Below are 70763 nucleotides of genomic sequence, written 5' to 3'. Positions count from 1 at the left end.
GGCCACACATAAAAATAATTTGGATGAAATATGTTGATGAGGCCATCGCAGGGGCAAACACTGACCTGAAACCTATCCCATGCTGCCAAAACTACATTGTTTAACCCTTTAACAATGACAGAGAAGACCTGCTGCAAAAAGCATAAAGAAACACCATAATCATGCAAAATATTCTGACGTTACCCAACAAATTAAACATGGAAACATTAACTATAACAATATATAAGCCAATTTTCTTATTACAAAAAAAGACCGCGAACAAAAGTGGACAAGGTTTGTACTGGTCTTGAAAGTCGTGATGAATATTAATATTTCTGAATTGTGGCTTCAGATTTTAATTAATTATATTTTCTTTTGGGCTCTAAAGAAGTTTAAAAATATATCTATATATCTATTCAGTATGTCTGAAATGCTTGTTTAATGCATTTATTACATTCTGTCCTGTAACCGAAAGAAATATTGTCCTCACTAAAAAGCTAGATTTGAGCTTTAATTTTACAAACTGTAATTGTCTCATATTCGAGCCATAATATATCATCAGGTAGCTTGAATCTGAACTCCTCGTTACATTTGGGAAACCACAAGAACCCTTCAGGCCTTTCACTTATAATATTCAATTCTCAGCAGTTGTGAAACTCCGAGAATGCAGTTTTATTCCTTTGTGTGCTGTCTGGCGCTACGTTTGGCCGCCCAGCCTCCTCCTCATGACAGCGCTTTGAGCAATAAGCTCATAATATACGATGTTTGGGTCTGTGTTCGCTTGGCATTCCTCAGCACAGCGTCATCAACACAGGAGAGCGAGTGACAAATGGACACAGCTTTGTGCTATGGCCATGAAATAATAAAATAACGGGACGATTACTGGCTTGTGACCATCATATAGTTATTTACTTTTTTCATCATCCTTTGAGACTTTTTTTTTTTTTTTTAGCCAAGAGTTTGTGACTCACCTGACAATTGTTTCTTTCCAGTGGACCTTTTTCCTCATAATTTTATATTGTCAGTCATTACTTTAATGGTTTTTCATCTTTTTCTGTGTGTTTCCGTGTGTTTCAATATACTTTACTGGTTTTGGAAATGCAGGAGCATGCAAAACTCTTTGGTCCTGTGCTTCACTGGGTAAAATTTAAATTGTCTCAGTTCTCCGTTGGGTGGAAGTGTTGAGTCACTCGTCTGTGTGCATTGCTTTCACAGATTTTGGCTCGCCTTTGAATTTTTCAAGATTGGGTTAATATTGTATACCCACTTATAACTACACCACTGTGAAGTAACGGAGAATTTCAGCTGTTATTCCTCTGGCTGCTTCTTTGAGTGACTCAAAACACCATCTACTGGTGCAAACTGATATTGCAAGGCTGAGCGGGCTGAGGCTATTTGGAAAACTGATCTTTGTCTGTATACCAGCAGCATTTCACAAGTTTTTCTTTGAGATAATTTCATGAGAACTACTGTTTAATCCTATTCTGCTGATTATTTGAATTGTTTATTAATTAACGCTAAACCGTAACTTTTAAATCCACACGAATACAGTAAAGGATGGCAATATTAGAAATAATGATTGTTGGCAATCTGATGACATATAATCAAGAAAACAGCTCAAAATTTGACATGATGTACAAGACAAGTTAAAGTACAGGCGACAAAGCCTAAAACACACAAATTTGTCACTTTTATCAAAGTTAAATCGAGTGTTTTCTGTATTTTTCATAGCTTGCGTTGTGATTGAAAGCAGCAGTTTGGCGTGAGTTTTCAGTATAAAGAACCAGTGTGACACTATTTTACAGCTCAATATATTCACTCCTTGATTAGGCAGCATTCAATTCACATGGCTCTGGAGTCCCTTTGCAGCTTTAAAAGTGTTACATAAAGTTTCACACAGACTTGACTACTTTCATGGAAACCACTTGCTCTCACTTAGCTGCCAACAGCCGCGGGGCAGTTTATTAACGCTTTTGCTTTTGCAGAAAAATGGAAACAAATGAGGCGATAATTCCACATTTTAATTGATGATTTCTTCAGTTCGGTCCAAATTTTAAGTGGGAATATTTGTTTTACAGTATAAACTCTAAACGTGTAACGATTGAGGGATTCTAATCTTTTGGATCTCTGCGTTTCGGTTTGCTGTCACTTCAGCCACTGGAAATTTGGGTTTGTCTCACAGAGGTCGTAGCTTGTACAGACAGTATCAGGTGTTCTCGTTTTTGTTTGATTTTCAGCTGAAGCTATAATAAATACGGGTGTGGGGGTTTGTCAGTCAGCTCCACGGTTTACTGATCATTTCAACTTGAAAACTGATACAATGTTTAAATTGTGCTCAGTTACAAATCACACAAGGGAAGGTACACAGTACTCAGTTTGAAGTACAATTCAAAGTATCAGTTACTTTCTGACTACAATTTATTAAACCTTGTAAAGATATCAACATTCAACCACATTTCTACTATGGGCATTTTGCAAACAAATGTTGACATGAAGCAGTGATTTTCTCTCTACAATGCAAACAATAATAATTAATATTTTTAAAAAACAACAATATAGATGCAAGATCAAAACAGTATTTTACAATAATCTTGGTGGTGACTGGATTGAAAGTTATATTTCCACAGAATAAATAAATATTACACAAGCTGACATTTGGTGAAACTTAATGCAGAACCACATTTTTTATCCACAGCATGACCTCTGTTTCTCTTTCATTTGGGCTTCTGCATTATATTTTTCAAACTATCTCAGATATCTCACTATGTCAACAGTGTCTTTGCTACCCATTTTAAAATTTCAACATATGGAGAGCGACTGAGAGAAATTGTATTTGTTACGATTGTTAAATGCTCCATATCGATGTGTGGCTGTATTTGTTCTTGTCCAGTCGTGGTCGTGACTGGACGAGGTCTTTGTGTTGTTTTGAGGACAATGTTGGTTTGATGTACAGTTCACTGAGTGATTTTGTCTCATTTTCATCACTGTTTTTAATTCCACAGCTTCGAGAAGCTTTTCTTGTGGCTGCAGGGATTTATGGGTTTTATGGCGGTCCTGTCTCATTAGCATTAGCATTAGCAATCACTTTGGATATCTGTAAAGTTTTAAAGAAAACAGCTGAGTTGCATGCTTTTTAAACTAAAAGAATCCATGGAAAACATTTTAAACTTGAGAAAAATTTCGATTTATAACTTTTCAGGATTGTTGGCAGCTTGTATATCGAGGAAAGATCGCCTAAAATCCTAAATTCATATCACAGAGGGTTTTACCAAATAATATGCTGATGTGGTGGTCTATATTTTCTTGTGCTTGAAAACAGACAGTATATCCAGTAATATTGTTGTCATTTAGTATTTATGTTATTTGCTTTTCTGGAATGTGCGGGATTAAACCCAACTATTATTTGACGATGTCACCCGGTCATATATTGCAAGAAATACTCTTCTCAGTTCCTCTGGAAAGTTATTTGTTGTTCATGATCCTCATTCTGCTGCACCTGAAAATGATTTATATCATATAATTCCAGTTTCTTTTCTCACATATCTTAATACTTTGTCATCTCCCTCTGTTTTATGCTGTAAGAACAGGGATTTAAAACATTACTATTAACGAATGCCTGATAAGTTGGCAAAACATGAACCAAACCGGCAGTGACGTTTGCCATGCTGCCTCCACCATGATTAATGGCTTCACTAGTGCTGCTTTTCTGATACAAATTCCAGTCCACCCCACGCTGACATGTTGAAGCTGACAGGAAGGATCGGCTCTCCTGCTTTTTCATATTGATCTGCTGGAAATCCTCTCAGCAGTTCTTCTTCTTCTCCTCCTATTTTCCTCGGTGGGTTTCGCAATAAAACATACATTCACATCTGTCTGTCATTTTCCCCTGGAACATCTTGACCTCTGTGTGGGCCAAATGAAATATCCGAGGTGCACAATGCTGTGCTGAAATGTGTCAGTGTAGAACAAGTACGAGTCCCTCTGTCTGTATCGTCTCACTAACCAGAGCACCGCTTTGCATCTGCGCCCACTTACATGAGTATTATCCCCTCTGCAGCAGATGACCAAGCTTTGTGTCTTTTCAACAGATCTCAGGCCTTTTCTGGACATGTTTTTGGGATGTTTTGCGCTCAGCAGTTTTGAATTAGTGGACTACTGGCCTTGACTGCTCTAAGTCACGACTAATAATTACAGTCCTCTCCTGCACATTTCAGGATCAGGTATTCAAGATTTGGGCAAGTTGCTTTCATAATGCCATGCTGTCAGTTTCACAACACAGTTTAGTTTTTAATTCGAACAGAGGCTCAGAAAAATAAAACGGCTGAAATCCTGTTAAATACTCAGTTTTATAGGTTTACAAAACCATATGACTTCATCCCCTTGCTTCTCCCTTTTGGAGGTTCAACGAAAAAGAAACAAATTCAGCCTTTGGGGAATGGCAGGGCCAGACTGATGTGGCTGGAATTCAAACACAGGCTGCAGGCAATGGGACTTTGAATTTCTTCTGAGCCAGGCTTGAAGGTATGACTTGATGTTTTGAAATTCAGCAGATTTTGCGCCTTCGCCAGCAACTTGTCACATTATAGGAAAAACCCACGATCCTTTCCCAAAAACTACTCGCTAGCTTGATTAGCTCTTGATTTTGAACCCAGAAGGTGCAACCAATCAGAAAGGCAATGCAGCGTTGCAGCGGACAACAGAAATTTGCCCACTTTGTTACAGATTTGACTGATAAACATATATAATACTTTGCCTCCCCCTGAAATGAATTACAGATTGCATTTGTTTCCATAAAGGTACGTCTTTGTTATTTTCCGGCCAACTACCACTGGACAATTCCCGGCCGCATTATAGGCAAGTCAAACTTGCTTTGATTTTTGGTTAAACAAAAGATTCAAAGCGGCCAGACCACCCAATGCATTCATGAGTAAGATTTTAAGTGGCCAGGCAGTCATTTTGTGTCCTGCTTCTTCAGCGTTGTGTATAGACTCTTGATTGAAGCCATATTTTTCATTCATTTGGGCTTGTCTGTGAGATCCAAATTATAGTGTGAAGAATAAATGTCAGAACTTTTAAACAAGCACCCTACTTTTCGTACATACCATAGCCCCTCTCATAAATACACACATGGTTTCGCTTAATCTCTTTTCATTGTGAGACCCTAAAAACCCCCTTGATTAGAGCAAATGGAATATGAAGCCCCGGATTTTGCTCTGATGATGTGCCATTTGATGAGAAACTGAAATTAAACATGAAATTTAATTTCCAACAGATGGAGGAAAGCTGTATAAGAAGACTAAACAACATTTTGGTGATGTATGTGTATCCTGGTCTAAAATTTTACATATACAACCCATTTAAAAAAGGTTTTAAAAATCAGTAATTACATCTTTAAATGTTTCAGTTTCATTGAAGAAGTTAATATTTTAGAATGCAAATCCTATTTCTTCAAGGTTTAACATTCCAGGTGTTAAGTAAATCTGTGCTCGTTACAAATTATGCAAGCAAATTTCAATTATAGTTGAGATCCTGCGCACCACAGTACAGTGCTCTGTTTGCTTTGTCGAGGGGTTCAAATTTCTGAACTGTCCAATCAGAGGCGTTCAAATCAGATATCATACATGGTGTGAAACCAATAGTAAATGAGATTCTCTGATCTCTGGGATGTAACTCAGATATTTATCCTGTTGACCACTGTAAGAAAAAAAGTCATGACAGAGAGTCATTGCAACTTGCACTGTCGACTTTACGACTTTTTAAATTCACTGCCTTCAGGAGTCAAACTCGGGTCCCCCACATTCAAGCCAATTAAAACTTAACCCAAAGCACCACCGCGCCCTCAGAGCTTTCTTGTTTCAGATCAAATAGTTCTTTTAGTCGTTTTTAGAAACAAAAGGAAAAACATCTCTAATTCACTTTGTTTAAATATTTAAAAGCTTAGCTCTGTAAGATGCTATTTGTCACTTTTCTGTTCACCCAGCGCGTTGAAAGACTGAAGCCAGAGGCTGTTGCTATTGTTGGAGCGATATTGAGACGAGAACAGATCATGAACAACGCCAGTTGGCAGCTCTGCTCTTATAATACCAGGCTTGACATCAAAAGAAGCAGGTCCATTCAGTCCTGATGGAAACAGGTGAAACACTTTTGTTTTCTTTGGAGTCTTATAGCTGCACTCGCACTGGTCCAACGTTGTGAGCGTTGTGGATGGAGTTTAAAATGTCAGTATTGAGTAGCCCGCTATCAAAGCATTACATTTAGTCACTGACACTAAATCCTGAGTTCACAGAGTGGTCATTACTCCCCTTAAATGTTCTGAGATTCACTAAATAAGAAGATCTTGCCAAAGGAATGCCCTCAAAGACCTTAACACATACAGATATAGACGTGCCACATAAACAGTGAAGAGAGGAGTGTATCTACACATTGCTCCTTCCAACAAAACAGTTGTTGTTCTTTGTCATATTCAGTTCAAACTAAAACTAAGAAACTATTAAAAGACAAGTCGGCCTTAAAAATGCTCACCTTTTGAAATAATGATGACGATTACAGAAAGTAAACCAGAACTTGTTTTCTTTTCCTGGTTGATCTAGTTTTTGTTCGAGGCCAAAGGGGTAGAGTTCACACGACTTTCAAACAAAGTTTCCACTTACAGCACCGTGGAGAACCTTTTGGCAGATTTAGGTCAAAATGCCAGTATCAAGCAATACAATCCAGAGGATTCCAGACTCTTAACATGTCATTCAACAACTACCTTCTGCTGCACTCGTATATTATTTAGTTGACAGGCCAATGGTGGAGTGCACACACATTATTTTGTTGAGTTTTGTTGCATTTTTTTGGCCGAATTCATCATAATACCGTTTCCCACAAGAAAAAAACAATTGTTGAGCAACAAAATACATCAAGATGAACAACACATACTTAGTTACTTGTGTTTTACATTTATAGTTTTGCTTTGTAGCCCAGCTCTTTCAACAATGTCTTAAAATTGAATTTGCCTGTTGACATCCAGGTCTTGCCTAACGTGAACAGGACTCTGATATAATTGAAAAAAAATCATAGGAATTGGAGGTACCACTGATTTGGAGGTGTGGATCCTTATACCAACTACTTCACACTCAACCAAAAAAAAAAAAACACTCAAGAGATTTGTGAGGGTCACAACCTGATGATGATGAAGAGGACCACATCATCGGTAAAAAGCTGGGATGCAATCCTACGGTTCCCCTCTGGGACACCATCCAGGAGACGTGTGTTGCAGCTCCGAAGCAGAGCTGAGGACACAGAAGACGTGATCGACTCACTGCTGATGATGTGGACACTGTTTTCAATCTCTTTAAATCTCATGTAAAACATCCTGAGAAACTAGTTCCAAGTCAAAGTTATGGACAAGTTAGTTTGTGGAACTAAATAGCCGGTCCACTGGACCAGGCTGAAAAAAACCAATGTAATGTTTTGAAGTTCAGACAAATTCTGAAAAAGCCCCACATTGTCCAACACAAGTTATGCAAGATGTAATCTGAAAGAACACAAAATGAAATTGAAACGAGATACACAAAGTTGAATCATTGGAATAGTTAGCCATTAGTAGAGGTCAGCTGTGGCTCTGTCATCACTATTGTTTGCAGACTGATCCCGTTCCTGCTGCAGTCAGCAGACCTCCTCAAAGATGTGCATTAATGAGACACTTGGCTTTTCCATGTTCCCATTCAGAGTCACATGCACGATGCACAAAGCTCTCCTTTGAGACGTCTTTAATAGTGCCTGTGGTGTGTAGTCCATCTGACTCAGCAAGAGCTGCACAAAAAAAAACAACACAAAAACGCTGCTGATCAGACAAAAGACACCACATAGATTTGTCACTGGACTCCTCACTCTAAATACTTCCAGAAACTCTTTGCCATTTCATAATCGTTTCACTTTTTTTGGGGGGGGTTAACTCTCTAATGGTGGTTAGGAAACTATGAAGAGGGAGAACACGGATGTAAATTTGACTGGAAATGGGGAGACATTCTGCTGGCTGGTATCAAAACTTTACACTAGTGGAGAACGGAGCATAATGTAATGTTCAGAATGCTAAATATAATGAACAGTACACATGATAAAGTTTGTTCCTACTCACTGTATGCAATAATGCCCACTTAAATACAGATATATCTTGTGTTTGAGAAGCATGTGTTGGCCTAAATGATGTTAATGCTCCTTGGCTAATATAAAGAGAAGCACAGTGTGATAATGCCAGAGGCTGAGAATCTGCTGACTCCAGTGATATGTTTTTGTTGTTATTGTTGTTGTTTATAACTATTTGGAGGGATTTTGCATCCCCAACTTTACCTTTGGGGTCTCAGGAAATCCCAAAATTGGAGCCAGAACTTTTAAGTTCAGTCAAAGCCAAAATACACATGGAGTAAACAACTCACACATAAAGTGTTGTTTTTCCTCTGTGCAGCCAAACACATAGAGGATTAACTCTTTATGCACCATGCAGGTTCTGATTATTCTTCTGTTTCCACTGTTGCTGCCCTGCTGCCTCCTTAGAAACAAATATTAGTCATTAATAACTTGAGGCAGAAAAACACCCTCTCCAATATTTGACTCAATGGGTCAAAAAGGTTTTTTGTGCAACTTAACCAACTTGCATTTTCGTACAAAAAAATAACTTGTAGACCAAATATCTGTGAATCCAGATTTTCTTTATCTGTGTTATACTTTGACAGTTTTTCTGAACTTATATTGAAAAACGTTCATTATTTGACTTAATTCATTGGGCATCTCACTACTGCTTTGAATGAGGAATCAACCTCCGTCTTTAATGACGCACTAACACTCGTAAGTAAAATCCTCTTTCACATTCAAGTGGTCTCAGTGTTTCTCATCACGATGTCTCCAGTTTCTGTTTCTCTCCAACATCACTCTACAACTCTAATGTAAGTGTATATTGCATTAATCCCGCACCACTTTAAAAGACTGTGCCCATTAATCCCTGTTCTTAGGTTCAAACACAAGCCAGGCCTCTCGAATTATGGGATCTATTTTTCCAAATCAAAAACGTGTTTCGGGAAAAGCTTTTATAACCCAGCATTCTTTTGATAAGAAGTCTGGCTGAAGTAAAGCTATCAAACCTGCAACAAGATATGACTTTCAACTTAGTCAAGAGGCAACTAGGGGAACAAATAAATATTTCCATTGGCCCTCCTCCAGCTTCTCCTCAATCTACTGTTATGTAGGTCAGACTTCTAAACTTTTTTACATATCCCTTCCTCCTCAACAACTTTTAAAAAAGAATGTGTGACACTAGACCGCCCACAGACTGTGACCTTTTTCTCAAGTCAGACGTTCGGACATTCATAAGTCATCGTGTCAAGGTTGCACAATTATAAAATTTCCACCTCAACATGCAGCTGTGTTCTGGGATGGATCACAGACGCAGACAAAGAATGAGTCCACGTCAGTGCAGAACCAGCGGAAAACATTTGTAGTTGCATGTCTGAGATGTTGACCGTGAAACAAATGCACGGTAAAGTACAGTTTATAGGCCACAGTGAAATGCTACAAGGTATGCTGGCCACCCAGACCTCACCTTTACTCCTGCTGGAGCTGCAGATGTTAGAGCTGGTAATTAATGCAGAGAGGAAGCTGGGAACTTGAGCAAATGGAGTTGGTGCATTTTTATAGTCCATGTTTCATCTGCTTCCTTTCTTCCTTCTGTTTAATTCTAATGCTGACCTATAAATTTGCTCAGCATGGATTCTGTAATCTTCCTTCCTCCTATACATTCTTGAGAAAAAGTATACATTCTGGGGAAAGGCAGTTAAGCCTTATTAGCGAACCTTTTTTTAAGCAAAGCATAACCCGAGTTGTATACTACTTGTTTTTTTTTACGTTTTGAAGTTTATCATGAAGCAAAACTAAAGTATGAAAGTCTCCATTGTGGGCTAAAAATACCTCTTATCTTCAGGCGAGATTAAATGGAGGATTTGCCCAGATAATCTAAATTAAATTATAGTGTTATTATTAAGAAAATCCCTTTTTAGGCTTCCAGGGACAATATTTCCCTGCTGGGCCTCCAACAAAAAGATGATGACTTTGGTCCTAAAAGAAAAACTAAGTTTGGTAGATTTCCATTGATTAATCCAATTTGAAGTGATTTGATTAACTTGAAATATATGTGGTCCTCTAATTCAATCATAACAGTATTCATGTTTCTGCAGGTCTGAAATAATATGTGCAAGGTTGTGAGAAAACATGTATTCAGTAGACAAATGAATATTTATGCCTGCAAAAAAACCCCAGAGAAAGGCAAAGTATAAGTTACAACTTTTCAGTAATGGCTTTATTTTTGGAATAAATATAGTAAAATCAAAGACAATAACAAATACTGGTGTAAAAAAAAACATTTTAAAAGTATTTACATTATTTTTGCACACAGCTGAATAGATGTATACATAGTATACAGTACAGCCCATGTAGGTCATTGTTTCTTTTGCTGTACAAAGTGCAAAAGCTGATTTTTAAACAAAATCCATCTAAAATAACATTTCAGCTGACACAGGATTCACCCTGTAGTTGGATGCTGGACAGGTCAATGAGGGCCTTCAAAATAAAACAAGAACATAATGGATTACAGGATTTTATCAACTCTGCAGAGAGGACAACTTGGCTCTAGCTGTGAGGCCACATGCAGGAAAACACATTCTGTCTGTGCTTTGTGGTTTCATTGATAATAAATTATCAGTGATAAATGTGCCAGACAGGAATTACTTTATATGCTTCACAAGTGGCTGAACTCTACAAACCATCAGGACAACTGCTGTGGTCATTTGTAGTAGGTGGTCAAACATTATCAATACAGATGGAAAAAACTGAACTTACAGTGAGTGCGTGTGTGTAAAATCTAACCGAGTTCATATCTCAGTTCACTAATTTCCAAATAGAGATGTTTTGTATAGTTGGACTAGTCAAAAACTGTGACAAGGAAAATTTCAGATTGTGGTTTGAGCTGAAAATGAATGTATGCAGTGTGAATGTTTGATTGTTTAAATGAATATGTCAAGAGTGTGTCATTATTAAATGGAACAATGGTGGTCAGTGTAGAAAGTTATTCAATATGTTCGCATTACAGCCTTGATTCATTAGATAAACAATGCAGCGGCAGCAGCAATAGAAATCAGTATAACAGAACAAATTATAGAGATCTGTTTCATTTTGAAATCAATTCCAAAAAAAACAAGCTGGGATTATAAATCCTAGAATATGTTCAATTCGTCACACAATGTCTTGCTCCGTTTGAGCACTCTGCGGGGCGCGAGCATCAGGCTTTAGCTCGGTTGGTGGATGTCACATTTGAAGAGTTGAGTCACTTCTTTTGGACTTGCAGCAAACTCCACTGATTGATTTGCAAGACCCAACAACAACTTTAGATCCTGCACAGTTAAAATATTATGACATATAATCCGTTCCAGACGTTTAGGGTAAACCAGATTGATTGCTTGCGAATGGGCCGCTCTGTGTCTGTTGACAGTTCGTGGGATTCGGATACATTATAGTTGACCCTCTTGTTATGTTATTTCACCATCAGAGCTACATGTGTCTTTTGGAGTAAAGCTGACGGCAGTGAAAAACATCTTCCAGCATTCCTCGCCGTGATTTCGATCTCCTCCCAATGTTCTTGTTTTTCCAAGCAAGTGTCTGTCATTGTCTAGCCGGTCAAAGATAAAGAAGAAATAATCTCAAAATGACCGACATGTTTCGATACTTGAAGGTGGGTTGAACTCAGTCCATTTAAAACAAAATGAAAACAAACACATTTTTGTTTGTTTGTTTGTTTTTGTTTTTGTTTTGTTTTTTTAGAATTGAGTCACTAGCAAGGTGTTAGGTTACAGAAGTCCAGCTCCTGCGGTTTACGAAGGCCAGTGCAGTGATCCCTTGTGAGAAGGAGGCCAGTTTGGCTTTTGCACTCCAGTGGTCGTCTCTTGAAGCCCTTCCCACAGGTTCTGGAGCAGGGCGACCAATGCCCGGTGTGCCACTCCGGGCATGGCTCTCCACAAACCCTGGTGGCTGCAGGTCTCTGTGAAGAATCACAGTCCAAGCCAGGCTTCCCATCTGGCTGCAGACACTGCACCAACCTCCTTTGGATCCCTCTGCCACAAGACACTGAGCATGTGTCCCAATTTGTAGAAATCCATTTCGCAAGAGTAGAATCCTCTTTATTGTAAGACTCCTTCAGGGTGTCTACTCCTTTGTCCTTGTCACCGTCTTCAGCCAGGACACTATTGTGGGACTTTATGTTCCCATCCTTCTTCAGAGCCTTATCTTCCTTGGCCTGTCGAGCAAGGTAGAAGGAGTAGCGGATCCGAGGAGGCGTCATCTTCCCTGCACACAGCACCTCCACGGTGAGGGCTTCTCCCAAAGGTTTCACCGCCTGCAGAGTCTCAGAGAGTCCGGCTGTTCCACTGTAGCGCAGCAAGCTGTTCTTCACCAACAGGTCCCGCTCACCAGCCGACACGATGTAGTTCCCGTTGAGCAGGTAATGACCCTTGCTGTTCTTCACAGCCAAATAGTTGTCGTCGCTCGTCAATCCCTTGTAACCGCGCTGGCGGATGTCGATGTTGGCGGCTCCCACCGGCAACATGACGACGAAGTTGTAGCCATGTCTGCAAGTCAAAGCATTTGACAGTTATTAAGAGGTCATATTAGAAAACTGTAGACGATAAAATGATCATCCTTCATTTATGGGGGGGAAAATCAACCGACGCAAACCCTATCCTGGTTTCGCTTACACAGGCTTTGTGAAGAGCCCCGACACCTTCTTGCAGCCCCTGTTGTCGCCTCCACAGATTCCACACTTGTCAAACTTCTTGGTAGAGCCAATTTTGCCATCACAGCCAGCCTTAATACACTTCCCTTGGACACACACTCCTGTGGAGTCTGGTGAGCACGGAGTCCCATCAATAACCTGTGGTAGACAGATACATGTTGAGGTTAGTTTTAATGGAAGGAACAAAAAAAAAACAAATTTTAAGTGATACTGAGCAAATATCACCAATGATTCATAAAACCCTAGTAAATAAATTAGACTTCTAAAATTAACAAACCATGTGAATTCAGTTCTCTCTCCCTTGATGCAGGACATGAACACAGCATTTACAGATACAGGCACTGGCATGATACATTGCTGGTTTACTGATAAGGCTTCTGTCCATCTTTTAAAAAACCACGCATCATACCTGAGAGGGCTTGGACTAAATAAAACAAACCCAAACTGAACAAATTCCCACATAGGAAGCATAATAAACTATGTAAGTTATGCGTCAAAGTCATGCTTCGAAACATTAAAACATCCAGCTGCCTCGTGATTCAGAGCTACGTGTCCCCAGAGTGCTCTTATCTCCTCCTCCACACGGCACGATGGAGTGAAGTATGAGCTGCGCTTCACTGCTGTTCGAGCTCACTCCACGCCCTGCTCTCTGAAAACGATAAAATGTCCTGCTTTTCTCCTTCATTTCTTCGTTCAATCTCTGCATTGAGACCAGAGGCAGCTGGCTGACATATAATCTTATTCTTTTCCAAGTGACAACGCAAGCAAAAGTCTTCAACTGAAGGTTTTGTGTGTATGATGCTTTGTTTACATGGGACTGATCTGCTTCAAATGGTACCATGTCTGTTTGTTTGTTTCCCAGAAGTTTTTGGATAGAGCGATGAGCCCAACAAAGACATGGAGCTGGATGTGCTTGGTCATCGAACAAACCAATCAGAATTTAGTACAAAAAACCCCCAAAAAACTAAATAAATAAATAACATGTCAAATGATCTGTCACAAAGTCAAAGTAGTGCAAAATTGGAGCTTCAGACCCAAAGAAGGGGTATAAGAGTGAAATTATATTGGAATAAAGTCAGTAAATAAAAGTTACTTGGAGGCCTAATGTGGAAATGCCTCTCAACACAATAACAGCAGTATCTCTGCTAAAGGTTACGCTGTCTCGCACCACCTTTTAAAATGCATAAAAAAACAGAAGAAATCATAAACATAAATCAATCATACATTTTTTGAGCAGGATCTCGAACTCATGCCTGACATTCAATATTCACGAAGGTAATCATTTGCTCAGCCAACGTACGACGAGTGAAGCTGTTGTTTACCTTGGGCTCCAAGACGTAGAAGTAGCCAGTGCCGTTAGCCCTGCAAATGAGTTTGCACCTGTCTTCAGGAGACACTCCAGAGTACTTGGGGACCCACACCACAGAGTGAGCAATGCGGTTGCTGTTGAAACTGTGGCCACTGCTCTCGCATTGTTCCTCGCGGTACGTTTTACCTGCATAGATGAGGAGGGAGGGTTCGAAAGGTGAGGGGTGGAATCGCTTCGAGCAAAAATGTCACATGGAGATGCAGTAGTTGTCAGTTTTGAGCAAGTTGTACCTGCGTCGGGGCAGCGGTTCAGGTTGCAGGAGCGGTATTTGACCCGGACCCCTTGGCAGTATTTACCCCCGTTTGACGGAACTGGGTTGTTGCACTCCCTTTTAGAAAGCTGGACGCCACCTCCGCAAGTCCGCGAACATGAACCAAACAGTCCCCAAATACCCCAGCGTCCATCAACCTAGAAATGCAAAATCAAAAAGAAAAACAAAAAGGATGTCTTAATTACTTCCAGGACATACTTTGATAAGGAAGAATTGAATCAGTTGTGTGAGATTTACTTTTGCTGCTTGGGCCCGTTTGTCTCCACAGACGCCTCGGTCGCAGAACTGTCCATCCCCACAGTGGGTGCCGTCTGCCCAGGGGAAGTGTCGCGTCATACACACCAAGTGGCCGCTGGACTTTCCTGTGCACCACAGGCGGCTGCACGGTGGTTGCATGAAGGGGCACGGCTTGGAGCCTTCTCCAAAGGCAAGTTGACATTGACGTTCAAGGTTGTAGGATGCTCCTGGCAGCGTATCAGGAAGGACTAGTGGTTTCTGAGGCTGGTCCAGCAAGCATTCGCCTACAGGGGGAAGAATTTGTTAGAACAGCTCTGGAGTCAAAACAACTCTACTTTCCAGTTTTAGAAAAAAAAAAAAAATCTCTTTACCAGACATGTGCACTTAAAACTAGTCATTACAGATGCACCATATGAAATTGTCTTGAAATACATGAAAATAATTTTTAAAAAAACAAGGCAATCTATACTTATGCATAAATATTTATACAATCCTTTTCATTAACTGGTCTTGTGTTGTGGGTCGGTGGGATTGTGGCTGGGGCATAGCACACAGCCATCGCCCTTGTGATTTCCACTCTTTGAAGCAAAAGAACAGCTTGATGCAATCCAAGCAGTGTACACCACTTACCACACACAGAAACACACACAGCCATTGTGACCCCAACCCACCCTCAAACCCTCCCTAAACACCCTCAAGCTTATCCTTTCAAGATCCATCCACCATGGCCGCTGTTTCTTATTTGTGAAAATGCAGTGACACAAAAATACTGTACTTTCACATTTGAGCTCAGCAGTACTGTTAATACCAGAAACGACGTTTGAATTTCATGAGGCTTTTCTTTAAAAATCAAACATCACAATCAACGACATTTAGATACACATTACAGAATCATACAAACACTATCATGATAGGTTAAAATGAATAAAAGAGAGAAATCGGTGCTTCACAGAAACATAAAGATCAAATCAGCAGATGACAAACTGTGCAGAGGGACAACTCTCACTAATACTCGCACCTTCTTACCCTTCTGTTGAACTCTAGCATCCAGTAGACGTAATGTGCACTAAGAAAAAAACCCCAACATGTTTCTACAACTTTGAGCTGTTTATTGTGCAATTTGTGCTGCGGTGGATTCACAACACATATAATAAGGCAGTGAGTGAATGAGCTGTACGTAGTGGCAAATTAGTTTCTTCCCCTTACACCAAAAATTTGGCAGAAAGAAAACGCCCCTGCTGATTAACTTATAGTCCAATGCAGTACTAACAAGCCACTCCACACTGACGATCATGCGCCTCACCTCTTCCTTCCTATTCTCTCTCCACAGACCATGGGAAACAATAGGTGGTGTGGGGTCTCTGTGTGCGTGCATAAGAATTAACGTTTCTAGTAACGCTGACTGCTGTACTAAAAGAAAATTGCCTCAAACATGTGGAAACAAGTCTTTATCCCCCCCTCTGGGCTTTTTGAAGTCAGGATTTATGGCAGGAGAATCCAAGTTACAACATTTGTAACACAGAAATCACTTCTTGTCAAGTCAAAAAGGCTCTTCTGTGTCTCTCTCCTCACCAGTGTCCTCTTGCTTTCACATCAAATCCAAAATGGACAGAGAAAGAAGCAAAAAAAAAAAAAGGTGGGACCTATTTGGAGGAAACCTGCATGGGAAACACTGGGTAGATACACCTCACTGTCCAAACCACTGTGGTGACGCTCCTCTGCACAAGGCCTATAATTTAGGACAGATGTGGGGGCAGTTTTAGAATAAAAGTTTAACGTCGCTCCAGGGCCAAGTGCTGCGGTCTGCCCTGTTTGGCAAACAAACTGCATCCAAATGAATGAATTTCTTTTCAGCTATTGCTTTTCTACAAGCGTAGGTCTGCGAGAGGTTCTACAGATGTCAGATTTGAAGCACAGATGGACACCGAAATAAACTATTTTCTGACATATGGTACACTTGCTTACATTGACTGACTTTATAGTGGAAATCAGAACGCTAATAACCCGGGAAAATGTCAGAAAAACCTGAAGACTTGATCTTGAGAAAGCCACATGGCTGTATCCAAACACTTTGACAATCATCACCATGAATGGACAGGTGGCAATTTGCAGTTGACTTACACAGTGAAGTTTGCACATTGCCCCATGTTTGTTGACTCCAACTCACTGTAATGTGTTTTTGTCATAACTGTCTTGGCTTCTCACCGTGTCCACTGTCCAGAAACTCAGTGATGATGGCGGCGCTGCAGGGAGACCAGGGGCTGGTGCGGTTGATCTGAATAAGTGTGGGAGACATCATGTGGTTGCCCTGAAGTTTTCCAAACACGTCCTCACAGGCTTTCACATTGTCGTGTGGCATGTTGAACACGTGTCCTGTTGACAGGAAACAAGATGTCATTAATGAATACTTGGATGCTTTTATCTCGACCTTTCCATATGTCAGCTTGCCCGCAACACAACAATAACAAGAGCAAATGTTGATTTGTTTGTGTTAAAATGACCCATATGTGCGGATTTTGTGATCTCTGGCAGATTGAAAACATAAAAGAAAAAAAAAATGGATGTCAGGTGATGGAGTACAGAAAGGTGATGAAGTTGTCATTTGACTGTGGTCAGTGGATTCTGGATGATTCAAATTCAAGTCTTTTACTCATCGGAATAAAAGTAATAGCAGTGATTTACATCAATTTGATCAATATTTCAACAACAACCATGAAATATTGTGAGTGCTAAAACATTATTTTCTTTTGTGACCATGACAGCAACAACCTAATGAGTCATTTGAGTGTAAAAACATATGTCTTATTCATTTTTAGTCTTGGAAAATGACTGCACTACTGTGTATTGCAAATAGGATGATGACGACAGGGCGCACCAAGCTCATGAGCAGTGGTGAAGGCTGAGGGAAGGCCGTCGTCTTCGATCACAGAGCAGCTCCTTTTCGGATCGCACATGGTGCCAACATCTGCCATGCCAAGAGTGTCACAGGTGGAGGCTCCACAAAGGTCCTGGAAAAGAAATGTGTGAATAAATGAATGCTTCTGTGCTGAGTAGTAATCAAGTCAAAGTCAGGTGGGCATAGCAAGTAAGACGGCAATGTTTTGGGGGTGAGAAGTAATCATAAAGAGTAAATTCACAAAACATCACTCGATGAATCAAATGAAAAAAATTATTTTTAAACTTCCTGTTTAGACTTGTAAAATGCAAGTCTGATCTTCACTTTCCTTGTTTTTGGACCTACATGTTTGTCTCTTCATCTGTTATGTACTATTTCTGTTTACATTTGGTGAGAAGGAACAAACTGTGCTGTAATTCTTAGTCAAACAGAAGTCAGAAAATTATAATACGATAATAAGAATAAAACAACCGTGAGATGAGAATTACTGTTAAGTCCTCAAAAATTTAGTGTTTATTTAATCGACCCCTTTCACCCAGCTACATGAGATAGATGTTGTCATTGGAGGTATTCCCAATAAAGAAATGAGAGAATTTGGTGGAATTAACCACAATGTTATTTCTGTTTGTTTCTGTTGCGTCTGTTCCTAATGCAGCACTCATCAACACACCAGCTATTTTCTGAAACTCAGCTACAAGCTTTTTCGTAAAGCATAATGTTTTTTTCAGATGGCCTCCTGGGTTATTTGAATATACTTGATTTGGAAAAATTGTCAAAAGAAGTTCCGTGCTTCATAACAAAGCAGCGTTTGGAAATACTGAGCGCAACAGACATTGCAGGTGTCTGTTTTATTTTTGGTCTGGCAATTTCTTTTTCTTTTTCTTTCCTAATTTGAAGTTTATTTGAAATATGTCTGCAACCTTTCCTGATTCTTGTCTGGTCTGACTTCATGTAGTGATGTCACCTTGTTCCCAGACCTCACCAATTAGGTTGAAAAAGAATTATTGTTTTATGCATGAAATTATGCATCATATTGTCTTGATGTCAGGAAAATTGTTTTTCTCTCGATCTGGAAATGATTCAGTCGTGTCTACCAACAGTTTGCACCACCCAGTCTTTAAGTCTGTAAGTGGGTAACAGTGTTTAGAGCACACCTTCTTGTATGAGGTAACGTAAGTGTCCCCAATCATGACATTTCCATGCCAGAGCAGAGTTTCCAGATGACCTATTTCTCGACCACAGAGGCTTAAAAACCCAAAGACTATCCTTTTGGAGCCGAACCTCCTAATCACAGGACAACTTCTGCAGTATCCGCCCATCTGCCTGCTCCCTAACCAGTAATGTCTCTACATACCCCCAAAACACAGCTATTGCAGCTATTGCATTTAACTGCAGCAGTGGTTTCGTGTCACCCAGTTCCTGCCATACTTCACTGCTCTGAATGTAACCATAAAGCACAGAGCCAAGTGAAGACCCCGAGTGCTCTGACAAATCATTCCTAGAATAAACCGCAAAGCCACAATTGTTGGTCAGTGCAAATGTAGTCCAGATGGGCTCATGTGCACAGGCGAGATCTGAAAGTTTGGGTCAGCTGAGTAAAAAAAAAAAAAAAAGAACTGCAAGATGAATAGGGGAGAAGAACCAGACGTGTCAATGAGTTTCTTCTTTGCTTTGACCTACTTCCCACATCTGAAGTCTATCTTTGCAGCTTTTGTGTCTCTGCAATTAAAAAAAAAAAGTAGTTACCTAAGCAAAGAAATATTTCCATTTTGTTTAGTGATCCCGATTTCCATGGTTTAACTCCCATTACTTTTTTGTGCAACAGTCAAAAATACTGAAACTGGGACTGCTCAGTGTTTAAGCTCTGATATCAGTAGTCTCACTCACTGGATTTATGATCTCCAGGCATACTTATGTGAAATCCTCTCTTTCTCACTCCATTATCTATCATAGAAGCAAACAAGCTGTGAGCTACAGTGCAGCCACCTCCTCTTTCCTGGGGGGAGACATACATTTTTCAACAGATTTACAGCTGGGTTTAATCTTTTGGCTGCTCTTCTACAATTAAAAAAATTAAAAAAAAAAAAATCTGTGTAACTTAATGAACTGAGTAAACTTGCAACATTCCCGATGCAACAAAGATGCTGACGATGCAGTGTAAAGACAGCCCCAGTCGCCTCTGGACAACATCAAGTTGGTCTTCATAAAACCTACTAAATTATACTGTGGGCTGGTAAACAACCAAATGTGCTTGAGGAGCCAATTGAAAACCATAGTAAAACAAAGAAGAAAAAAACCCTGACTAAACTCGCTAATTTTGAGTTACCTTCTCATGAATCCACAGTTGGAGCGCTGCCTGATTTTTTTTCTTTTTTCTTTCCCAAGCTGGGATGGGGAGTCATTCCAAAGTTTCTTGGGAGGAGTGGGTTTGCTGATATGAAAGCTCCAGGCCATAATTGCAAAATGTTTGGTAAAATTGGTCTTAATAACAGCTGTACATGCAATTTTACCATCATACTGCATATTTCAATTTTATCCTCAAGCATACAGTTGACATGACATGTTGTCTTGCACATGATGTTTCAGGCTTTGTGACAAAAACATCATTCTTATATATTAAACATAGAAACTGACAGTGAAAGCTTGGCGTGGGCCAAAATTCTGCAGGGTGCTACAGTTGTTCCTAAACAGAAGCTTGATGTGTGTTTTATGAGGTGTTGAAACGCTACAAACCACTACTCGAATATCAACATTTTGTATAGGTTCTAAACAGTAAATTATGGTTTCTGTCTATACACTGTGACAGTGTTTACATCTGGAAGGCCATTCTGTTTGTCTTGCCTTATTTAAACAAGGAATTCCATCATCTCAAATCTGTTTCCTGACATCTAAAACTTGGAGTCGCTGACAAGAAATGTTCTTTGTTTGACCATTTCTGGTTAATACAGTTTTTTTTCTTCTTCTGAAATGCAGACTGTCAAACATCTGATTAGGTCACTCTTTTGGTGCAATATGTTAACTGAAACTGTGTTGCTCCCAAGACGCCAGTTTCTCTGCTTTATATAGCAGATTACAGTCGCATGACTCATTGTAGGCTGGTCCGGTCCAGTTGAATGGGGTCATCTGAACTGGCTGCAGTGTTTATAACATTAACACTGCACGTGTAGCAAGAACCTGGAAACAGATTTTGCATTTCAACCACCGCTGTGCGCCATCTTTGAGGGTTTTTTTGTACACAAACTCCAAGTACCTACACTGGATAGTTGCTGTGAGACAAAGAATGAATGACAGAAAAAAAAAAAGTGTGAGGAAACAGAAGAGAAATTGTTGTAAAACAACAGCTGTGTAGACTGAGTGTACAAATAGTGCTTCTCTGCAGCAGCTTGTTTCAGACTGGAGCCCATCACTACACCCTGCAGTCCCTCCATCCCTCCCCTTAGGGGCCTGTTTAATGAGGAGCAGGCAAAGTGGTGGGTGGGTGGGTGGGTGGGGGGGGGGGGGGGGGGGGTTGGGGGGGAACCCCACAGCTGGAGGAGAGTAGGAAAGGTTGAGAGAAACAAGACACTTCCGACTAGTGCATCCCTGAGGGTACTGCTGCTCGTTGCATTTGGTGAAGTTACCAAGCATTTTTGAGGTCTACTTCAATCATGTCATCATAGTGACTCATGCCATAGGTAATAAATACTTTATTGTATTACATGTGGCTCTGCAATTAACTGCCCTAACTGCAGTGGGAAGAAAGCCAAAACAAAATATTTCTCAGAAATTAAAATCATCCTTGAAGAGACGAAATTAATAACTTTTCAACGTACTGACCAATAACTGTGAGCAATAGTTTGATCTGTGACATCGTGCCTTCTGCCAAATGCTTGGGAGAGCACTGAGAAGTCAGAGATGGACTCCAAGTCAATAAAACCGCCCTCTTAAGATCCACAATGACTAGTGTTTCATTTAGCTCAAGTCATTTTATTTGTGATAGAGAATCAGCGCCAAATGGTGCTATTGGTGACGCTGCAGCCCTGAGTTTAGCAGATGTGGAACGAACAATTCAATACGCAGAGGTTCTTTTACGCATTATTAGAAAAACGCCACGTTCCCAAGCATGTTCTACATAGCCCTGATCTAACAGAACAACTAAAAAACAACAATTTGCCAAACGAGTATTGGCTTAATTTACGTATTTGTGCGTAATTGCGCAAAAAGCCCCTTTTCGCCTGGCTATGATTTCCCACAAGCTCAATAAATGTAACTCTGATAAATAATATGTTACCTGTCTTGTGAACAGAATGGCCGTGTCCCAATAGTCTGGATGCTTGTCGTTGTTTTTGTTCATCTTTTTTTGCCAGGTGCAAAAGTTACGCAGCGTCATGGCTGCGTTCCCGGACACCTCTGGTCCTTGGTCCTCCTTAGATATGACCGTAATCTTCACAACCGTGATAGTGATGGAGTTGAGAATGCTTGGGTGCTTGTACAGCCTCGCAGCCACAGCCATCAGTGTCAAGATGTAATGCTTCAGGTCGTCTCCGTGGAACTCCGCCATGGACTCGTCCGCCACCACCAGCGTCTCCACGTATCTGGGGACGGAGGCAAATCGTTTGGCTCGTCCCATCCTCTTCAGGGTCGCCTCAGTCGCATTGCCGTTGTCCGCCAGTCGCTTGTATTTCTCAAGCAATTGTGCGACCTGAAGGCTTGCGTCGCTGTCCACCGCGCACCTGGAAGTTGAACTGGGTTTGAGGTTGTTACTGGTTCTGCGCCGGATGATGTGCGCACTTTCTGCGCTTCTGGTGTCATTCCGAGCCGGGCTGATGAAATATTCCCAGTCTTGGAAGCCGAACGCACCGTGCAAGCCCTTACAGAGACTTAAAGCAGCATATGAAAGACTGTCTCCATTCACATATCCGGAGTAGAAACACCGGCTCAAGTCAGTGGTGACATCGGAATTAGGGAGCCACGACGCGTCTTGGTCAGAAATAGAAGGTGCAATGAAATCAGAGTCTTGCTGTAAATCAATGACAAACTCCTGCTGGAAAGCTCGTATTTTTAGGACACATTTTCCATTGAGAATGTCCACGTCGTTGTCAGCATTTGTCCATCCTTCGTTATCCAGCCTAATCGGGAAACTGATTTCACTTTCCATGCATAGAACAAGCCCTAAAAGCGAGACCACAAAGTCGAGGAGAAGAGGGGTTCTGTTAAACATGACGATGTTTGCATTCAGCAAAGAATGCAATGACCCACAGAGAAAATGAAAGCGCTAATGAATCTGCAAGCTCAGTGGAAGTGGTGAGACGCACGGATCAGGGGGAAGAGCATAATCCAAAGCGCAGGAACTTAAAACAATGCAGGTCGAACAAGTCCACCCAGAGAAAACTCCTCCTGGTCATGACCCACTCCCATCCTCCACCTGTGTGCTGAGTCGACTGCTGTTTTCTAGAGACTTTTTTTTTTTTTTTTTTTCACATTTGCATGATCGAGTGACAGCTATGGAAACACAATCTTTCTTTGGGGGGAGTCTGTGGAGGCGCTCATTGGATGCGCGTCTCAGTTGAAGAGTTTTTTCAGCCGCCACTAAAATCTCAGCAAACAGCACGCCTGTCAAGTTTCTGCAGAGTGATGAATTCGTTTTGCATTGAGACTCTTTATACTCTTATTATCTTCAAAACAATGTACTCGCTAAATGTACACTTCGAGACACCTTGTAAAGAGGAATTTTATCCCCAAACTTTTAATTTTTAACATAAAAGCAGCGCGATAGGTTAAATGTATCTGGGGTGTTATCATATTACATTGACAAGGACACGGGGACTGAAAAACATTGTAATTTTAATAGAACACCAGTGTCCATTGGACATATATCAAATGAAAATAGACTATGAACATAATCCAAGTCTCTAAAATTGAGCAAAGGTTTCTTCAAATGAATAGTTCAGGGAGCCTTCACACAAGTTTGACTTTTTTATTGTTCCCATCCGTGAGTCACATACGACACCTGGTGGACACTCGACTGGCATCCCAAATCGAATATTTTATGTTACAATGCACCTGAGTAGGGCTGTGGAAAGAATTACATTTTGCAATTCAAAAAGGCTGCTCTGGGTGGGTAGTGTTGAGATAGACAATGCTTTGTTGATCTGATTCATCAATTCGTCCTTATGTATTCAACCTGTTATCTGCCTGTCTGGCTGTCGACATTTTGGGGCCATTCTACTATATTCTGTACCAGAGTTTAATTAAAATTGACTTCATGTTGATATTGTAATGATTTTTGGTAGTGATTGTCTGTTTTTTGAAAATATATACATTTTCATCATGTATACTCTGCAGCATACGACCAAAGAAAATTGAAAGTTAAATTTAATAGTTGTTATGACATGATTTGAGCCAGATTTCATGGCAGCATTACTTATAGCTCAGTTTGGATCTCGGTTTTGCGTGGTCTCCACTACGAGAAATTTGTTTGAAATTCAATGTTTTTTCAAAACATTTTGAATGTCCTCAGTGGTTTGTGGAGCCCTAATAGGTATTATTATTATTATTATTATTATTATTATTATTGCCTCTTGCAGACCGGTCTTGTCTCACGGGCCTTATGTTTGACACTGCTGGTTTCGAGGATGAGTTTAGAGTGGGAATCTCAACATTTTAGACTTCCCACACGACCACAATATCCAAAGGTGAGATTAACTGGTGTAGCACTCTTGTACTAAACGTTTAATGAGTGTTTTATGCAAAAAGAGGATTTTCTCTCCTTTGTTTTCTGTTCTGTGCCGGTTGCTAGGAACGCAGTCAACTCGTTGCGAGGGGAAAGACCCCAACCCACAAGCTGTCCGCAGAAAAGCCTATCATGTATTCACTATTAGACAATGAAGAAGTAACTTAACCGAAAGTGTTCTATTGGAAATATTTATTTAGTTGTCTCTGTTAAAAATAAAACATGTGTATGCGTAAAAACTCAAACTTTACCACAAATTGGTGTGTTTTCTGTGTCGGCAGTTAAAGTAGCCAACCCCAGCTCAGAAAACAGCCCCGTTGGGAAAAAAAAAGTAGAGCCACAGAAGACCACATGCAGATAAAGTTATGTTTTATCCTGTCAAGTTAATGACCCCGCGTCTTTCTATCCGTGTATTTTCTGTCGCACTTTAAGCGGTAACAACCGGCCCTGAAAGACGTCGTTCTCCGGTGCCCGCGGTTGCGTTCAACTGTCAACATGAACTCGTATCACGTCCTGGAGCTGGTGGGCGAAGGCTCGTTTGGCCGCGTTTACAAAGGACGAAAGAAACACACCGGCCAGGTAAACTTTACCTACGAGCGCACATCGCTGTCCCCTCCGTTTCCGCAACACCCTTTCAGTGTCTGTTGCATGTTTTCAGGTGGTTGCCCTGAAGTTCATGCCGAAGGCGTCTCAAAAGGAGCTGCGAAGCCTGAAGAGAGAAATCGAGATCATGAGAGGACTTCGACATCCCAACATCGTCCAGCTGCTTGACAGCTTTGAGACTGAGACTGAGGTGTGCTTTCTGTGGATGGTGAAGTTATGCTTCGTGAGAAAAAAGAAGAAGAAAAAAAAGCAAAATATTTTACATAGCTTAGAGCTGATGTGTAGATTGTTGTGCCTCCTGGTGGAAACAGCTTTATAAAAATGTTCTGAAAAGGCTGCTTTGGCCTCCTGTTTTTTTGTTTGTTTTGTTTTGGGGGGGGGGGGGTAACTTTTGTGTCATATACATTTTGTGACTTTCTCAGAAAACACGATCGCCTCCTCTCAGTCAGTCGTCTGTGAAAGATATTGATCTTGTGTGTGTGAAGAAGCAGGTGCAACATCTATTCTAACTGACGTGTGAGGCCCACCTTGGTTGCAAAGTGCATAGAAATATGTTGAATCATCACACAAACTATGATTAGAAAACACACAAATGCACCCAAATGGCTAAATCTTTCCTGGAGAAAACAAAACAAACAAACCCTAATACCACTTACTACCTTTCATTGTATTCACACCAAATGTTTTCGATCCTTGTGTGTGCTCCAGGTGGTTGTGGTCACTGAGTATGCAGAGGGGCAGTTGTTCCAGATTCTTGAAGATGATGGGAGCTTACCGGAGAACCAGGTACTCCCTGGAATGTAAATTTGACTTTTCAATACCTCTACCGGACATAACCAGGTCTTTTTCACCCCCCCGAAGGTCCGCGAGATTGCCTGCCAACTGGTTTCAGCTCTGTATTATCTACACTCCCATCGCATCCTTCATCGTGACATGAAACCACAAAATATCCTTTTGGGGAAAACTGGTGTCGTCAAACTGTGCGACTTTGGGTCGGTTCGCGTCACAGATTTCAGAAATAAAGTAAGTGGATGACATGAGAGAATGAAGGACACAGTGCGATGTCATTTGCAGGTTTGCCAGGGCCATGAGCGTGTCCACCTTGGTGCTGACTTCTATCAAGGGGACGCCACTGTACATGTCCCCCGAGCTGGTGGGGGAGAAGCCTTACGATCACACTGCTGACCTCTGGTCTCTGGGCTGCATCCTCTATGAGCTCCACACGGGGGCGCCCCCGTTCTATACCAACTCCATCTTGCACCTGGTGCAGCTCATTGCGAGCGCTCAAGTCAAATGGCCAGACACCATGAGCAGCACTTTCACGGTAGAGTATCCAAGTACTTCTGTTTTCAATACAATCACAATCCATTAAAAAAAAAAGAAACACACAAAAAAAACCCGGCAAAATTAATTCTCATTCAATTTGAACTATTATTGATTTATATCCCCTGAAGAAAAAGAACTAACAGAAAACAATTCTGAACAGCTCAATATAGCATTGATTTTTTTCCCCCTTAGTTAACAAATTCTGATCATTGATTTAGTAATATTTCTTTTACAGAATTTCCTACAAGGTTTGTTGACCAAAGACCCTGCGAAACGATTGACCTGGCCAGACCTCTTGCACCACCCCTATGTTGCTGATGACGTTTTAGGTGAAACGGCTGTTCGAATTTATATATAAATTGTATATCACCATTGTGTTTAACCTTTTTTCGTCTATGATTTGTTTTTGTTGTTCATGACGCTGTCTTGCAGTGCTGTCAGACTCGAGTGTTTTCAGCCCTTTGACTATCAGGCCCAGTCCAGACGTGCAGAAACAGAAACTTAAGCAAATTGCAGAAAAGTCTGCGCCAACGTCAGGACAGAGCCGATTGTTGAGAAAAGTCATGCAACAAGGGGACGATGCCAACAGAAGAAAACCGGTCGGCAGTCACGGCACCTCTGTAAGTTCTCCATTGATTTTGATTGACTTGTGAAATTAGTTTTTGTTGTAATTCACGCCGGTTGCTTTAATGGGCCAATGTACATTACCAGAAAAATAAGGATTCATCAGGGAATGAAGGGACCGTCCCTGGGACTGCCCCCGCAAGTGTAAGCAACCCCAACCCCTCTTCCAATAACGGTTCAGTTAACCACGGTCAGGCAGCCAATGAAACCTTCACCTCACCGGTCGAAGAATGCACAACATCAACACACAGGTGTTTACAGCAACACACTATACAAATACAATTTACTCCCCAAAGCGGGATTAGGTGTGTATTCACTGTTTTGGGTTTATTCTCTCAGCAGGAGTCAGATCAGCGTCGACTATAAGCTAGAATTTGATAGTCTGGAGATCACTGAGGACAGTCTGGCAACGCTGCACAAGCAGGTCAGTGACGGCTGCTTTCGCTCTTAACAAAAATGGCAAACCGAAATGGTTTATTATTTTAATCCAGCAGTAAATCTTCCCTTTTAATGGACATTTTTGCTTTTATTAAAACATTTTTTTTTATAAATAAACTGCTTGACAGTGTGAGTTATGTCTTGTTTCCCCCCCCAGGATGTTGATAATGAGGACTATTGGATGAAGGTGTCTCAAGCAACCGACACAAGCAGGAAGCAAAAACAACCATTAAACCACACCGTCGTATCTCAACTTGAACCCAAGATCCTGGAATTCAAGGCTCAAGTAACCCGAGTACAAGTTTGAACTGCGTTTAAATGAATTCCTCAGTGAATCAAATTTGGATTAGTTGTTCTTTTTGTATTTTTTCCAGCTGACATCTGGTTGTGTAAAAGATATGCAGATTCAACAAGCATTGAAGGTTCTGCATAACCTGATAAAGAGTTGTGACCCTGAGACGACGGAGCACGTTGTCCTTAAACTTGGACTGCCACATGTCCTCTTTGACCTGATCCATATTGCTGTGGGGAACTCCACATTTTTCAAGGTTATTACTTGAAAGTGGTTCTTTGTTCAACGAAATCAATTGTGGTTCTGATTTCTTTGTACTTTGTTATTCTGTTTAGCAACCCTGGTTCGTCCCCGTCCTCCAAGAAATGATGACGCTCCTGATGATCTTCTGGGGAAGGCACAAGGACTGGGTGGAAAATGAACATAGGTGTGTGTGTGTGTGTGTGTGTCTCTGGTACGATTGTACATCCTGACTGTCACACATCACAGTCATTTCAAGCTCACCGTCTCTCATTTCTAGACTGGAAGATTTATCGAAGCCCTTCAGTTTAATTCTTGCACATCCAGCACTCAGACCTTTAGCAGTAAGTTCCTCCTGAAATAACGTTCACCATTCATGCCATCTGTTTGGTTTTCCTGCCAGAAGATTTTTGTCATCAAACCTGTTTTTATGAGAGGTGACGTCGCTGTTTTGTTTTGTTTTTTCCCATTTTCAGCCTCTGGCAGCCGGACTCTTGTCTCTCTTTACACAATGTGATGTGGACGTCCAGGTCAATGTGGAGAATCTGATGTGGCTAATAAATGCTCTGGTCACTGACTCATGCAAGGTACTGAATCGAAGAATGTATGTTTATTTAAGAATTATTTGAAAGGATTTCATGAAAGTTTTGTTACTTGAGTTTTTTTTTTTTGCCTCTTCAGCTGCAAATGTCACTTCCTGCTGATTGGCGACCTTGTGATGGACTCCTATCTTTACTCTTGTTCACACTCACTGAGGTCAGACGAAAGTTGAAATAGAACTGAACTCCCTTCATAGTGAGACGTATCACCTATCATCTGTTTTTTGTGTGTGTGTCTGTTTTAACAGCATGACAATGGCTCTGCGTCATCGTCGTGTTTGAGTCCAGCTCTGCTTTTGGGCCTTTGGAAAAAGATTGGGACCTCTGCCACCACCACAACACTAAACGTTGACTTTTGTTCACTAGATGGTGACTATACACATCCTCTGAAAACCACTCGACGTTTAAACGCTGTTATGGAGATGACTTATTTTTCTTTCTTTCTTTTTTTTTTCCCCCCCCTCTTCATTTCAGGGCTGTATTCATTCCTCTCTATTGTGCTGCATATCTTTACCAAGGATCCACACTCGTGCGTCCCTTTTCTAACTGATCATGAATCAAAGTGTGTGTCCACACTGGGCTGGCTACTGGACACCGACTGGTTAGTGCTTCATAACGTCTTCATTGGACCTCATGACCTGCACCACAGCTTCAGCGTTATTCAGTGTTACGTTTTTCCAACCCTGCAGTCTCGATGTGTTCGCCGAAGGCTCTCCTGCGCGTCTGAGTCACCGCAACTTTTCCGCATTGAGCTGCAGCTTACTGTGTTTTCCGTTTGCCCTGGACCTGCCTCCACCCACCCTGTCGGCCGTTCTCCAGCTGTACGACAGCTGCGGGATTGTTACACACCTCCTGCAGGTTCGGGGCCTTCTCGCACTCCGATAAAGAACCTGGCACATAAACGTGATTCTCTGACGCAATGCGGGATGAGTCTTGCACTCGGCTTTATGTCTGGCATGCAAGTACTGTATATCTTAATGTCTGTGCTTTTGGGAGATCCCTGCTCTGTTTGTTGTTGGCGCTTTGATGTGTGACGAGTTGTCTGGATGATTTTGTTTTCATGTTTTGGCAGGTGATTCTAGCTTCCCCGTATTCCGTGCTGGAGCTTCCTCTTGCCCTGCTGTGCCGTTTGCTCCTGTGTGATCCCGGCCGCTCATTTTCCCGCCTCAGGGAAGCCGCTTTTGGCTTTTTCTCAGCGCCCGGCGACAGCCAGCCCACAGCCTCAGCACGTCGGACTCTCACCAGAAGTGCCAGCTCCCTGCTCGCTGATTTCCTGCAGCTGGTTGAGCTGTGGGACTCTGCAGTGGAACTCCTCAATGTGTTGTCCAGTGTAGCCCGCTGTTCCTCTTCCTCTGCCTGCTTTCAGCTTCACGTGGAGGCGACAGTGCTGCGTCAGGCACTGAGTCACTCCTACGACCAGATCAGGGCTGCAACATGCAGGCTTTTGGGATATTTGAATCCTTTTAGGCCTCCTACATTATTCTCCCAGCAGATTGACATTTTCAAAGGTATGATTCAGTGTCTTCACGACCCCTACATGCCTGCCCAAAGGGCGGCTTGCAGGTCGGTTGTAAACTGGTTGGGATATATTGCAGTTGGGTGTAAAGAGGATCAATCTGATGGGAAGAGTAGTGAACCTACAGGTGCGGAACATGGCAAAGTGCAGTGTTTGCAGGCCACAACCAAAAACAGACAGACTGTTGACGAAGGGAGAAGATGGGTGAAAGAGGTCAAGAGGACGGTGCCTGTCCTGGCTTGTCTGATCACAGGCTCTGATGCCTTCGCACGCCGTCACTGCTGTGCAGCCCTGGGCAACCTGGCGGAGGTTGAGGGCGCCATGAGCCTGTTGTTGGACCACAGTGTGCCCAGCGTGCTTTTGAGAGCCGCCTGCACAGATTCAGATGATGCAGTGAAGAAAGCTGCCGCAGCAGCATTGTGCCGGTACACCCAGCATGACCCCCTGCGCCAGGTGAGGAGAAACTAAACAGGTCACAAGAGGATGGATGACATTACAAGTGTGATTCTTACATTTTAACACATCTACAAATCTAAAACTGCCTGATGCTTAATATCAGATTTGAAACACTTGTTAAATCTACAGAAAATGTCCCATTAATTAAAATATATTGCCCTATTTTTATTTTACAATCATGTTAATATATATGTATAATTTTTATTTTATTTTACTTTTCAGGCTCTGCTCTCCCTTGATGCCAAGAAGAAACTTCTTCAAGCTTCACAAAAAGCCTCTTCAGAGCGTCACTATCAGCAGCTCATTGACCGGCTGTAAGACGTGTTTGGAAAAGATCTAATCTTTCTACACTTTCATCATCCTGCTGCAGAAAAAAAACCGTTTCGTTATTTCCTTAAGAAAGTGTTCTGTTTCTTAAATTAATAGTTTTTAGGGGATCGATACAATTTTGCAACTTTGAGCGAAAATGCGTTTGTTTTAAACAACTGGATTTCCCTTGTAATTTTTTTTTTTTTATGTATAAAATCTGTAGACGCACAATATAAACTTTTGCAATAGGAGTGTTTTCCTCTGCAAGTTGTATACGAGTTTAAAAGTTGCGCTTGTTATATCACATGGCGGGTTTTAGATTTGATTTTTTTCAATATTCGAAGAGGCCATTTTCCCTTTTCTTGAGCTGCAGTCGGATTAAAACTGTTTGGGTTAAGTTCCGGATCGACGCAGACGGCTAAACGATCTTTTCGGGCTGGTAAGACGCACACTTTTTTTTTTTTTTTTTTTAACCGATTTGTTAGATATTAATATGAAACTTTGTGACGATTCCGCTGTTAATAAAGGTTGTTCTTTTTTTTTAATTATTTTATTCCACTCACTTGTGTCGAGAGAAAAAGGAGCGCGTGTCAGAGTCCACCAGGCCCGCAGGTTGGTCATTAATTATACCGCAACGCTGCGCGCATTCTAGAATCACATTGTACCTCTGCATCGCTTACTAAATATGTTATACAACTAAAGATAACAAGTCGACTAATTAAATCGACTACAAACTAAAACAAACACACACACACACACACACTTCGGACCGAGTTGATGACACGCTTTATTTCTTTAGGGGGGGGGGGGAGGGCTGACATCACACGAAGGGAAAAAGGCGCATGTGAACAAATAATCTCAACAGATCTTTAAAATGTGCTGTCAGGACACGTTTTTTTTTTTTTCCTTCTTTTTCTTTTTTTTTTTGGTTTTAACAATCAGTTGATAGTACACCGCTCAAACGACATGAGTTCCTCTACCTAAAAATACCAACAAAAATAAAATATAAATATGTGACCACTATTATTTCCAAGATTGTCGTAAAATAAATATGCATAGAAAAAGAAAAACGACCTTCGACATAGGCATGTGTAACATTGACGTTTGCTTAGAATAGCAACAAAATGCACTCCAGAATATTTGAGACAGAAACGTCTCAAGACGAAAGCCAACCGCAAAAGCCTGAACAAATAATCTAATGAGATAATTTATTTGATTCCACACAAAGAAAAAGGTTAACGCTCTTCTCCCTGAACATACAAAAGTTGTTACAAATTAGTGCAGATCAGCCAGAGGCCTAAAAAACTTATTGCCTTTAACAAGCAGTTTAGAGAAAGAATCCCCACTTAATTCAGAAATTCTACATATCCTATTTCAGAGAGAAAGAGTACAATTATGCAAAGGCATGCAGAGTGAGGCTGCTAAAATGCCACTATAATTACAATATTTGTACAAATGGAAAACCTTTTTTTTTTTTTTTTTACATGAGGAAAACCAATTTGTTGCTGAGATCTCTGCAACCTAAAATGAAAGAACAGCTCCACAGCTGCTCTAGATATTCTTCTGATGCTTGTAAAACTGAAGGATGAAGTTGCATATCCTGAGCTGCAAAACAGATTGTATATATTGCAATATGCAAAAAACAATAAGGAAAACCTTGCCTCCACTTTACAACTTTGAAACAGTATTGATGATAAATTGATCCTCTCTTGGTCACAATGTGAAATTCAGAAATTACTTGCAGCAGAAGAAAATGTTGCATTGATTGCAATTAAACATCAGCAAAAAAAAAAAAAAAAGGAATCCGATTACAGTTCAAAACCATAAGACAAAGCAAGGTCAAATTCCTAAGAATATACACATCCCATTGCCAATTAACTGTGGATGCTCTATAACCTGAAGTCATGAAAAGCTTTGTGAAAAAATAAAAGCAGCATTAAATCACGAAAATGTTTTGGAAATTCAAACAAAAGTGCAAAAAGGAAATAGGAAAAAAAACAAACTTTGTTTGAAGATGCTTTTTCTTCTTTTCGGTATCGAGCGGTTCAATCTGCTGCTGCAAAAGTAAATACATTTTCAACAGCAGTTTTCATATTTTTTTTGTATTAAAACAATTTTAAGTATTCGATGTTGAAGGAACAGAAAAAACAAAATCATTTTAGAAGTTTGATTTGGAAGGCATGTTCCAAAAGAAATAATAGCAACAACACACAATATAGGAAAGGGTGACACAATGATTGCCCAAAAATAAAAAAAACTTAAAATACAATAGAAAATATGTTATATTGCTGACATCGATTTGAATGTAAAGCTATCAAAAATATAAAAAACCTGCATCATGGGAAACATTGCTTCTTCAGAGTCGATTCTAACTCAGCTGTTGGATTGTTGAGGCGAGAGACCTCTTTCAAAATGATTGTCATTTAAAGCTTTGCAATGCCACAGTGGAGGCTCCAGTGATTTGAGTGCGAAAGCCATGGAAGCATTGGATAAAATATTGATTTAAAATGCTAAAAAGTAGAACAAAAATGTTTATTTTTTTTGTTTTGTTTTTTTTACATTAGCAAAGCATGCAATCACCCCCTCGCCGTTTAAAAAAAATATAGAAACATTCAATTCTGGACAGACTTTAAAGACACAGAGCGCTTGGCATTTTCCCTGTTGTGTGCTCTTCAGGTGTTACGCTGTGCTGTCCTGCTTGAGCCTTTGGCTACGGGCCTTGTAAACTTCAATCAGCAGGTCTTTAACGTACTGGATTTCGCGTTCTACAGACTCTGCCTTGTCCCGGAGTTCCCGGTTCCTGCCTTCCAGACAATGCAGCTGTTCCTCCAAGGAATCGAGCTCCGCCCTTTTCCGCTGGCGATACCTGTATTGAGCAAAACAAAGATTGAGACGTTCAGTTTTGTTGTCGTCGTGGAATTTCAAATGGTAGCACCGAGTAGAGAGTTTGCACTCACCTGTGAGCGGCAGTTTTGTTCTGATCTCGCTTCTTTTGTTTGCGCTCCCCACCTTCAGCCGGAAGGTGGTCCATTTCGTATTTCACAGCACATTGGTCTTCTTTCAGCCTGCATGCTTGTCTGATGCCTGGAGACTCCATGCTCAGACCCTCCCTAGCCATCAGAAGACACTCGGGGCCCTGATCCTCGAGGAAATGACAGTGTAAATCGTGCTGACCAAGCTGGAGACTTTCTGATTTCACCTGTTCGTTCATGCTGCCCAGGAAGCTGTGGTAGGCCTCCGACTGCGGTGTCGTCGGAAGATAAGCTTCACTGCTGTCGGCTTTCCAAGACACGGAGGCCTTTGTCACCTCCACGCTGGCTTTGATACTGTTGAGCACCTCGTTGTTACTTGTACCTGCGCTGACCTCCCTCATGCTGTACATCAACAGATCCTCTTTCTTGTGTGGGACATCGAATGACCCACCAAAGCCAAATCCACCACCGACAGCCTTCCCACCACCGATCGCATCTTGGGTGAAACAGCAATTTTTCTCTTCTTTGGATAAAACTGCACATCGCCGGACTTCGACTGCACTACCCAGACAGTAGCTCTTGCCTACCAGCTGGTCGTCCTCTACGCAGCTGTAATTACTCACGAGGGTCACGGCCGAGTTACCTGAGTTATTGCCTTTGGAACTCAACAGACTGCTGTCGTAGCCTTCGCTGAGCCTCACGCCATCGGGAACCCTCTTCCTACCACACCCACTGGGGCGACTGCAGCTGTACGGGGCGTGTCTTGGAATTTTGGATCGCCCAATGGGCCCGCCACAGATGCTGAGCAGGTCCAGCTCTCCGGTTGCCAGGGTAACAAGAAGTGGGCTGGTTTCCGATTGGTTGGACGTAGAGTATGATGCGTATGGCAGCTGACTGAAGGGCTGAGGACCCGCCGGCTGTGGACCCCTGTCGCATTTTCCCAGCCTCGGCCCTTTCTCAGGCAGTGGTTCAGACAGGAAGTAGTCCTCGAGTTGGGCGAGTTCCTCTTGCAGCAGAGAGGTCATGACCTCCAAGTCAGAGGGCACCTGGATATCATTCTGGAGGGGTGAAGGGGGAAGGGAGGCATTGGTGGAGGAGGGAGGGGAAGGAGGGTTTGGGAGGTACGAGGAGAAATCCACTTCTTCCGTCATCCAGTCAGTGAGACCATCACCTATCGAGGAAGGGAGAAAAAAAAACCAAACAGCATTTGTGACAAATGTTTGATGGAGGAAAATAATGTAGCTAAAAAAAAAAAAAAAAAAACACACATTCATGCAAATATAGAAATATAATTCATCCAACGGCTGTCAGAAGTCATAATCCGAACGTCGGTAAGAAAATGCAAGGCAACAAAAATGTAAAACGAAGTTGCGGTTCGTCGACGAAACGAACGTAGCTAGTTTATTACTTACTGTTCAAGAAGGACGAATGTGCTGCAGTGCCGAGCCCACCTGAAATGGGGAAAAATATAAAAAAGCGCACTTGCTGCAACTCACCAATTAAGTGCTGACTCTCCTCTGACACCTCCCCCCTGCACCCCTGTGATTGGCTGTGGTTAGCCTGTGGGTGAGAGAGAGCGAGGGGGTCTGCCGGGTAGACACGAAGAGCCATCCAAACAGGAGCTGATGTTGCCATCATTTTGTCTGCTGGTGCGTTGCTTCAGTCCAAGTCCGAGCATATGCTGAGAGCGAGCGGGGTCTGACAGATGGGCCACAGAGAGCAGGGCTGGGTGGGCATAATGACACCTGGAGGGCAAACAGAAACACAGATTAGGAGGGTTGTGCGAATATACAAAACAAACGTTTCGGCTCATTCAGTTTACCGACGGGCTCGATGGTGTCAACGGTGTCTGTGAGATTCTACAGAAATGAGCTGTCAGTCATATGCACCGAGAGGTAACACACACTTTACTCTGATGAAAACATTGAGAATCTGAGGCAGAACAAAAGCTGAGTGTCTGATGCAGACGTGGGAGCAGTCTCCTCTGGGCTTTGAGCTGCCTCGGAGAAAAATCTAGTTGAAGTCCTCAAAACACGTGGGACCTCGTGACGCCGTCAAGGGCCCAACTGTTGATAGGTAGAGTAAATCTCTCTTTAAGTGAGACACCCAGCTGGTTAAATCGGATTAATGGGGGATCAGCTGTTCACAAGCCATGTTCCTTTCAAATTAATCACCTCTATTTGAATTGCTTAAGCTGTTTAGTTAACAATAAGAGGTCTTAATGAAGATGCAGGGAGGGAAGACATGCAGCTGGAAAGTCATGTCACGATGTCATGATGTTAGTAGTTTAAGGTGCGTCAACAGGAGTCAGCATAAACATAACAAAGGTGTCCAACGCTGAGTCTCATACACAGTTAAAGTAAACCATTTGAGGAAGCAATGTTGTTAGTAGTTCTACATAAATATGAGAAATTAATGAAAACTGTTTCTAAGAACAGAAACCAAACAATCACTCCACACACAAATGACCAACAACAACAGCAGCAACAACAACAACAGCAGCAACAACAACAACAGGCAGCAGCCGTGCAGACGGAGTAGAAAGACTTAGACTTACTCCATTCTTGCAGAAAACTGTGAAGAGCACTTGGGGGTGCGTTGCGAAAGCAAAGCACGACTTCTTTCCAGGGTCCAACAACTTGGAGAGAATTAAAGAGCCATGCTCGCGCTCGGAATATCCGGGACAACGCAAATAAAAAAAAAAAAAGAAGAAGAAGTAGACGGCGAGATGTTGCTTTGTTGTGGTCGACCTGTAAACTGAGGAGCGGCTTAATTGTCACAAAGCATCAGTTCATTCACACCTAGCAACCGAGTGCGTCACCGGGATAGAGCGTGCCGCTCAGCGTGGATCACTCCGCCCCTCCCGCCGCGGCGCGCCGGAGGAGGTCTCACGCGCTCTCGCGCTCTGTGGCGAGGCGCTCGTCTTAAAAGAAAAACAAAAAAACTAAAGTTACAATTTTAATTGCGGAATTACTTGTAATTCCTGGAATTGGTGATATAAGGGATTACTTGTCATCCTTTTTGATTTGTGAAATAATGAGGCGAACAATTAAAGACAGTGAAATTGATATTTTTGCATCCGGTTTGTTGTAAATTTTAATTCAATTGTACATTGCAGGAATTATTCCGTATACGCTGAGGATAGCTAGCACCGACTTTAAATAACTGAAGTTATCGTAACGGGACACGCTTGTCATTGTTTTTCCTGACTCTCTTGTTGCCATAGAGACGAACGGGCGCGTGAGTTTCTGTGCTCGGCGGGGCGCAGCCGCTCCTTTAAATCACCGTCCACAACCTGCTGGGCGGGTTGATTCAGGAGGATGCTGCTCTCCCGTACACACCGCTGCAGCTCGCGCACTGTACGTTACTATGAGGCATGGTATTGTTTTGCGGAGGGACTATTTGATTCACAACACACTTTGTTGTTTAGTGGAAGTCTGTTGCATCTCCGTTGCATCAGTAGTCCCTTCCTCGCTGTGATTGGCTGTGCCGGCTCAGTCTGCTGCGCTCTCATTGGTTGGAATTGGCTCCAGTTGAAATATGATTGGTCGCTGGTAGGCAAGGCAGAGCATCACTGTGTTGTTATCTTTTTTTTTTTTTTTATTCTCCTGCAGCACAGACTGCACATGTTTCAGGTAAACAAACGGGGTGTGGAGAGGAGTGCAGCACTTTTAAAAGGCTATGAAGGCTCAGCTAAATTGTCTTACACTTTCACTAGTGTCAGTCACATCAAGACAATAGTTAATGGTTGATGAGTGTGACTGTTAAGAAAACTTGAAAGTGATTTAAATACAATATGCCTTTTTCTCGTAATATTCTATAATTGTATCTGTATTGACCCCACTGGGATATAGTGTCTTTGCAATGATTGACAAGTTGTATATTCTCTCGCTGTCAGCTGTCCACTCACTACACAATGAAGTAATAGGGTGTCTGCAAAATAATCACAGCTGATTTATTCACCTCAGACTGTGAGTTGTTATTCTTTTGTTTTCATAAAGGCCAATTTAATACAACACAGCCATTGGAACCACATGAAGTCACTGGTAATGGCTATCAGCAAGAATTTTTTGAGGAATAAAGCTTGTTTTTCTCTTTTTAGCAAATCCCAAAGCTTAGCAAATGTGCTGTTCTCCTGTTGCTATAGTAATAGCGGACACTGCCCCCTATTTTAGACTTGTTTTCTGGTGGCTGTTGCCATGGGATTTGCATCTCTCGCTCACTCGCTCCCTCTCTTTCTCCATACCTAGTGTTTTCTCTCCGCCTCACCTCTATTTTGACTCCCCTCCCAGTCCACCCATTCCTCTATCTCATTTGCTGAGTTGCATCTCTGTGACAGTATCATTTGGCCAAAACCAATGAGTTTATTTCCAGTTATGCTGAATTTACATATTGATGTGAAATCCCATTGTCACAGTCTGTGATAGATATGTCCACTGAGGAGCGTGCCTGGTTACTGAGAAGAAAACCTGAAATATCCAACCTGAATTGATGGCACACAATCACAGAAGATCCATCATTGGGAACTCAGTATCTTGTAGATTGTAATCAATTTGAACAAAGGATCCATGTAAGACTGTAACACTGTCCATCTGCATTAATCTGATAGATTTAAAGGGACAGCTATGCTGCAGAGGAGCTATTCAGCAAAATGCCCATGTGAAAGCCACCATATGAGCACAGCCTTGAAACATTTGTAGAAAGGCAGCCTGATGCAATCTAGATAAGTGTGGCCGTAATGGAGACCAGATAGAGATAGCAGTAGCTGGTGAATTTGGTGAGTCTCCCAGGAAATCGCTGACTGCTCTCTCCATCTGTATTAATTGGTCCACTGAGGGCTTCCTGTTTGCGCACCACGAGAGAAATCCAAGGTGCTCCTCGTGACAGCTCTTCCCTGTCGTCTCCACGACAAAAGTACACTTTACCTTATCACTGGATAGAACAAGCTATCAAATGTCATAATCACATGCAGGGCCACCTCTAGGTCTCCTTCTTGCTTTATAATAACCCCGCTGGACACAGGACCTGTGATGAGAACTGGATTTTATGACGTTTTCAAGTTGTCAAAACTTTACAAGCCGATATAAACAACTTGGGATCAAACCTGATTTGCGGATATATTTGAGATTTGTTTTCAATCAGTAGTCAAAGCTGTCCATCAGTCGATACGCAGTTTCATTGTCTGAATGTTGTGTATGAGCTGAGAAGTCAGAAAAGTCGACGCTGCATGCCAAGTGCACGTATGGCACGTTAGTAAGGGTTACACCATCATTTCATCATCATCTCTCTCAGAATTTATTGTCCTCAACTTTTGCCCCTCTTTGAACATATGAAGAAAACATGGAATTCAGTTACGACTTGTGAATGGATGTGAGCGGAGTTGTGGATGTTTTTGTGTGTGTGTGTGTGTGTGTGTGTGTGTGTGTGTGTGTGTGTGTGTGTGTGTGTGTGTGTGTGTGTGTGTGTGTGTGTGTGTGTGTGTGTGTGTGTGCGTGCACCTGCCGATCACTTGCTATTATTTCCACGCATGGAACAAAAACAGGTGATAGTGTTTAAGGGAAAACAATGAGCATCCTGTAATAACTTCATCTGCATTTAGCCGTGACGGATAGGAACCGCTCGGTCACAGGGTTATGTTCATTCACTATTCCTCAAGGACTTCATGGTAAATTAGAGGTGTTTGATGTTCAGGACTATAGTGTCTGTTCTGCCTTCCTTTGGGACCTCGCAGCTTTTAGGAGATCACTCCTAACTAACTTGAACTCCTTCAGGACATTTCCAGTGGATGAATACATGCAGCTCCGCCTGTACTGACAAGGTGTTAAAACGTGAGGCGCACACTTTTATCGGCGGGTTCTGAGATTAAACGTTGAACGAATGTTTCAAGATGAGACGAGCCAACAATGGATTGAAATTATGAATGGATGGTTGAGCGTCGCAGATCTTCACTCCAGCATGTTGTTCGTGCATCGCTTGTGTTCAACATTCTGAGCTCTTTAAGCAAACAGGTCCCAAAAGGCTCCTCTGTGTCATTTACAGCACTCAGACTGTGTGATGCTGCGCTGCACATCCATTTAAACTCCAGAGGCTCAGCAGCGTCTCTCACCTCTGAGCTTTAAACAGCCGATATTCATTCAGGCCATACGCCTCGCACTCCAAGAGGCTCACATGAATTCTGCTGAGTTTTATTTCTTTAACTTTTATCTTTTAGGACTTGAATGTCAGTTAATCAACATAGACGCTGAGGCCAAGAGTAAAGAATGATTTGCTCCAAAATGAACAATGAAAGAAGAATAAGGCTGCCAACAAAAAGAAAAAAAACAAAAAACAAGAACCATCCAATGTGTTAGATCTTATTTAAATGTAAGGGTACATTTATATTACGGTTGGAGAAAACGACCAAGTGTCTAAAAATTGCTGTGCATGTACAGTGTATCGTCTGAGCATCAGCAACATAAAAAGCGCAACAACCCGCAGTGGGCTGCAGTTATATTCTCAACGTATGTCTTTGTTGGCCTCATTAGGTCAACGCTGTGCGCTCTGCCCCTCCGGATATTTTTCACATATCATTGTTGTGCTTGCCATGGAGTGTGAAAACACTGCAGTTTAATGATTTGTATATTGTGTACCATTGTTTTTTTTGGAATCAGTGATTGTCATTTTACATTCGCTTCAAAGGAAGTGGGTATGATCTGTTCAAAGTACTGCACATTAGGAGTGGAAGTCTCACTGGTGAATCAGATGCACTTAGTGAAAGATGCTTTCATCTGTAATGTCTGTGAATGTGTGTGTTTTAGTCCACGTTTCACGCAGACACGCTCACACTGTGATGGGTTTGTGTGAAGCGATGGGGGGGAGGGTGGGGGGGGGTGTTACATGTTAAGGAAAGGGCAAAAATATTTTTTCTCTTTAATCTCCTAAATTAATCTGAACTCACATGTGGATATGAAAACTTACAAATGTCTGCTCTGAAAGGCTGCGAAGCTCACGTGCCGGCTGGTCTTTGACAGGTGATGGTAGAAATGCCGAGAGACGTCTCCATTTCGTCAGAATTTTGTTTTCAGACAGGGATAATACCTCCCATTAATATTGACAAAATCATGTGAGACTTTCTGCTAATTCACAGCCCGACTGTCTTATTTGTGTGCTAAAAGGGGGGGGGGGGGGGGGGGATAAAGGCCAGCCGGCGTGTGTGAAAGTGGAAGGAGATCACCCCGGGCTCATTAATATTTCACCAACAATAAGGCTGGGTGTCACTCACGCTCATCACAGCGGTAATGAGCTCACACCGCCCTCTTAAAGATCTGTTTATTATGCAGCTGGGCGCACCACAGGCTCAAAGATACCAAGTGCCACGATATTTGGAAATCTCTCCCAAGGTCAGAGAAACCCAAACGGTGTGAGTGGTGGTGTTAGTGAGCGGCGGTTTTGTGTGTGTTAAGAGCTACAAGTCTGAGCCTTTCCCTGTGCTGAACTGTTTTTAGTAATACTAATAGTTGCCTCTCGACACAAATGTGTGTGTCTTTAATTACCTTACACATCTAATTATTCCCTAATCTGTGATTTATTACCACAGTGTTATCGTTTCATATGGGATCCATGAGAAGAGTTACTCCGAGTGAATCTCCTATAACCTCTTGTTTGTGGGAACTTCATGCTTGCCGGTTTCATACATGAATTCAAATTTCTCGATATTGAATCATGCATGATAAGTTGCATGTAATTTCACTTCATGTTTTCATGTGGCCCACCTAGTGCAGGCGAGCCTCATAATTAACTCGACTGCCCCAGAAATGCATATAACGGAGCGGGATTGCAGTACTTGTGAGCCAGCTGCTGTTGATAATACGAGTTAATTAAGCAATTAACTCATCAAACCACCTTATGTAAACAGACCCGTTGTAGTGTTTTAAAGGGAACACCTCCATGCATACGGGCTGCTCATTATGAGATTATTTAAAGAAAATGTGGTAATTAAGGACGAGCCGGAGAGAAGCGCTAATTAAAAGAGAGGAACGGAGCTGAATGTTTCCAGTTTAGACAATTTGTCAACAACAAATTGTTATCACACAAAACAAAACAAAATGACAGATGCACCATATATTTTATTTATTAGATGTACATGGTAAATTCAGAATAATATAATAACTCTATTATTTATATATTTTTTTATTAATATGCAAATGTATTTTGCGTGATATATCTATGTAAAATACATACATTGTGTCATTTGTTATTTTGAGTGTAAAACCATTAGAACCGGAAATGTTATGAACAATTCTGTTGACAAAAATATTTAGAACCAAATAGTATTTAACATTATTGAGCATTTTACAATTATTGCCAGTGAGTGTTGTTATTGTTTTGGTGTTTTTAATAGTTACCTTTTTTTGTATGTGTGTGTGTGTGTGTGTTTTTTTTCTTTTTTCAAAAGTTACAAACTCCAGGGAGAAAAGTAGAAACGTATCAAAAAGGTTAGAGTGATAACACTGCATGCATAGAGCGGCTTCAGAGGTGTAAACAGTTTGAGCTTATATAAAGTAGGAAGTCTTTAAAGTATTTCTTCTTGAAATCCCAGTTACTACGTTGTGATTATTAACAATACATTTTGGTAACAGACTGTGATTGATGTCGTCGAGTGGATCATCCACCGGCAGGCAGCTCAAAACAGTCTTTCTTCCTATACACTGAAATATAACAACTCTGAATTTCTTTCTTTCTTTCTTTTTTTCCCAAGCACCTTTGTCATGCCCAAAGCCCTCATTTGCTCAAAGGCATCGGGCTGTTTAACATATTTTTAAGAGAGTCCCAGATTATTCCTGTCCTCAGACGTCCATCACACCGTCGGGCAGTGTGTGTGTGTGTGTGTGTGTGTGTGTGTGTGTGTCTGTGTGTGTGTGTGTGTGTGTGTGTGTGTGTGTGTGTGTGTGTGTGTGTGTGTGTGTGTGTGTGTGTGTGTGTGTGTGTCAGCGGCTGCAGCTCCGGTTCCGGCGGGGAGCAGCTTAGGTTGGCGTGCAGGTGAGTGTGTGAGGCCGCTCAGTCCCCCGTCGTTGTCGTCCTCCTCCTCCTGCCTCCCCCATGTGGTCCCTCAGCTCATGAACTGTGTGTAGCCCTCCGCACCCGTCACTATGACATCCATCCAGATCCGCATGGCCTCCGGGGACGGGGCCACCATGTAGTAAAGCCGGTCGTGAGTTTTCACGCAGAAGGTCAAAGATGGGTTCGGGCTCTGGGAGATTGCGAGAAGAACAAAAACTGAAGGATGCACCTGTTGCTTCTTCTTTCTTTTTTTTTTCTTTTTTTTTTTAACTATTACAGAATAGAGTGAAATTCACCGACACAGCTTCCCGTTTCTGTACAGCTTGAACACACTCCACCTTTTCTAAATATAAATGTAAATGTAAAAATAAATGTCTCTTTGAATATTTGCTTATTTCATCTAATAGACACAATCAGCCTCAAAACATTTTATGGATCTGACTCACAATATTTTAGTCCTGAATGCCAAAATGTAATTTTATCACAAAATAAGTATGTTTTAAGACGCATGTTATACTGTTGGTTAAAGTGTTGAATTTGTACAAGCTGGTTTAAAACTCTTACATAAAAGTGACAGGTAGTCAGGGATTAAAAAAAACAAAACATGCCCAGTGCACTAATTTTAAGCAAAAAAAAAAATAATCTAAACTTCATCCATATTTCCCTATTCATGAATATAATAATAATAAAAAATGCATGTAAAATTGTTATGGGATTTGTTGTTGAAATTGAAAAAGAGTGTTGTTTTTTTTACCTTGGTGGCGCTGCGTAGGTGATCGTAATAAACCTCTTCAATAGCCTGGAAGTAAATGAGCCCTTTCAGCTTGGTCTCATGCTTGTCTGAGGGAAGAAAAGGAGAAAGAAATATATTAAGATACATTACATTACAGCTGTACTGATGCAAGACCTCTGCCAGCATAAGCACAAGACAGCAGTCAGCCGGTGATGCCTGGATACATAATAATAAAAAATAATAACGGATGGAGAGGATTGTGACAGTGGATATTACTACCTGTGGAGTACCGACAATATTTATCATTTCAGAAGAAACATTTTTAATTTCTTTTTTTACCAATTTAACCCGAAATGTCACTTTGTAAATTGACTTGACGCTCTCACGCAATTTTAAAAGCGTCTTTGTTCATTTTTTATTAATTTATTATGTGTTTATTCAGATTTTCTTGCGATATTTCATGTTATTCCCTCATTGTATTCTGTCAGTACTGCTCTGCTTGGCCCACAATTGTCTTGTTGTCCTCGCATCAATTTTTTAATAATCTTTTATCCAATTAGTGGTCGCAGGGCGCCGCAGCCAAACTTATTTGTTCTGTTGCAGAGTGGAGAGCTGTGAGACTTCAGTCCACGATCACAATTTTTTTTGGGTGGGGAGGAGAATCTATCATCAGGCTTAAGGAGATCTCTTTCTGCCTTTTTAAAGAATGAATATTGACTTGACTAATTACAGTTCGACGGGCCTCAAGTTGCCCCGGAGGATTGTTTACCAGAACTTAATTGGAGAACTTTAAACGGGAAACGTCGATCTTTTCTAAAATGATGTTTCTTTCGCCTTCCGCACTCGTCAAAACAGAGGAAGTGAGTGTGGTGAAGAATCTAGATTGGGGGGGGAACAAAAAGTCCGCCGGAAAAACAGGAAAAAAAAGGTGTCAACTCTTTTCTTTTTTCCCAGCAACACATAATCCATGAATAGGTATGAGGAACACTGTATCAGAGTAAAAGTTAATTAAAAGTGCGAGTCTATTTCAAGCTATGCCTGGAGTCTTTAACATCCTACTAATTTGACTTGTTTTCTTCACTCTGGATTGTCTCTGTGGGTCTTTTTTTTTTTTTTGTAGCCATTTCCCTGCTGGCACGGAAGGGACTTTTTTGTAAACCTTAAAAAGAAATGCCTCTTTTGAATATCACATTTGATCTTTCCGCTCCAACGTTTCCCTTGAAGCAGGTCAGACCTCTTGTCCGCTCCTTTTTGGATTGTACTTATCTATCCACCAGATATCTTTAAGCACTTTGAACCCACTTGATGCCGAGGAGTTCGGTAGTTGTGTTTCAGTGAAACCTGCAGATGAAGCTCTTTGCAGTTTTTCCTAGTTTAAGGCCAAACTGTGGGCATTTAAGCGTGAAGAAGAGTGGCTTAAGTTTTTTTTTTTTTTTTTTTCTCGAATAAAAATCTGCTTGAAAGACTTTCTGGACTTGAGTCAAATAAACATCCAAGTTTTCGTCCGCGTCCTTCGCGCGCACACACACCCAATCGCGCGGCGACAAATCACACATCCACCAACAATTAAAAACATCCTTTTGAAATATGTTGGGCACTTTTTCTTGCCCCCCCCCCCCCCTTTCCCACAAGTCAAATCTGCTTAGTAATGAGATAAATGTTTTTGAAATGTGAGTTTCGTTTTATTAGTCACGAACAAGCCAGGAGCTAGCCTCCTCCCCAAGAAAAACACATCTAGAGAAAGTATTGCATCTTATTTCATCACCGTCATCACCATCATCTTCGTCAGGAGTGAGGGGGTGAAAAGGCTAGGCAAGTGAGTGGAGAGAGAGAGAGAGAGAGGAGCAAAGAGAACAGGGGCGTCGGTAATGAAAATATACTTGGGTTCTATTTTGAACTTGATTGTAACGTAATGTCTCAAAATGCGGCTGGTGAATTATTCAGAAAACTAAGTGTTCTCATTCCAAATTCTGGGGACAGTCTGATCGGCGGGAAACACAAACTGACTTCTGTTTTCAAACACAAGGACACACGGGGAAGTCTCACTTAGAGGCGCTTTAATTAGTGCGTGCGGCTCGGTGAGCGAACGCCGGTTCAGGACACAAGTCGCGTTTTGCCGAGAAAAAAGAAAACCAACAGTATGAGAGAAGAGTGTGAATTCTTTCAGAGGCGCTGCTGCCGGGTGAAACCCAAGAAATCAGGTTAAGGCCCCGCGCGCGGGAGGAAAACTTTCTGCAAAAAGTTCACTTTAAACTCCGGATCCATCCATCCACAACTATCAAACAGATAACGGAGGTCAAAGGTCAAACCAGAGGCCTGACAGCAGTAAGTTTAAGGCCTCCGAAAGCAGGAAAAGAAGGAGTGACGACATCTCAAGGCTCTTCAGGTGCTTTAATACAAATTTTGAAATAACCTTTGTGAGACTGTTTTCTAGTTGGAATCCTCTAAAGTAAAATCTTGTACATGTCTTGATACTGCTGTGACGGCTGTGTTTCTCTGTCCCTGTTGTGTGATTTGTCAGGTGACAACAAAGGTTTTTGTTTGTCGTCTTTCGCTGAATTTTTTGGACCCGTGTAATTTCTTTATTCCAGTGACGAAAGACTCTCTCAGTTTCAAAACGCTCCACACTGAAATCACTGCATCTTTTAAACTTGACTTAATTCCTTTTATTTGTCTTGTTATCATTGCCATTTATCTGAAGTTGTACGATGATCTATTGGTTCGCTCCTCGGCCTCACAGTGGGAATGTCCTGGAGGTCCTTGAGAATGCCCTTGATTCATACTCTGAACTCGGAAAACAAATACTTCTAATAGTTTTCAGCCGTTGTGCGTGAATTCAGAGACGCTCAAAGCGGCGTCGGCCTTTTCCTCACCCACGTAGTAACAGAAGTTCCTCTTGAGACGGTCGAAAACGAACCAGCGTTTCTTCCACGACTTGATTTTGCCGCCCATCTTCACCAGGTGGCCCTTGCACATCTTCTCGGTGAGGATGACGAAGGGGCAGGTGTCGATGTTGTGGCCGGACGACTCCACGTGAGCGCGCAGGTCAAACTCCTCCTTGCGGTTGGGCAGGTAGCGAGTCATTGGGCGGGCCTGTGAAGGAAACATCGCCAGACATCGCCAGCGAGGTCTTTAAGTCCTGCGGTGGAGCGCCGAGTCGGGTCTTACTCAAGACTGACCATCGAGGAAACCCTGTGTCTCGGTGTGTGTCCTTCTGAGCCTTGTGTTTTCTACATCGTGTCTTTTCTATAATCCGTCTCATTAAGTCAGTATTTAGTCTTGTCTTTGCAGAATTCTTGAATTCAGATTTCTGCTTGACTGCTGATAAGTCAAGTTTCAAACATGTACAAATCCTTAATATTTGCTCATGAAACTGCAATAAGGGAATCTCCAGTTCGGGGGTTTGAAAGATAATTCTGTCCTGATATCACTTTATGGAATCAGGATGTTGTACGGGACGTTTTACTGATTGGGATCTAAATTCATAATATTGAGTAAATGGAATTGCTGCTTTAAAACTCCAGCAAACATGAAATTACAATTTGGCGTCATCATTTTGTAACGCGTGACTCTATTAAACATTTTTGTTTTTGGTTTTTTTTTATCTTTCGTGTTTTGCGACATGCCGTTGTCCTCCCTCGTCTTGCTTGTTATGCGCTACTCTGGTCATGAGCCGTTGGTTTATTGTTTCCTTTCTCTCGCCATCCCGTCCAGAAAACGATCCTACTGAGAGCAGTTCACTCGGTCACGTCGAAACAGTAAAAGTGCAGAGTGTGAGAGATGGAGGGCACTAAAAACTCCCCCGAGCACGGACTAAACTGTACATGAGGGCAAATATTGTTTGTGTTTGTCACTACAAACGGCACAAGTGGTGTTAAGGGTCATTTGATCTGTTCGTCTGAACGTATTGATTGCGGGCGTCTTTCAGCCTGACCCGAGAACAAAGGCTGACCTTGGGGCGTTTCAAATTGAACACACTGTCCTTGTTTACAGTAAAAGGGATGTTGGCAAATAGGCTCATCCAGTATTAAAGTTGTAACGTGTGTGTATATTTTTAAACCCCCCCCCCTCCGCCCATCCCTGTAATTTTTCCCCTCGCTCTCTTTGCCCTCCCCTCCGCTCCCTCTGCTTTTCTCCCTTCCTTGACAATCTTTGATCTTCCCCTTCACTCGGCTCCTCTTCGGCGTCTCGTCTCTCATCCTCTCCCTAAAGTCTCCCCTTCCCTTCCTCCCCTCCCTCCCGTCTCCTCCCGCTGCTCCACTGACCTGGGAGAAGTGCTTCTCTCTCATCTTCACCTCCTCCTCCACCAGCCTCTGCCTGTGGGCCGTCTCGTCCTGGAGCCTCCTCTCGGCCTCCTCTCGCCTCCTCCGCTCCTCCTCCAGCATCTGCCGCCGAGTCTGCACCTCCCTCTCCTGGGAGCGTCGGGACAGGGGGAAAGAGGAACAGATGGAGAGAGGAGAAGAAGAAATAATAGGGGGGGGGGGGGAGGAGGGAGACGGGGAGAATATGTTAATGGTAGGCAAATATTGCAATACAAAGCAAATGACTGTCAGAAGACGCTCATGAGAATTCAAGTCCCAATCCAGGGTTTTGTAAAATATATCCCTTAAATCTGTGTATGGAAGGGGAAGCTTTGGCTGATGTAAAATGATCCTTTGCAGCTTTCAGATACTTACATACACTTTTGCTTTGTTTCAACATGAAGAAAAGATACAAACAAAATAATTACAACTTTATTTCACCACATCTTCAGATCACTTCTATGTTTTTTTGGTTTTTTTTTTTTTTAATCTATTAAAATGGTGAAATATTATTCTTCTGCAGTCACTCAAAAGTTTGTCCCAAGAAAACTTGAAATATATGATTATTTATGCAGGAATTGGGATTCAAATGAAGAATTTTACACATACTGGAACTGAAAAGGAACTCAATGTAATCAGTTTGTCAGAGTTTTTTAATTAATCTAAATAAGAAGTACGGACACAAGTTAATAAGAGTTACATTAAAATGACTTTACTTTGATCACTAATATTTAATTAGCAAGTATTTATCCATTTATGACATTGAATTATGTTTGAAATAATACTTTGGCTTTGATTTTATCAATACCACGCAGTATGAATTCCCACTGTAATCTTTTGGCTTGACACAAACATTGTTAATAGTTTGACAGATTTTATGGCTAAATCCTAAAATGGCATAAACATATTCTGTGTTTGTGATGCTCAGGATGGAAAAAAATAGGTGTGACTTTATCATCATTAAATATAAATGCAACTAAACATCGTATTTATAATTTTAAAATCAAACGACCAGTTAATTTGCACTTTATCACAATTTGAGATTTGGATCGTATTTATTTAAAAAACATTTTTTTATTATAAGATGAATTCTTAGAAGCGAGGCGGTTATTCCCTCCAGCCGTGTCCCGATGAAGCTTTATATTTGTGAAACTGTGAGGAGGTGAAGTTAGGAACTCACTCGGTTCTCCATCAGTCGGGCTTTCTCCTGCTGCGCCTCCTTCAGCATCTTCTCCATCTCCTCTATCCTCTGGGCCTCCAACCCGCAGGCACTGCAACGCGCGCGCGCACGCACACACACACACACACACACACACACACACACACACACACACACACACACACACACACACACACACACACACACACACACACACAGACACAGACACACACTGATAATCTGCCTGTGACAACGGACATGCCTTGGAAACCAAACTCTCTCAGCGGGGGAGAAAGACACAGGCTTCTTCATTAACACCACTAAAACTTCACTTCAAAAAAAAAAAAAAAAAAGGGAAAAAAAGAAGAAAAAAAAATCAGTGGTAACTTGAAAGGGTTGTCATGGCAACAGACGGTGTACCTGGCTCGCCACGTGAGCAAGGCGTGTAACACAACATGTTGTCACGGGAACAAAGCGCGGTGACCCTTCTTTCCCTGAGAGATGGGGCAGACTTGAGTGTTCCCATGGAAACAGCGCCAGCCGCTCACCTTTCCGGGGTACAGGCGGAGTTGCCGGTGGAGACGCTGGTCTCCATGCTGTCTGAGCTCTCCAGGCTCAGCGTGTCGTACGCCTGGCCGCCGCTGGGTGGCGTCTGGTGATGGAGGATGGAGTGGTGGACTGTGGGAGAAGGATCTGCGTTGGAGGCACAGAGGGCGAGGCGTCAGCTGTCACAGACTTACAGCGCCCCCTACTGGCGAAGCCAAGTTACTGCTCCGAGGCGATTCATCCAGGGTGTTTACAAACGGTTTGGCTGCTTTAGTTTCTGGTATCAGTGTTGAATATCAGGGTCGAAGAAAAATAAGATTCTGGCAAGAGTGAGCTTTCTGCGAGCATTCGTATAAAATGTATCAAAGCGCAGTTACAAACAAATCAGCAACAGCAGTCAATTTTATTAAAGAATCTTCGGAGTTTTCATTCTTTCCATTGTCTCCTGCAGGCAGGATTCGACCCTCAGGGAAATGCTCTATGAACATATGTATGAACTGATGACGATAATAATCAATACATATTCATTCAGGGAAAGTGTCCCATTTACAGTGGATACATTCTAATAGTACTGTTAGTTACAGTGGGACATATCTCTTGTGTCTGTCAGGAGGATGGAGTTAGTTTGGGAATAATGAGGTGCTCTACCTCCAGTAGGAGTTCAATACAATAGTAACATTCAAGACAACAGCTTCAGTTGACACTAAAGCTTACAGTTCATGAGCTGGACCGAGAGAGACAGCAGCTCTGCAACATAACAACTGTGTTTTCATGTATCAACAGTAAGTAACAGTTGAAATTACTTCAGATTTACCTCAAATTACTGTATCACTGTGTTTATTTCAAGGTTAAAAAAGCCCAAAACAAAACAAATATGCTGATATATTTGTCCTAAATCAATATCTGGTTGTGAGGATGAAGCCTTTACAACAATCAAAGTTACCCATTAGTGCCACAGACATTCATTTTTAAGAGGCTGTGGCTAATATTTTTTTTTTAAAGAAAAGAAAACATAAAACTTCCTCTGTTTTTTGTCTGCTCAGTTTGGTAGGCATACCTATAGAAACATAACTTAAGGGGGGGGGGAATCTTAATTATCTCATTAATGCAGAAACAGTTGATTTTTCTTTGTTTCGTGAAATCATTCCTCCTTTTTTCTGAGATAATTATCTCATTAATTCATTCAGATGAGCCTTTTTATGCGAGTGCAATCTATTTCCCTTCGTATTGAAATCTGACGTGAAGAGTTGAGAGTCAACGTACCTTTGCACTGTAGGACCATCTGCCTCCTGGAGTCCATGTCTAACGGCAGTGACATCTCTCTCAGCACCAACTGTAACTCCTGCGACACACATGAAAAGCGTCATGCAGGGAACCATTTAGAATATTTAATCAGTTCACATTGTGGGAAACTGACCTTAGAGGCTGCATTTTTCTCATGTGGAGCGCCGCTGGAGTGTGGCAGAGCTGCAGCGCTGCAGACGTTATAGCTGGATCCGTGGCCGACCTCGCCGTCTGATTTAGACTTCAGCAACTGAGGGCAGAAACGAATCAGGGGTCACTTTTTAATTTGAGCTTTGACATACATGATTGTGATTTTCACAGTTGAAATTTAGAGTAAAGATGTTTTTTTTTGTTTTTTTTGTATTATTTCACCAGTTTTAGTTGAGTGAATAAAATCTGCATTGTCCTGTCCTCCTGGGTAGCATGAAGGTTCACAGGCTGTGTGTTGGGAGTTCATCTGTATTGGTATTAGTGTCTTTTGGTGAGACACCGACAAGCAGCGAGGAGAGCACGAAGGAATTTACCTGCCCGTGTCTGCGTGCAGAAAAAGACTTTGCAGGTAGCGGTGGAGGACATGACAGAGGCTCTCCGGCAGCCATGATGTCCTGGTACCAGCGCTCAAGATTAAGAGGAGCCATTGCATTCCTGCTCAGCTCAGTCTGGCTCTGAGGTGATAACAAAGCATCCAGCCAAAGACAAACAGGAGCAGCAAAGCAACATCATCAGTAACAGCAGCATCAGCCATCAGGTGTAGAGAAAAAACTAAAACAAACAGGAAGCGGTCTGTTTAAGGCTGAGAGAAAGCAAAGTGGAAATTCTAAAGTGCTTTTTAGAAAGTGTATACCTTAAATTAGGGAGGGACAAACCTGTGAGAGAAAGGAGGAAGGGCCACGTGCAGCTGAGTGGCAAGATAAGGTGGACTCGGCAGAGGCCAGTTGGAATGACGGAATAGAGGAGGAAGAGGAGGAATCAACTCTCTGCATCCCAAAGATCTGGCTTAACTGGCTGACTGTGACGTACTCCTTCACACAGACAGTCAATGTTCACCCAGAAAACACAGAGAGAGCATAAGGTGAAGGGGGAGGTTCAGGGCATGCGTCTGTTTTTCGAGACGAAGTCAAAATGCTTTCATGAGGTGAGTGTTTCAGCACTCAGACACAAATCAGGTAATGGCAGAGAGCAGGAAGGGTTGTCTACCTCGCACGGCAGAGCTGGAGCGACAGTGAGGGTGAGGCAGTGGAGAGCAGCAGGGGAGGAAGAGTGAGGCGGCACAGAAGCATTTCCATACATCCTATAGACATCAGACAGCCTGAGGTACTCCTGCATCAACACCCACAACAGAGAGATAGAAAAGGGCTGAAGATGGCAGCACGCCCACAAGTCACTCTAATGATTCGAAAGCAACCGCGAGCGTGTCACAACTCCGTTCCGTCTCACTCTAAATCAAACACCGATGGCCGTGACGGTGCAATTTATTCATCAAGGGCCACAAACAAGAATGTACATAGAAACAGACACACTGCACGCTTGCTTTGGTTTGTCAGCGTCTAACACACCACCATGCTCATGTTTCACCGTAGAGGCACAGCATTTCACTCACTTACACAGAGGATTTTACACAGATTTACCTCTTGTAGTCTGACAGGACAGAGTTCAGGGGAAGGGATGTGAGAGGAGGAGGAGGAGGAGAAGGTGGCAGAGGAGGGACAGGGGCTATGAGGCGGACCGTCCCCATATACAAGGTCAGGTTCGCTGATGTGAAGCAATTCCTGTTTAAAAAGTTCACCTAAGTAAGAAGAAATCCACTTTTGCAGTAATTTTCCTCCAGCTCAGACACCACAGGTGGTTTGTATTACAATGTCTCGCATGTACCTGCTCACCTCTTTCATATTGCTGTTGGACCTTGGAAAGTTTCTCCCTCCTGTCAGTGTGTGGTACCTTTTCTCAAGGGCACACAACCGGTCCTGCTCCTGAAAGGTGAAACAAATGTGCACATATGGTGTTTCTCAGCTGTAGCTATAAAGTATTAAAAAAAAAAAAAAAAAAAGTTTAAAGCTCTTATGATGTGAAAAAAATACACTTATTTTTAAAGGTCTTTCTATATCTGTTCATTTCAGCTTGAATGATAATTGAATAATTGTCAAAAGCCCTATTACTTAGGCTTTAAAAAAATAATCAAAAAATCTTAACATAAAAAAAAACATTCATTACAGATTTATTTTCTGAGACTTTCCCTCATTTCTTGCAGGATATCTCAATCGTAACCATAAACTATTGATAATGTCACATACATTGAAGTTAACAGCAATATTTAACAGTGAGGAATAGATATAGATCTATAGATCACACTGTGGGAAGATGGAAGAATAGCATTGAGTTGTAATAGTTATCGACAGATATTGCCTTATCTGCATGTTCTTATCTTCTGTTTGAAATAGAAAATATCCTACTGATACTGAGCTTACTCTGCCTTCTTTAATAGTTTTACCAGACATATGTCACTAAGCTGAATCAGTGAGCACACCGAAAGCTGTTTTATGCGTTATCAACGAGAGACCCACCTTGTGTAAAAGCTGCAGAGTCAGCGATCTGTCCTTTGCCAGCCTATCAGTGTCCAGGGAGGCCTGTAACCCCAGTTGCTTCACCTGAGCTTCCAGTGCTGCCATTCTCTCCTGTGAGGAGACATAACCCCTTTGTTGACGTCATGCTGGTGATCACATTATATACAGACGTGCGTTTTCTGCTCCTTACCTTCCTCTTGGCCACGCTGCAGTGGTACTCCACTCGCTCCTGGAGGAGCTGAGAGCTTTGAGCGTCCTTCTTCTCCTCGAGACTGCTCTCCTCCTCCAGCTGGCAGAACTCCAGCTCCTCAAACTGCTTGGTCCCGGACTCCAGGGCTTCAGCCTTCTGCCCATGGACACATATACATGCAGTGTATTGACACCGTTGGAAACCACCGAGTGTCACGAAAGATAAGACTGGCTACGTCATGCATTGTTCTTATTGTGATCAAAAAATCCAATAAAAAGGCCCCGAATAAAGTATTTATCCAGAGCACAATTTATTGTACGCTGACATGTGATGTCTATCAGGTGTAACAGGTATTATGGATGGATGGATGATGGAAGGATGGATGGAGTTTGAGCATGTTGTTACTTTTTATGTCAGCGTGTTCTCAGTCGTGCGAGACTTTCTCTAACCACAGAAGCAATAGTTTAATCCCCAGCTCCTCCTCTCCTCCGGGAAACATCTAGATATCAAACCACCCTTTGTTCGCAGTAGCGAGTCGAATCCTCGCATGAGTTTTTACGCTCTCGTGTGTGGATATGTGAAAAACACTGACCGTGTAAAGCTCTTTAACTCCACCAAGGTGATATCAAATTTCACAAGCAAATACATTTTTTGTGTTTTATTTTTGTCTTCTTATGTGGTTTTATTGACAATGAAAATAACGTCTAAGAGGAGGAGCCTTTTTCTGGCTTGCGATAATAATTCATCCACTGTGGTGCTTTTCTCTCTACAAAGTGAGCGGAGGTGGCCTGAGTCATTCATGGTAATAGGGCATGCAAATTTTTTTTTATTTTTTTAGAGCAAAGCAGTTAATGACATCATTAATTATTACTAACTGCAGTTGACACTGTCAAGCATCCGGAATGAGGGAACAGTAGTGATTAAGTCCCGGACTAAAACTGCTGCTGCGGTAGCAAACGCCTGCTGTGAAGCTGCGCTTTCAAATGGTGTTGTTGTAAATGAACCCTGCATGTTCATGTAATGAAGCACAGCAGCAGAAAAGAAAAAAAAAAATGAGAGGAAATGCACCGTCTGCAGGTTTATGAGTTGTTTTGAGTACTTTGCCACAGAGTCAAATTCATCTGTGTCTGCGCAGATCATACAGTACTGCAGTATTCAGTATGTTATAACTCACTGTTGCCAGCCAGTGGGCTGCGTGAGAACACTGACCCTGCTGAGCTGCTCCTGTAACTGTTCCCTGAGAGACAAGGGGCACTTATCAAACTGCCTCTTCAGCTCATTGTACTCATTCCTCTGCTTTTCCAGGACCTTCCGCTCAGCCGACACATTAGCCCTCCCCTAAAAACACACAGAAACACACACACAATGGTGTCCGTTTTCAGACACGCATACCACACCGGGGGGAAAGTAAAAAGAATAAAAAGAATAATAATCACGGACGACTCAAATCCATGCAATTAAGCTTTAAAGCTAACAGGCAGCCGAGGCAGTTAAACAAGTATTAGAGGGTGCAGAGGTTAGGTTGGTAGAGGTGTTAGCTATTGCAATGCTCCACTCATGTGGTGATGTGAATTTGTGCATTTCTACGTATTTTTCTAAGTTGTTTTATTCACATTCAGCTATTTGTCTTGTCTACATCAACTATAGCAAACGTCAGACAGGGGACAGGATGTGTTTTGTGTTTTAAGACAGTTGACTCATCAATAAGCAGTGCAGGTCAATGGAAGTATCCATCAATCTCGTTTGCACATTCAGAGAGGAGTGAGATTCGGGTATTTAAACACAGTTGTTTCACATCCAGTCATTCACGTGCAGTTCGTACACATTACACCATTGGCTCTTGGCAAATTGATGGTACTTATAGGGTCACATGACTGTCCTGCGTGTCCCACCTTGTCCTTCTCTTTCTGGGTGGTCTTATCCAGCTGGCTGAGTCTGAGCTGGAGCTGAGAGACGATTTCATTTTCAGCCTCCACCTGCTCCTGCTCAGCCCGACTCTCTGCCTGCAGCAGGGCCTGCTCCATCTCCACCTACACACAGATATGGAGTCAAAACTCTGAAAGCCGGTGTCGTCATCAGCAACTGGTGCAGGAATTGCAGTGAATTTAGCTGCAGGTTCCACAAACACTTGTGTATGTTTTTTTTTTTTAATTCCGACCTCGTGTTTGGTCTCTTGTAGCTGCTGCTCCAGGTCACCAACCCTGTGCTTCAAGTCGTCAACCCTGGACAAGATCCGGTTCCTCTCTTCCTCCAGGTAGGTTTGTTCCTGTCCGGCTAACAACTCCTCGCACTACGGGCACATTTTGTACGTGAACGCATAAAATAACACAAAGCAAAATGTAACACATCTTCCCCTCCCCCCCCCCCCCCTCCCCACACCAGTGTGTCTTTTACCTCTTGGTGTGTGCTCTCTGTGCTGCTCGACTCCTCCCTCTGGATTTCCTCATCGTTCTCTCCTCTCGCCCTCAGGGGTCTGTCTACCCCCTGAAAAGTCATCCCTCCCCCGGAGTCGGAGCAGGTCCCCGTTGCGCCCCTGAGCAACCCGCTCCTCAGCAGCTCGGCGGCATCGTCTCCGTCATTATACTCTGCACACAGACTCAGGATGGTCTCCAGTCTCTGCCGCTCCTGCAGAGGAGGTGTGAGAGGTGAGCGCTCGGTCTGAAACGATGGCTCATATTGCAGATTCTCGCTCAAGTGTCCTTGAGTGACATTGTCCCGTTCAGGCAGCTGCCGCTCAGTCACTGGCATGGTACAAGTGTAACCCGATAGCAGGGGGGGGGGGGGGGGTCAAAGTTGACGTAGCCAGTCAGAGGGAGAGACTTCATAGTAATACCTGTCAGAGCTCATGTTGTTTATGCAGACAAACGTGGTGTACATAACATAACATTACTTTTTGAGGATTTCTCCCTATTCAGTCTCATATTATGGAGATATTGTAGTTTTTACATCTTTATCCGTTGCTTTATATAGTTGTTTGATGACCACGTGCTTGTTATTTGTGACCACGTGGTTGTTATTTGTGACCACACTATTGTCTCTTGTTACACCAAACAATGGGATGCTTGCTTTAATGTTCCAAAATAAAACAGACTGGAGCATTTGTAATCAACATTCCAGTCTGACAGCAACTAGGAACTTGAAAAGACTAAAAAAAAAAAACAGTTGTGTCTAAAGTGTCTTCTTTTGCAACCCCCTTTTGTCTGACATATATTGATTGATGTTGACTGTACAATGAACCAGTCATAATATTTTGGCACTGTAAAACTAGAGACAGCAGTAAAGTAGTTGTAGTAGATCACCGTGCATGCAGTTAAAATTGACACAATTAAAGTAGAGCATTCATGGACTGTTTTATTTTTTATTTATTTTTCTATTATTTTGATTAAAAAAATATGTTATTGTAATTTTATTAGACTTTCTTTTTTATCACATCATTAGAATAAGATAGACCTTTTTCAATTGGATAATATAAGACTTTAGGAACACAATGAGGCAACATTCCACACAATATTGTTAAAATGCTGAGGTCTGTATCCTTTATAAAACAACCAGTTCTATTAAAAAAATAAATAAAAAAGAATCACAGTGTTCTGACTAGAGGGGTTGATGTTGGAAATGAGTTCTTGATTACATTTCTTCATCTCCAGCTGTACTCCTTGACTTTACTAGTCTTTCAAAGTACAACATGATCCACGTGTATAGGTTGAGTTTTGCTAATTTGTGCCAAGTGTTCCAAGAGCTGTGCGCTAAATATAGCGAATTCATTTCACTAAAGGAAATCCTCTCTTTGTGTGTCTCTTCAGGTCAACAATTAATGTGTTTTAGGTGCTTAATTCAAACCTGCCCCAACAAATAAATCAGGAATCATGTCATGCCAGCTAGTTTGCGCTTAAATGCCTTTGTTTATAACCTAAAATCATTTATAATGTTATTGTAGAAGAAATAAGAAGAAACTGACCAGATGGAAATAGTAATGAAGTCTCATTCCCAAAGATGTGTCAATTGACTTAAAATACATATTTATCAATTGCACAGTTTATGAACTTGTAATTAACATACAAAATGACCAACTTAAATACACATGAATTGTGCTTCCCTATGGGGCCTCCCTATGTAAACTGCTGTAAAGTCTCTGCTGCAGTTCTCTGTCAACACGAGTCACATGGATCTTTGAATAGAGCCGACCCTTCATCCTCTGCTCCTTTCAAAGAGCCACTCAACAGATTGACTCTATGGCTCATTTTTACATTATATTGTTTGCAAAAGGTCAGGCTTGGAATAACTGATTTTGACCAGGAAATAAACACTGGGAGGAAGGATAATAGTGTGATTTGTCAGTTATTCTCATATAAAATTGATTGCTTTTATGTGACATGCATGAGCTATATTTTAATATCTGGTCTGCCACCCAACATAATCTAGAGATTTATTTTACACTATGCACGTGTCCTTAGTGTATGAAGGAGTGTAGAAAAAACCAAAAGCAGACTGAACAAATTTAAGCTCTTCAATGGGCAGCCAGATGTGATCACGAAGATATTTGTTTAACAAACCAGTTAGCGATTGTGCATATCTAAAGCCAAGCCATGAAATAAAATGCCAAAATGGATCTCAACCAGAAACACTGTTCAACAAAGGCTTGGTTTGGAAAAATATGTGCACTTCATCTGTTTTCTGTTAGAGGTTGCCAGTACATACTGGATGACTCAACACACTGGTACAGTGGCTGTGTTAGTGACTGTCTTATTTGTTACCAGAAACCGTCTGGTTCCTGAAATAGTCGTGGGATGTGTCGGGCCAGCAGTGATCACCCGCCTCTGTGGTTGCGTCAGCTGTCAGTGGGAAGGGGATGGAGAAGGGGGCTGAAGAATGGGAGACTGGTCGGGTTGGGGGAAGTGAAGAGGGGTGAACAGGTATGCGTAGTATAATTTGATCAAGCACATTGAGTCACACCGAAGCGGCTCTGAAAGTACGAGCCGCCCGTCATTTCTGGTAAATATAGTGTTGAGCAATAGCCAGGCGCGCCCTCCACTCGAGACCACCAGACTTTCTGAGAGAATGCTCACCCCGTGTCACTTGGACCACATGGGCCTACAATGCCAGTAATGCACCGAGGAGTTGAGCTGCTGGCCATCTGCCAGTGGATTTGGGAAAGATATCATAAAGTCACACATAGACTCTGTAATTCCAGTACTCTCTCACTACTCCAAATCGCTATTTGTCAACCTTATGGTCATTTGTTGTCCCGTGTCAATAGTTGCCTCAATCCACAGCCTATATTCAACCATTAAACAACCATTAAACTGAATTTCTAATGTCTCATGTCTGCAAGTTTCAAGTAGTATTATAACTTCACCCACAAAACATCAAAATCGAATCAATTAGACCCAACACAACACCAGAGCTACTGTAATTCCATGTTTGATTGTGCCTCTGTGTGCCAACATATTTTTATGGGGTTTGTTTTTTGTTTTTTTTGTATGATTATTAAAAATCCATTCATATACAGAAAAAAGGCAAACATCTTGAAAAGCAAAGTTGGGCTGAATTTGGATATCATTTAAGAGCAGCTGTGCAGGCTCACAGCCGACCACTTACCAGTTTCTCCATCTCCTGTTCACGCAGCCTCTCCTCTCTCTGCCACCGGTGGTATTCCAACAACTCGTCCTCATTGTCACTGATCTCAGAGATGCTGTTTTTGCGTTCCCGGGTGTATGGTTTCATAGGGTTCAGTTCCTTGTTGGAGGATCCTTTTGCTGTCATACCAGAGATCTTTCTTCGGTTGTTCGGGCTGGCGAGAGGAGATAAGCCGGATCCTGAACCCAAACCTGCAATGATGGCACCTCCCATGCCAGGCTTTGACTGCCTTCCTCCTGCTTCTGTCTCCATCCCTGTGAGTGGTGATGGACTCTGGGCGTACAAAACCCTCATGGCTTCAGCTTTTGAATTAGCGGTGAGCTTGCGGAGCCCCTGGGGACTGTCTGGCACAGGTTTAGCACTGAAGCCCTGTGATCCTGGAGTCAGTCTGCGGGACATGTGAGGGCTGGGGGGAGGAAGCTCTTTCAGGCCGCTGGCTCCAGTCATATCTGGAGTCCTGAGCCTCTGAGGGACATCTACATGGGAGAGATACTGACTCTGATCTCGCATGGGGCTTTGGGATCTCTTCTGTAAGGAGGAGCCTCTCAGTCGTGGGCTGGATGGAGCTGAAGGGGAAAACTTGATGGAGGATGAGTGGTGACTAATGCTTGAGTTTTCCGTGGTCTGACCCGACTCCCTGATATGTGCTGATATACCCTCTACCCGTATGTTTCTTTGAGCCTTTGGGCTCCCCTGTGCCCTCTGACCTCCAGCAGCACTGCATGTGGCCACAGAGAGTGAAGTCCGTGGATGCGGGACAGGGTTTAGATTGTTGTGAGTGGACCGGGTAGGTATTGGAGGGGTTTTGTTTCCAAAGTTGTTGGCATTTTCATTGATATAGTTGTCCTTTGCCGAGCCGTTTCTTCCATTCAGTATGTCTTGTGCACGCGGCTGAGGAACAGGCTGTTTGTCGAATCCCGACGACGCCTTCAGCACCAAGGACTCCTGCAGGTCTGTAGCCATGTTGCTGATTTTGTTGACATTGTTGTTCAAAAAGGATTCATGGTTCCCATTTAGGACACTGTGGGGGTCTGAAAAGTGGAGACAAAAACAGTTGTGTTTGTGCATGCCCGTTAGGTAAATGAAGTGGACAGTTGCAAAAACACACACAAACAAACAGACAGATTGGTGAAATCTGTCCCTTGTCATCTCTGTCCTTTTGACACCGACAATGCCTCAGCTCAGCTATAGGACAAGGAGGGTGGTCCATATATACTGTAAGGGAAACTACACATGTCCGCACAAGCTGCCGGGCACACGTTGACTCACATTGTCTCAGGCGCCCACTTCAAATAGTGATAAATGTCTCAGAGCCAGTGGTCTCCTATATGAACCAAACCCAGTGGTCGCGATGCTCCTAAGTTGTGTTGTAATCCTACAGGGATCTGAAGCAGCTAAATATAAAAGCTGCAGCCGCGTACCTCATTCAGAGCAGATGAAATCAGGGCTTGGTCAGGAAAGAGTGGGCCATATACACAGAGGGTAGGGTGTGGTGGCTCTCACTGCCCGAGTACTGACAGCCCGGCCAAGAAGGTCAAGGGAGAATGGGGTCTAAATATCACCCGGACCAGTTAGAGTGGGCAGAGCGCCAAGATAATAAAACATCATTGGAGAGTAATCGTAACGATATAAAGAAAACCTTTTTTTTTTGGTTTGAAAGTGGTGTCAAATCTTGCATAACAATGGGGTCACATACTGAACTTGTGAAGTAGAGCACAATGTAGGACACACAATTAGTTCTGAAGAAGCTATTTTTGCACACTGTCACGTATAATAATAATTCAGAGGAAGACGAGTAAATGTGTCAAATGTTAGCAGCACATGGAATCATGTCTTTGCATCCAATTATCCAACCAATTACATCTCAACACAACTGTTTGCTGAGATGTCTTGAAAGGCTTGACAAACAGTTTAAGCAAATGATTGTTGCACAGTTCAATGAGATATTGCACCCCCCCCCCCCCCCCCCCCCCGTTATCAGGAAGTAACTGATTCATCTTTACAGTTGAAGACAGAAGAAACCAAAGTGTTTTGTCAGCCCAAAACATTTGCTCTGCTCAGAATAGCTCCTGAGGAAACTGTACAACCTTCATACTCACAGTTGTCACGACATGCTTATTTCTGGATCACTGGAATTACTCGGTCTGGAGTCCAATTAGATGGAGTTAGACTGACATAATAAATGCTTACAAAAAGCCAAAAAGTGTTGTTTTCTTTTCTTTTTTTTTTTTCTTTTACCTGAAGGAAGAGTTTTCGCAATGTTCGGGCCTTGGTTCATTCCAGGCAGCATGCTCTTCATCCTTTGAGCCTCTTCTGGGTGGTTGAAGCGGAAAAAGGCTGACTGACCAAAACACAGCATGCAACCTGCCGGTAGAGAGGATTAAATCATGTATTTAATTATTAATTTATTTCAGGACATTCGTTTTCATCATTAAAGACGCTGTGCCAGTCATGTTGTCGTAAAAATACGGCTCTCACACTACATGTGGGCAGATGGTTAACGCATGAGTTGTTAGTATAAATATTCAATTATATCTAATTAAATCTGCACAAATAGGAACAAAACAATGTCTTAAGTAGTTGAAGGCTGAAGTTGTTTTACTTCTACAGACCATAGTCTACACATAGCAGACAATTTCAGGCTGGTGTTCTGTTTATCAGTTTAAAGTAACAAATGTTATGCGAGTTTCTCTTGGAGATTCATTTGAATTAAACCCTGTTTCAGCAAAATGGTGAAGTACAGCTGTATCCATCCTTGCAAGCATCAGACAGGATATTTACAATTCTGAAAATATATTGGGGGATTAATTGAACTTACGTGTGATTAACCAGTGAGTGAAATCAATCTCTCATCATTTCCATGCATTTCTTGTATCTTTCAATAATGCTGGAAAACTTTCCAGAGAGTCACAGCTGAAGTTTTGTTTCCAGTTGTCCTGCGGAGAAACTTAATTCATCCGTCGTGGTCCAAACAGCTGCCGGGTTATCCCTTTTTTTTTAAGTTCAAACAATGTAATGTCCTCCGTTCCTGAGTTGTTTGATTCAAACTTTCTTGATTGTCCTCTGAATGAAGCACAGCCTCAAGTATTCTTGTTCAGCAGCTGCTGCCTCCTCACACACCGGCTTCAAATGACACGTTGGTGTAGCTGCTGGCTTGGGTCCCACAGAGAGGGGGCTGATGGGGCGGGACTGTTTTGGATTTTTTATTGTGAGTACGTATGTTACTGGAAGGACATGAGACAGTTTTTCTATTGTGCTGCCAGACAGTGTTTTGGGTAATTCTGACTACAGTTGAACATTTAAAAGTTTATTGTTTTTTTCCCCCCAGTTTTGCTCAGATGAAGTCACCATCTGTGCCTCAGTGTGAATACATTTATTTGAACTGCTGCTCTGCTCATTTACTGTGGATTTCTTTTTTTTTCCCATTTTGTATGGAAGCCTAAAGAAACTTAATGTGTGGGTTAATTTGTGAGTTTCTTTGCTGTCGGTATTCATATTACTGTAGCATATACTACCTTGTGAAAGGCGATAGGGCTTGTTGATAGGAATGCCATCCACAGCACACTGGTTTCCACATGGGTACAAGGTGATGCTGCCTGTCTGGTTCTCGATGTAGCAGTGCTGAGCTGTGACACCGGGGCCTTGCAGAGGGATATCTGTGGCTCCACTCCCCAAAGTGGTTCGTCCTGCAGTGGGAGAAAGCATTTTTTTTTTTTTTTTTTGTGAGCAGCAAATTACTGGAAAGCTGTGTGGCCTTGAATACGTTTGTGAGGTATTCTTAGGCCTGAAGTTCAAAGCCGGCAGGGTCCTTGAGGGCAAGGCGGCATGGGCAGAGTCAAGTGAAATCAACATGTGAATGAATGCCGGGCAACAGGTGGCGGTCTCTTGAGATGTGCTTAGCCTTGCAGATGACAGGCAACTTGTCAGCGCGAATTAATTTGATCATCTGCAACTATTCATGGTGTTATTCGATTATGGTATATTCCTTCACTGTCTTAATGCAAAAGATACCGCGCAGCTCAAACTCACATTGTTTGGAGTAATTGGATATCATAGAGGATAAGCCACATATAATCCCACAAGTCTGTTGGCTGAGGCGCCTCTGTCACAAAATGAGTAAGAACAAGAAATTCTTCTATCCACATACACATAATACATAGGAATATGTGACAATATGAAGCTGTGACATTGATTATAAATGTTATTGCCAGAAAAGAGAAGTCTGCAGTGCAGATACTTCACAGGCCAACACTTTGAGTTTCCTTTCAGAAAGCACCTTTAAGAGTGAAGCTTGATGTAACGCTGTTTCTTTTGAAGCAAGTTCTGAGTATCTGATTAGAAAAATTTCATATTTAAAAAAAGGCATCACACTATCAAATATGTTCCACAGCTTTGCGGTTGTTTTATATCAGTACTGCTATTCACACACACACACACAGGTCCTCACCTTCCAGCAGTGGTAGCAAAGTGATGGCTGTGCTCAAACGGCCACTTCCCAAACTGACCAGGTGGGGGCGCTCTGCCTGGACCTTGAGGGACTTGCCTGTTTCAATCAGGTCCAGAGGAGTGCTCTGATGAAAAACCATGAGGAGAAGTCACCATTACATAATCCCGAAACTATGGAATTTCTCTTCGTGTACAGAAAGTGCCACCACGAGATAAAGTGGAGAGCTGTTTATGATAAAGTGTGAAAGTGAAAGCTACTAAAGTCATTGCTGAACACCGTAGAAACAACAATCAATGATCTACATGCCCTCTCTACAGATTATCACTGACAGATAACGTACGAAGAACAGGCAAGCATAGAGATGAAGACATATTTATGGTTTGTTGTGCTCAAAACAGACAAAGATGCTGAATAAATATGCCCTATTAATGTAGAAAGAAAAACTGAGATATGTGATTATATGAGCATTACCTTCTATTTGAAAGAATGCATTTCTCAGTTTTGTTCTAATTGGTTGAACATTTAAACATCCAGTGTGTGGCCTTTTGCTTAGGGTCAGTGGCAGCAATAACTCACCTGTAAGAACTGATGCGTATGTCGCCCATGTCCCACCGTGTTCCTGCTCATGCGGTCCATGTCGGCGGGGCCGTCAGAATTATCTGACACATGTAGGTCCTGGAGCGCAGAGACAGAGAGAGAGAGAGAGAGAGAGAGACAGAGACAGAGAGAGAGAGAGAGAAAGTGGCAGGGCATGAATGGGAGCACTGGGAATACTGCTACTACAGTTGTACTACAATGGGAACAGAGCTTTCCTTAGAAACCTTCTGCCCCACTTATAAGCCCATGTGACCAAACCACTATACAAAGTAATTGTGTCTCCAGAATTACAGAAAAAAAAACAAAAAAAATTCAACAATCCATCAGAAAAGCTGCCACTGAATATTGTCTCAGCTTAGGAAGAACATTTACATGTTAGACATCAACACAATAAACTCAAGACTGCCACCGTAGATGCGATGCGAATCTTACAAAAGGGATGTTGATCTGGAGCAGAAAGTGAGACGGAGTTCTGCAGGTGCCTTCCCCCTCCAGGGGTCAGCTCACCTCATCCGCTGATGAGTCAGCGTGGCTCATGCTCAGCTCTTACAGACACACATGCTCCGTGTTTGCAGACAGATGTTGCGGATGAGATCCAGCTGTCTGCCCATGGCGCTCAGACGAAGAGGGGAACAACAAGCCGAGTGGAGCAGACATGCCTCCAACAATCGCTCGCAGACACACAAGCTGTCCAGATGACTCACCATATTTTCTGCTCAAAGCCGAGATCCACGTCTTGCACTAATCATATCTATTGCGCACACACACAGGGGGCTGTTTGCAATCTCAGCATCACAAGCGAAACTGAGGTAGACACAACTTACTGCTATCTCGCGTCTATTTTGTCTCTCAGAGGAGAGACTTGGATTGCTGTATGCTGTGTGTGTGTGTGTTTCTCTCAGCTGATGTTTTCCACTGCTGTGAGGGATGCACAGATAAAATCAGTTTATCCAAAGTCCAGAGCATATGAATCATGTCATTTAAATGTCATAAGATATATTGTGCACTTTTTGTACGCATCAGGCTTTCTCCACCAGTCTGTATATCGCCGAGTGACTGCAACTCCTTTAGTGTGGAATGAGTGACGCACACATGAGTTCTTAACCGCTCCATCTTGTCATCGCTGATTATTATCATATGTTGGGGGGGAAAAAAAGGTTCAAAGAGCATCTCCGGCTGCTGTGACCCAGGTTTAGTCCACCAGAGTTTGAGACAACAGAGCGTTCAGCCTGCGTCTGATGTCACTCCGTACAGGGCCACGGCGTGAAGCCACGCCAATCTGACAATCACATCCAGTGTGTGAATCTCAGAGGACCCAGTGACACGGAGGACAGACCGTCCCCTCTGTTTCACGCTGACACCAAACCCACCTCACGCCTCTGCTGTCAGCCCACTGGCTGTCAACACTGGCCCTCTTTGAGCCACACACTCAGACACAGGACTGGAGAGTGGGCAGGGTAGTGTGTCTCTGTCTGGCCAACTCACACACACACACAGACACACACACACACACACACACACACATGCTCCAGCACCCACAAACCTCAGTGATTTCGTGTACACACCCAGGCCAGAGAACAGCTTTAATGCTTGAAAATGCAGGGCCTTGCACTGTAACCTGTCATTATGGAGGCAGTTATGCCCTTCAGAGTTGCCATGCGCTTCTGAAAATAGATCCCACCAGCTACACAGTCTGGGCTGCTACTTTTAAACAGGAACAACTTCTGCTGAGCTTGAACACTGACAAAATTGGGGGAAAAAATATATAAAGACTTTGAAGATTTTAAATAAATATAGTTGAATTAAAGAATATATCAATGGTGATCGTTTTGAAGGAAAGCATAAAAATGTAAACACTAAGTCGTCTCGGAAAGTACAACTGGATAGTTTACAAACTTCTCTGCCAGACATGCGGTTCTTACCATCTCTCTTCTCTCACTGAGTCCAGACAACAGCTAGATCCATGGGTTTGCTTGAAGGTTATTAATGCACAGAGCAGTATCCACATTATTGTGTGTGTGTCTTGCGTCTTGCTTTTTTCATTTACTCACTGTGCTCCTCTCTGCTATTTCCCTCCTCCCCTCCCCTTCTCCTCCTCCTCCCCATCCCGGTGCAGAATTACATCCCATCAGAGTTACGCGCCGCAGAAAAAGGAACCAAGCATCGGCACTCCCCTCCAGTCTCTTATTTCTTCCTGTTGATTCCTCCCTTTCTTTTTTTTTTTTTGGGGGGGGGGGGGGGTGGGGCATTTGAGTAAATACGCTCACATCCATCCTGTGAGGTTCCCACTGATTGGAAGTTCAGATGGACCACACCGGGTGCCCACAGATAGCTGGGTTTCTTCGCCAGCCCTGTCTGTCGTTAAAGCAGGTGTTAACAGTCTGATCCTGCAAGGAAACAAGTTGTTGTGTGGGAGCAGGAGATGGAAAAGACCTTGTGTCCTCTGACTTCCTGCTCTGAGCTCTGTGTGCCACTGATGCAATAAACTATAAAAGGGCTGTTTCCACTCTGGGAAAACTATTGAACAGCAACCTATGATAACAGTGGATTATAGTGCGCCCACAGTGGAAGAGAGTGGGACAGAGAACTCCAATGTTCCACAGGAAGCGAGTGAGCACATGTGTGCATCTTTTCAGACCGTCCCACTGGAGCAGTTTGGCTGAGGGACGAGCAGAAAGGAGAGAGTGGGAGAAAGGGTTCACTATTGATCTCTGAAGGCTTTTCCCATGGTCGGGGGGCCAGAGAGGAGAGGGAGGAAATGAAGCAGATGATGACTCACCGAGGAAAATACAAACAAACAAGCGAGGAGCTCAGTAACCAGATGGAGTGGTGACTGGAGAAGTCGGCAAAGACGACTGAAGCTCCACGTAACAGCTGAGACGAGAAACATTTGCAGGATGGCCTTTAAATGGTGGCTGGTGGGAGGCTGGTGGTTGTAGTTCCTTGTGCCACTTCAAATAAGTGAAGCGGTTAGAGTCGTCCTTAACTGGATTTCAGAAAATATATAGCATTCAACCATAATTGTGTCAGAACATTTCCACATTCACAATTACATCACAAAGTAGTAACCACATCAAAAAAAAGCTAAATCCTTTCTAATTTGATGCCTCATAATTATAGAACATCTTACTAAGGGCATAAAGTTGCTGATCAAATTTGACAAGAGGCAAAGCTGCAGCTTTCAGACATTTCCAAACATATTTAGATTAACATGAATAAATATGGCAAATAGAAAGGTTTCCCTTTGTCATTCCTCTGTGTATTTCATGCATATCAGATGTAAAAAAGATGAAAACACGTGCCACGTGTAACTGGAGACGAGACAAGAGAGGAAGAATTGGTGCTTTGAGTAGTACTTATTTAACATGGTATGAATAAGATGTCACTCCCAGCAGAGCAGATTAAAAAGCACGAGCACATTTCCTCTTCCGCTGAAAACAATCAGAGATGTTAAGGGGAAGTGTTTAATATTGTGGTGAAAATTGTTTCTGCTCTCCCCCCTCACACATGCAACACCATAACATAACATCATAACTTTAATTTGTAACTTTGCACTTTTAATCATCCTTTCACCATCAGTCTATCAACAACCGGGGGCTTGTCCAGGATTTACATGTATAGTAAGGAATTGTGTAATTCTGCCAACAAAAAAAAGTCCCCACAGTGGGAATATCTGCAGGCTTCCTGCTCAGTTTATATGTTTATTTGGGAAGAAGTTCTCACATTTTTGGAATTACATGTCTGGTGGGAGGCCTGAACTGGTCAGGTGGCGTAGACACCACTAATTACCACGGTTGCAGTTGTCTGCATGTGCGTCTGGACGCGGCGGTGAACAGGTGGATGAGGGAGGATGGTAACAATTATACTGAGCGGGAGCTCAGTCAAGAGTATAGTCAACATACTCTGAGGCTGCATGTGAGGCAGCTGAAAAACAGTCCACCCCTCTTTAGATTCATGAAGCAGATTCACTTCCTTGAGCTAAACTCAGGCCACCACAAATCCTGTCGGTTCGGCCGACGCCGACAGGCCAAAACATGACCTTTGACTTTTTACCTTTGCTGAAACGTGTTATCTTAGTGCACGCTCTCAGAGGAATGCTGGAGGAGAGGCTCTGTTCAGGGCAGGCAATAGTTATGTAAAGTTGCCTTCAGATAGTATATTATAAAATGGAATTCAAACTCAAATCTGACAGCAATTTCAACTGAAAGTCGAGACTTATTATGTTCTTGATTTAACACCGAACATATTTCTGTATGTTTTTCACTGTAAAAACTTTTTTTTTTTTAATTATCTTTGTGTTCTTCATGTTGCAACACTTAAGTTGCTTGAAGTTATGTTGAAAAGCTTACTAACTACACTGCTGAACTAGATGTTGGTCAGAACAAGTTTAACTCTCTCAGTATTCCTAATCTACGGATCCGCCACAAAACAAACACGGGTAGATAAAAAGCAATGTGTTGGGAGTGTAAAATCTTATTTCTTTACCATCATTAGAAAATATAATTCTTGTTGCAGTACTAACGCTGCTGAAAAAGTCATTTAAATGTTCACATTTGCACCTCATTTACCAAAACTGAAGCTATGTGCAGAAAGTAAAAATGTTTCTGTGACCCTGCCAGTCAAAACATAAAACAGATTAATGCAGAGATCCGCGAACCTGTCTCCTTTCTAGTGCTGCTCAATTACATTTTAACAATAACGTCGACGTAGAGATATTGCTGTTCAATGTCATACAAAAATGCATTAAACGAGATGTTTCTTCTGAGCGTGTCCAAGTTAAAAGTGTACTCACTCAGGCATACGTGCACCTCACATTCATGTCGGAGAAATGCTTCCTCATCCCGTAATTCCACCAAAATGGTATTTCGAGATGTCTGAGCCCCAGAGCCAGTCTGATCTCACCCACAAATTAAATTGTCCATTCATGCAGCCAGGTGTCGGATGACTTCTACCTGCTCCCCGTGCCTTCTCAACGTAAAGTTACTTATGAAGACAGTGATGAAATATCTTGTCTAATCAGCACATTACAGACTGTGCCTCACTCGGTGAGCGGTGAGTGAAAACATAACTGGGTCATGACAGGCTGAAAGCGAGGAGTACTGCCACAATAGACCCATTATCTCCTCCACACACACACAACACACACACACACACACACACGTTTTTGTTTCACATTACCCGAGCTGGCCAGGACTAACTTCTTGTCTGCAGAATGATTCAATCCACAGATCAACAGCACAAGACAAACTGTTCTCCCAAAATCATATTTCAGCTGGGATGGAAACATGTTGTTCCCTCTTCACTGCGGTGGAGTTACTTTCAAAGTGAATGTTTTTAGTGTCTGTGTCCTCCGCTCCTTCCAATCCCCTTTACACATCACTCCTTTTCCCCATCCATTCATGTCCCTCCAGTCTGTCCCTGGATTTCCCACAAGGCTTATTGGATCTGTGGACGTCTTGATTTCCTCCTCATCTAAAATCAAGTGCTCAAACCTTTCTTTTTGTAGAAGTTAAATCATTTAGCAGGATTGCACTTGACTTATGTTTATTTATAGTGCAGACAAACTGGTATAGTCTGAACCACAAGTGTTCCTTACTCCAGTCATGCCTTTGTGGTTCCTCTCCCCACCGCAAAACATTTAAATAGTTTATTTCAGCTGATGTCACTTAATTGTGTAACGGAGACTCATTTCTGAATGGGAAGCATTTGTATGCAGTTTTTAGGGACGTAGTAGACATTGCAGTTTCTCAAATCCCTGCCTCATGAAATGACTAAAACTACTGTCAACCAAGAAATTTACTTTACCACAAACAACTGCAATGGGCAGTCCTGGTAAATTTAGAGCCTTTGACAGCAATGAATCTGGGAATTATAGTTATCACAGCCAGTGGACTCTGTTCTTTTTTTTTTTCTGTTTTCCTTCCAGGCTGGAATTTTTAGTCTGGATGTCAGTGTTGGACACGTCGTCAGGGCCTGTGTAATTGGTTCAGCCTGTGCTGGGCCCAGTGCGTCATGCTGCTTGTGCCACTAATAAAACACCCAAAGCAGACAGAAATATCTGCGTGCCCTCCACAAGCGGAAAGGTTCCATCTTGGTCATTTTAGCTGAGGTTGAATAAAAGTTTATGGCATATTTTAGACTGCATAAACTGTCATGTTTTTCGTACCTGTGAGGTACGTCAACCACAGAAATATCAAGTTTGAATAGTACAGGTGACAAAGGATTCTGGCTGTAGATCTTAATAGGACATGTCTTTTTAAATAGTGGCTTTTGATGTCTCCCCCCTCCCAAGAAAAATCACGTTTGTAAAGGTTTCACAATGAGGAGGCACAAGAAACTCCTCGGATCCGTCTTAAATTGTTTTCAAGATGTAACACACGTGTCCAACATTGTAGAACATGAAGCAGTCGACCTCTGGTGGAGGAAGTATGAACTACACACATGATCCCCAACAAAACAACTCTGAAAATCACTTGAATCAGTAATATAAAGGGCGACTTGTCATAAATATTGTGGGAAACTGCTTCTGACTGATGTTTGTATTAATCAGTTTTTACAACACGCCCCTGTGGCAGGAGCCTGCAAACTTTGTTACTCAAGGTCAACTTTATTC

General features: G+C 42.2%; 4 protein-coding genes across 14 annotated transcripts; 1 reads left to right on the top strand and 3 right to left on the bottom strand.

Annotated features, from left to right (window-relative positions):
* Positions 1-10358: 10358 nt before the first annotated feature.
* Positions 10359-22904, bottom strand: LOC308139383 (A disintegrin and metalloproteinase with thrombospondin motifs 15-like). Its single transcript, XM_080508812.1, has 8 exons — positions 21840-22904; positions 17549-17681; positions 16879-17046; positions 14674-14957; positions 14396-14573; positions 14119-14291; positions 12759-12934; positions 10359-12632 (listed from the first exon to the last, which is right to left on the bottom strand). Exons 1-8 carry the CDS (start codon positions 22767-22769, stop codon positions 11840-11842), a joined length of 2835 nt encoding a protein of 944 aa, XP_080364938.1. The 5' UTR covers positions 22770-22904; the 3' UTR covers positions 10359-11839.
* A 1845-nt stretch (positions 22905-24749) lies between these two features.
* stk36 (serine/threonine kinase 36 (fused homolog, Drosophila)) lies at positions 24750-31041 on the top strand. The gene is made up of 20 exons (XM_080509010.1): positions 24750-24860; positions 24940-25074; positions 25593-25670; positions 25746-25876; positions 25959-26208; positions 26446-26539; positions 26643-26830; positions 26922-27085; positions 27177-27258; positions 27430-27558; positions 27647-27820; positions 27900-27991; positions 28085-28148; positions 28281-28391; positions 28486-28560; positions 28652-28772; positions 28878-29004; positions 29093-29261; positions 29476-30372; positions 30598-31041. The coding sequence occupies exons 1-20, from the start codon at positions 24777-24779 to the stop codon at positions 30691-30693; spliced, it is 3261 nt and encodes a 1086-aa protein (XP_080365136.1). The 5' UTR covers positions 24750-24776; the 3' UTR covers positions 30694-31041.
* Positions 31042-33363: 2322 nt separating this feature from the next.
* Positions 33364-35294, bottom strand: atf5a (activating transcription factor 5a; the record flags this gene model as incomplete). The annotated part of the gene is made up of 3 exons (XM_080509008.1): positions 33364-33550; positions 33642-34827; positions 35153-35294. 3 exons carry the CDS (start codon positions 35292-35294, stop codon positions 33364-33366), a joined length of 1515 nt encoding a protein of 504 aa, XP_080365134.1.
* A 6461-nt stretch (positions 35295-41755) lies between these two features.
* Positions 41756-66209, bottom strand: phldb1a (pleckstrin homology-like domain, family B, member 1a). Of its 11 annotated transcripts, none has more exons than XM_080508430.1 (26): positions 66073-66209; positions 64130-64228; positions 63554-63677; positions 62622-62792; positions 61345-61470; positions 59068-60137; positions 55864-56094; positions 55628-55759; positions 55362-55499; positions 54679-54807; positions 53470-53625; positions 53280-53390; positions 52599-52688; positions 52347-52487; positions 51916-52038; positions 51585-51740; positions 51243-51383; positions 51091-51156; positions 50852-50968; positions 50698-50776; positions 49437-49581; positions 48910-49000; positions 47694-47840; positions 46302-46521; positions 43450-43535; positions 41756-42885 (listed from the first exon to the last, which is right to left on the bottom strand). In XM_080508430.1, exons 1-26 carry the CDS (start codon positions 66073-66075, stop codon positions 42745-42747), a joined length of 4233 nt encoding a protein of 1410 aa, XP_080364556.1. In that variant the 5' UTR covers positions 66076-66209; the 3' UTR covers positions 41756-42744. The 11 variants fall into 11 exon arrangements, with proteins under 11 accessions (XP_080364556.1, XP_080364559.1, XP_080364560.1 ...); XM_080508433.1 differs by having other exon boundaries at positions 53470-53622; XM_080508434.1 differs by lacking the exon at positions 51091-51156.
* Between the last annotated feature and the right edge of the window lie 4554 nt (positions 66210-70763).

The sequence above is a fragment of the Blennius ocellaris genome (assembly GCF_963422515.1).
Source record: "Blennius ocellaris genome assembly, chromosome: 14".
Taxonomy (NCBI): domain Eukaryota; kingdom Metazoa; phylum Chordata; class Actinopteri; order Blenniiformes; family Blenniidae; genus Blennius; species Blennius ocellaris.
Note: the sequence above shows the minus strand (reverse complement) of the source record. Positions and strands in the feature narration are given on the sequence as shown.

Coding starts and splice junctions, on each gene's coding strand:
- LOC308139383 (XM_080508812.1), bottom strand. CDS start 22,769: ATGTTTAACAGAACCCCTCTTCTCCTCGACTTTGTGGTCTCGCTTTTA. Junction 12,935..14,118: donor TCTACGTCTTGGAGCCCAAG/GTAAACAACAGC, acceptor TGTCTACCACAG/GTTATTGATGGGACTCCGTG. Junction 12,633..12,758: donor GGGCTCTTCACAAAGCCTGT/GTAAGCGAAACC, acceptor TTTGACTTGCAG/ACATGGCTACAACTTCGTCG.
- stk36 (XM_080509010.1), top strand. CDS start 24,777: ATGAACTCGTATCACGTCCTGGAGCTGGTGGGCGAAGGCTCGTTTGGC. Junction 25,877..25,958: donor GTCAAACTGTGCGACTTTGG/GTCGGTTCGCGT, acceptor TGTCATTTGCAG/GTTTGCCAGGGCCATGAGCG. Junction 27,259..27,429: donor TGGCAACGCTGCACAAGCAG/GTCAGTGACGGC, acceptor TTCCCCCCCCAG/GATGTTGATAATGAGGACTA.
- phldb1a (XM_080508430.1), bottom strand. Junction 54,808..55,361: donor CCCAGAAAGAGAAGGACAAG/GTGGGACACGCA, acceptor GTGTGTTTTTAG/GGGAGGGCTAATGTGTCGGC. Junction 53,626..54,678: donor TACAGGAGCAGCTCAGCAGG/GTCAGTGTTCTC, acceptor GTCCATGGGCAG/AAGGCTGAAGCCCTGGAGTC.